We start from the raw sequence: 71,738 nt of genomic DNA on the forward strand, positions 1-71,738 counted from the left end.
GAACATCCACAGCTTCCCCGCACGGATGGTTGCACAGAGCTATTGTGAGTTAAATTTGTAATCTTTATGGCTAATGAGACACAGAAGCTTCGAAACCTCCCGAACTAAAATTCCAGTGTTTGTTTTTTAGTGAATTCGTTATAATGGGTTGTATTTTCCCCCCTAGATTGTAAAACCAAAAGCCAACGTTCTTTTCCCAGGTAAGACTGATAGTAAAATATGAAGGGGAGTGGGGGAAGGGAAGATGGGAAGAAGGGGAGGGGGAAGGAAAGGAAAGGAAGGGAAGGGAAGAAAGAAGAAGGGAAGAGATGAGATGGGAAGAAGGGGAGAAAATGAAAGGAAGATAGAAGAAGGGAAGAGATGGGAGGGGAAGAAGGGGAAGGGGAGAAAAGGAAAGGAAGATAGAAGAAGGGAAGAGATGGGATGGAAAGGGAAGGGGAGGGAAAGGAAAGGAAAGAAGGAAAGGAAAGGAAGATAGAAGAAGGGAAGCGATGGGATGGGAAGGGGAGGGAAAGGAAAGAAGGAAAGGAAAGGAAAGGAAAGGAAGAAAGAAGGGAAGAGATGGGGTGGGAAGAAAGGGAAGGGGAGAAAAGGAAAGAAGGGAAGGAAGGAAAGAAGGGAAAGGAAAGAAAAGGAAGAAAGAAGAAGGGAAGAGATGGGATGGGATGGGAAGAAAGGGAAGGGGAGGAAAGGAAGATAGAAGAAGGGAAGAGATGGGATGGGAAGGGAAGGGGAGGGAAAGGAAAGGAAAGAAGGAAAGGAAAGGAAAGGAAAGGAAGGAAAGGAAGAAAGACGAAGGAAAGAGATGGGATGGGAAGAAAAGGAAGGGGAGAAAAGGAACGAAAGGAAAGGAAGGGAAGATAGAAGAACGGAAGGGGAGGGAAGGGAAGGGAAGGTGTAACTGAAACCAGTGAAGGGAAAGAGGAAAAGAATATCCATTTATTTCTTATGAAGCAACACCCAGGTAGCATATTGCTGCATGGTTCCCCCTCTCTCAGTCTTTCTAGCATCACTGATGAATAGAAAACCAAATAAGAAGAGAAGAAAATAATTTGGGAGCTAGCAAAGCTCAGAACAGAAGCTGGTGGAGAAATGACAGGAGTATTTACTAGAGGCAAGGGAGGTTTCTAGCCTCTTTTCACAAAATATTGTTAGCAAGTTAATTGAAGACCCTGTGGCTCCATTCACCATGCTAAGGATGGTTCCTTATAAGTATAATCTTTATTGTCATTGTATTTAAATACAAGAAAATTGGTTCCATCCTTCCTCCCATCTTGATTCGCTTTGGATGGCTTGTGTGTGACATAAATGCAGCACTTTGGCCTCGTTTGTGGTTCTGTATCTTGTGGTGGCATCTACTTGACCTTGGCTGAACTCATCTAGGTAGGATTGGACCTGTTCGCACTCAGATGGGAGACTACCTGACACTCCAAAGCTGCAGGTGTCGGGCTTGAAAGCCATCGTGGTACAGGACCTCAAGCCTTCCACATATTCAAACATAGTCTACTATGGGGAAATGGGAGGAAGGATTGTATGGAGCTTGGAAGATGTGTAGCCAAAATAACATTCTTTCTCAGAAAGTCAAGGTCACCTAGTTCCTAGATTGGACATGTGATGGACTTGTGTGTGTGTGGGGGGGCAAAATCTTGAACTTTCAACTGGGTGGGGAAAACTGGGAAGCTTTCAGATTCGGGTTTTCCCAGATGTGCCAACATGTCTTTCTTAATAAAGTGGAACTTTGAGCAATACTTTGCCTTGGACAGTAGGCCAAACTAGGAAGTCCAAAGGCATCTGAGGAGGTGGCATTGACAAATGTCCATGTCCACAAACATGTCCATGAAGACACCAGGAGCCAAGCTTGATTTGATGGAGAACCTTACTTGTTATCATGCACTCCTAAATGTATACTTTAATGACCAAGTTAAGATGTTCTGCAAACCAAGCCAAACCAAACCAGCTGTTGAGTTATGCCGCTATTAAAAGAGCATAAATGTTTTACATATCGACTTCTCCCTCTTCACATTGCTCTAAACTGCATTCGTACTTTAGATTAAGAGACACATTCCGCTGAAATAAACACACGCTTCTCCCGCCTGGCTTGGTAAGAATCCTATTTTTAAAAGACGAAGAGTTCAGAATTCATCAGTAATTTAGCTTCCTGCTGTCTGGTTCTCTGCGGATGAATCAAGGCAAAATGGATATTCAAAGAACATTTCAAAGCTCTATTTATAGTTTCTCGCAGCAACTAAGAAATGTTCTCTTCTCATTTCTTCTCCTTAGGGAGGTTTGATCTACTATAGACAACCCCATCATGGCCTGTGAAGGTTAAGGTAAAGGTTCCCCTCACACATATGTGCTAGTCATTCCCAACTCTAGGGGGGCGGTGCTCATCTACGTTTCAAAACCAAAGAGCCAGCGCTGTCCAAAGACGTCTCCGTGGTCATGTGGCTGGCATGACTCAATGCTGAAGGCGCACAGAATGCTGTTACTTTCCCACCAACGGTGGTCCCTATTTTTCTACTTGCATTTTTACGTGCTTTCAAACTGCTAGGTTGGCAGAAGCTGGGACAAGTAACGGGAGCTCACTCCATTTCAGGATGCTAGGGATTTGAACCGCCGAACTGCCGACCTTTCTGATCGACAAGCTCAGCATCTTAACCACTGAGCCTCCCTTATCATGGCCTGTACTTTCTCTTAATCATTCTTCTAAAACTACTGCTTAGTTTCGTCCTTAGAACATTGGCTGGAAGGGACCTTGGAGGTCTTCTAAACCCCTGCTCAAGCAGAAGACTGTATCCCAGGGGTGTCCAACATTAGCAACTTTAAGATTTGTGGACTTCAAATCCCAGAATTCCCTAGGCAACCATGTTGGCTAGTATTCTGGAAGTTGAAGTCCACAGGTCTTCAAATTACCAAGTTGGACACCCCTTATACCCTTCTGAACAAATGACTGTCCAGTCTGTTTTTGAAAACCTCCAGTGATGGAGCAGCACCCACAACTTCTGAAGGTAGGCCATTCCACTGATTAATCCTACAAAGAAACTACGACGTCTTCGGTCTGACCTAAGCGTACTACATAAAATTATCTGCTACAATGTCCTTCCTGTCAATGACTACTTCAGCTTCAACCACAACAATACAGGAGCACACAATAGATACAAACTTCACATAAACTGCTCCAATCTCGATTACAGAAAATACAACTTCAGCAACAGAGTGGTCAACGCCTGGAATGCTCTACCTGACTCTGTGGTTTCTTCCCCAAACCCCCAAAACTTTAACCTCAAGCTGTCTGCTGTTGACCTCACCCCATTCCTAAGAGGTCTGTAAGGGGGCGTGCATAAGCACACCAATGTCCCTTCCATCCCAGTCCTAATGTTCCCTTCTATTCGTATCCATTTCATGTATTCAAAATCATGTTTATACTTATATCTGTTATCTAATACATGCTTGATGAAATAAATAAATAAAATAATAAAGGAAGGTAGAAGGAACATTAAAACAAATCTAATGGCTAATCAGAACTTGGCCAAAGTTTCCTAAGTCATTGTTGGATATATTGAGAAAAGGGGACAAAGACCAGCATTCAAGAAAAGTAAATGTTTTTTTCTACAATGAATGGCTGTCTTTTCTTTTTAATGCCAGGACTCCCTGGTCTATTAAACTCTCTTTTCTTTCTTTCCATGCTTCTTCAGCCAGACAGTTTAGTTAGCCTAAGGAGTTTTTTTTAAAAAAAAAAAAGAAAACCCAAATATCTTTTCCAAACCAAACGAAAGAATGCTAAAATTATGTAAGCGTTCATATTTTCCAAATGTCTTCATCACAGAATCACAGATCTGGAAGGGACCTTGGAGGTCTTCTAGTCCAACCTCCTGCCTAAATCAGGAGTCCTTATAGCACCCTGGAAAAATTGTTGTGCAATCTTTTCTGAAAACCCCTCTAACCCTTGAAGTTAGAGATGGTAAAGGGGGCATGGGGGGTGGAGGTGCAGAAGGAAAACTAGACAATTCAGAGATGGGGAAGCCTCTCAGTGGGTTCTAGTTGCTTCTATTAATATTTCAGTTCGTTCTTACATGATCATTAAGTCTAGTGCCATGGACACCCAATGGATAGGTTTACATTTTTTAAAAAAATCTAAAGATTAGGAAATGGAACTTGATAGACTCTCCCAAGAAGAAAAAGACTCTATTCCAGAGGTCTTCAAACCTGGCAACTTTAAGACTTCTAGACTTCAATTCCCAGAAGGGACCTTGGAGGAGGTCTAGTCCAACCCCTGCTCAATCAATCAATCAGAATAGATCTGGAAGGGACCTTGGAGGACTTCTAGTCCAACCCCCTGCTCAATCAATTAATCAATAAGAATACAGCTGGAAGGGACCTTGGAGATCTTTTAGTCCAACCCCCTGCTCAATCAATTAATTAATAAGAATAGAGCTGGAAGGAACCTTGGAGGTCTTTTAGTCCAACCCTTGTTCAATCAATCAGAATAGAACTGGAAGGGACCTTGGAGGTCTTCTTGTCCAACTCCCTGCTCAATCAATTAATCAATAAGAATACAGATGGAAGAGACTTTGGAAATCTTCTAGTCCAACCCCCTGCTCCATCAATCAATCAGAATAGAACTGGAAGGGACCTTGGAGGTCTTCTTGTCCAACCCCCTGCTCAATCAATTAATCTATAAGAATACAGCTGGAAGAGACCTTGGAAATCTTCTAGTCCAACCCCCTGCTCCATCAATCAATAAGAATAGAGCTGGAAGGGACCTTGGAGATCTTCTAGTCCAACCCCTGTTCAATTAATAAGAATAGAGTTGGAAGGGACCTTGGAGGTCTACTAGTCCAACCTCCTGCTCAATCAATTAATCAATAAGAATACAGCTGGAAGGGACCTTGGAGGTCTTCCAGTCCAATCCCCTGCACAATCAATCAATCAATCAATCAATCAATCAGAATAGAGCTGGAAGTCCACAAGTCTTAAAGTTGCCAAGTTTGAAGACCTCTGCTCTATTCCATGAAGATAAGCTGGAGGGAGAGTGACTTAAATATGGTTTAATTAATTAGGATGGACTTAAAAAAAAGATATATGTATTGTTAAAAAGCTTTAAGTTAAGTTTTGTATGTATAAAATGAGAATTGTATGTATACGCAGGTATGCTTGGGGGGGGGTTAAGTAATGCTGAACAATATCTTAAAGTTGGTAAAATATTATGGACTAGATTTGAAAATATGAGAATGAATGATGTATTATCCCTCACAGCAAAAAGAAGCTGAGATGGTTAAAATATTTCTTTGGTCCAAATAAGAGATTATATTTAATTTTGTCTCTAGATTGAAATTGCTTCCGGATTTTGTGCTTGCAATGTGGAAAAATATATATATGAAACTTTGATTCTGTTTTGGTAAACCAGACAAGCTTATTGCTATTGAAATGGCTTGTAAATACTGTTGTGAAAGAGCAAAAAGTTGTAGTCGTAATGTTTGACTGTGCCAAAAAGAGTCAGAAGTTGGTGCCTTTTTTTAAATCTCCCATTAAACTATACCAGGGGTGAAATTCAGCAGGTTCTGACAGGTTCTGGAGAACTGGTAGCAGAAATTTTGGAGACCCGGCAAATACCACCTCTGGCTGGCCCAGAGTAGGGAGGGAATGGGGATTTTGCAGTATCCTTCCCCTGGAGTGGGAAGGAAATGGGGATTTTACAGTATCCTTCTCCTGGAGTGGGGAGGGAATGGAGAGTTTACAGTAATCTTTCCCTGGAGTGGGTGGGAATGGAGATTTTGCAGTATCCTTCCCCTGGAGTGGGGTGGCATTTGTTGGTTCTCCGAACTATCCACAATTTCTGCTACCAGTTTTCCAGAATCTGTCAGAACCTGCTGGATTTCACCCCTGCTCTAGCGGGACTTGATATACTACAACTCCCATGGTGCTCAGGCATCCCTTGGGCGAGCCATCTGGGAACCATTGGGAATGGTAACCTCTCATTTCTATGGGCGGCCAGTTTGTGGAAGGTTGACCCGAAGTGAGTGATCGAATTGATATGGTGATTTTTGGGTCGTACACAAGATGAAAATGAGCCTTTCGCAATCCAAACCACAAGATCTGTAGTAGAAACAACATTCTCTCCATATAAAAACACAATATTAACCACTTCCTGGCCCAAACATTTTACAAGAGTCAGGCTATCTGGATCTCCAGGGGCTGCTTTTTTCATAGCAGAGATGTCGCTCCCGAGCAATCACCACTTCTGGGCCCTACAAGAGTTTATTTATTTATTATTAAACTCTCATCTTCCATTAAGGAGGCCCTTAATGACACTGTTTAATGGAAGAGACCCACAGCAGGCCATCCCTGTGAAATCTAGTGGGGTGAGTACAGATAATAGAGGTCGGTGGCCCTTCTGTTCATTCGCCCTATGCCCCGAAGAGCTTTACTCCTTGGGATAGGAAGACTGTGCGGAGAGTGATGAGGACAGCAGGAAAGATTATTGGGAGTCCACTTCCTTCTCTGCAGGACATGGCATATAAGCCACGCTTGAGTAGGGTTTGTAGGGTTGTCTTGGATGCCACACGGCCTCTCCGCAACCTGTTTTTCTTGTTACCTTCTAGGAGGGGGATTTGCGGTATTTGAAACAGAACAACTAGATTTGGTCAGTTTTGTTCCTTGTAGAACAAACCTTGTGAACTCTCAAGTTTCCTCTTTTCACTATACATTCAAAGTGGACAGTGATTAATACAGCTATATATATATAAAAGCGAAATACCACTCACGCATCATTGTGAAATCTCCAGAACCGTAAAGCCTACACACTTGACATTTGGCATGTACTGTATGTTCCTCCTCGTTCCTCGTTGCTAAGAAAGGATTTTTCGAAATGACCATGAGGTCATTAGTATCTCTTATGTTATTATTAACACACTGTGATGCTAAGGAGTTAGATGTTCTACTCCCCCTCCCCATAACATAGGAGAGGCTTCTGTGGGGCAAGCCTGAGGGAGAGAAGGGGAGAGGGGAGGCCAATCGTAACTACTCATTCAATCTTTAACTGTCAATTTATCAAGCCTGATTACATCATTGCAAAGCACGGGTATCCAACCGACTAGTATGAATATATATGTATGGGGGGAGGTATATATTTTTATATGTATATAGTTGCTATGTATGGGTATGGGTAGATATATACTTTCTTTTGAGAGCAGGCAACAGAATTTCATTTTTAATGTGGGCCAGTGTGTTCACAGTAAAAAGTGGCAATGAAGGTTATCTCCTCTCCTTCCCCTCCTTCTTTGCTCTCCTTTTCCTTCTCTCCTCTGCTCTCCTCCTCTCACCTCTCCTCTCTATTCTCTCTCCTCTGCTCCCCTCTCCTTCTCCTCTCTCCTCTTCCCTATTCTGTTCTCTCTCATCTGCACTCTCCTCTCCTTCTAATTCTCTCCTCTCCTCCTCTCTTCTCTCCCTATTCTCTCTCTTCTCCTTCCTATTCTATTCTCTCTCTTCTCCTTCCTATTCTATTCTCTCTCCTCTGCCCTCTCCTTCTCTTCCTCTCCTCTCACCTCTCCTCTCTTCCTTATTCTCCTCTCTCTCTCTCTTCTGCACTCTCCTTTCCTCCTCCTCTCCTCCTCTCACTTCTCCTCTCTTCTTTTCCCTCTTCCATTCTCACCTCTCCTCCCAAATTCTATTCTCTCCTCTGCACTCTCTTCCTCTCACCTCTCCTCTCTTCTCTTCCCTATTCTCTCTTCTCTCCTCACTATTCTATTCTGTCTCCTCTGAACTCTCCCTCTCCTCACCTCTCTTCTCCTCTCTTCCCTCTTCTCCTGTCTCCTCTCCTCTGTGCTCTCCTCTCCTCCTCTCCTCTGTCCTCTCTTCTCTTCCCTATTCTATTCTCCCTCCTCTCCTGTTATCTATCTTACTTTACCTCACTTGATGATTCGTACCTTGAATTATATCTAGAAATCCACCGAAGCCAGGGACCGAAATGTTTGTCAGGACTGCTAAGCTTCACCAGATGCCAGTCTGCTGTAGACAAGGGGGCTGGGAAGGGAGAATCAAAGCTACTCATAGTGCCGTCCCATGAGAGCTGTTGGCTGCTTAAAGGACAAGACATGGAATGCAACAACGTGCAACCCGCCAAGACAGAGATTGTTCCCAAAGCAATTTTAAATTCATTGGACGGAGGTGGGGGGGGGGGAGGTAACGAGGGAGAAGGAGGAGAAAACGTTATTCAGGATGTTTTTAAAAGAGGAAACTTCAGTTCCAGCTTAATGTTGGGTCTATCCCGGCTTGGTCTTCTAGGAAAGAAAAACTCCCAACTTCTTTTGTAGTGAAATGAATTCTTTTCCTAAAAGCCAAGTGGTTTACGGCAAGGCAAAGCTAGGAACTGACGTTTTCGCAGATAAAAGCTACCTGAGTAACTTTAACCAGGGTAGGCTGGATTAGGAAACCAATACCATGTACACTAGTACTGCATTGTGCACTTAGGACTACAACAAAATTCTCAGTTGATAAGTGAGACAGTTGTTAAGTGTGTTTTGCCCCATTTTACAACCTTCCCTGCCACAATTGTTAAGTGAATCCCTGCATAAATTGTTAAATTAGTAACATGGCTGTTAAGTGATTCTGGCTTCCCCATTGACATTGCTTGTCAGAAGGTTGCAAAGGGGGATCACATGACCCTGGGATGCTGCAACTGTCATAAGTACAAGTCAGTTGCTGAGCATCTGAATTTTGATCGCGTGAGGATGCAGCAAGAGTTGTAACTGTGAAAAACAGCCATAAGTTATTTTCAGTGTTGTAATAACTTTGAATGGTCAGTCAATGAACTGCTGTAAGTCAGGGAGTGCTGACTTACTTATAGTACTCCTTCAGAGATGGTATTCAGCAGGTTCTGACCAGTTCTGGTAGTAGAAATTTTGAGTAGTTCGGAGAACCGGCAAATACCACCTCTGGCTGGCCCTGCCCCCATCTATTCTCTGCCTCCTGAGTCCCAACTGATCGGGAGGGAATGGGGATTTTACAGTATACTTCCCCTGCAGTGTGGAGGTAATAGAGATTTTGCAGTATCCTTTCCCTGCAGTGGGGAGGGAATGGAGATTTTGCAGTATCCTTCCCCTGGAGTGAGGAGGGAAGAGGATTTTGCAGTATCCTTCCCCTGGAATGAGGAGGGAATGAGGATTTTGTAGTATCCTTCCCCTGGAGTTGGGAGGGAATGGAGATTTTGCAGTATCCTTCCCCTGGAGTGGGGGGGGGATGGAGATTTTGCAGTATCCTTCCCCTGAGGTGGGGAGGGAATGGAGATTTTGCAGTATCCTTCCCCTGAGGTGGGGAGGGAATGGAGATTTTGCAGTATCCTTCTCCTGGAGTGGGGCGGGAATGGAGATTTTGCAGTATCCTTCGCCTGTCATGCCCACCAAGCCATGCCCACCAAGCCATGCGAAACCCACCAAGCCACACCCACAGAACTGGTAGTACAAATTTTTGAATCTCACCACTGTACTCCTTGACTGATGACCATTCACTTAGTGACTGTTCAATGTTATGATGATGTTGAAAAATGTGGCTTACAATTGGTCCTTTCAATTTGTGGCCATTTGGTTCTTTCATTTCCTGATTCATCAAATCTCTGTAGTTTTTTAACTTGCACCGATGAAGGACACTTTTTGCGTTATGTCTGATTGTCTCTTTTATTATTTTCAAAGATCATCAAAAAAACGTTTTGGGTTTATTTTATTAGTTTACAAGAGAATGTAAAACAGCCCTTATTTGTTTTATTGTTTTTATTTTATTTTATTGTTTTTAAAAGACAATGTAAAACAGATCTGATTTAAAGCAGATTTTCCAAACCCGCAGGGTTTAAAATACCAAAAGTACATTTTGAGAAAAGTGAAATAGTTTTTTCCTTGTTCTTTTTTCCTAATGGCAATTTTTATGTAATAACTTTCACTTCCTTCCCAGCCCTGATTGTTTCCTAAGCAGAAGAGGTCAAGGGTGCCTTCCCCTGAGCACCCACAGGATCTGCTATCAGCTAATGATGTCATGATCTAAAACAGGGGTCTCCAACTTTGGCAACTTTAAACCTGGTGGACATCAAAGCTGGCTGGGGAATTCTGGGAGTTGAAGTCCTCCAGGCTTAAAGTTGCCAAAGCTGGAGACCCCTGATCTAAAGACTCTTGCTGGATAACCAAAGACCAACCAAAGTACCTACCAAGAGGACTAAGAAAGGCAGATGTTGGGGTCTGGGAGACGCTGCAGGGCACAAGCCCTGGATTTGTGCTCTTTTATCACCAGCAGTGGAAGAAAATTCAACCACCCACTGGGTCAGCCTCCAAGGTTGCCTACTAGACGAGTAGTAGAGTTGGGTGGTGGGCACCAGAGGTGGTATTCAGCCAGTTCTGACAGATTCTGGAGAACCAGCAGCAGAAATTTTGAGTAGTTCAGAGAACCGGCAAATAGGCTGGCCCTGCCCCTGCTGCCTCCCAGCTGATCTTCTTTTGTTGCCCTGAACAGAACAGAGCTGGAAAGCAGGTTAGTGGGGTGGGGAGGGAATGGGGATTTTGCAGTATCCTTCCCCCAGGAGTGGGGAGGGAATGGGGATTTTGCAGTATCCTTTCCTCAGGATAGGGAAGGTATGGGGATTTTGCAGTATCCTTCCCCTGCCATGCCCACCAAGCCACGCCCATGAAGCCACACCCACAGAACTGTTAGTAGAAAATTTTGAATCCCACCACTGATGGGTACTTGTTTCATCTCAAACAGATAGATGTTCTAGGTCAGCCCTGCCCATCCTTATGGCTCATCTCAACATTGCAGACATCAATTACAATCAAATCGTACCGACAACCTATTGGGCATATTCAGCCCAAGAAGGAATAGTTCTCTTTTCTTCCAGTGAACGTTCTTGCTTTGGTATGGAGGCCTGCCTCCCATGCTGAAGACTCTGTCCTTGCTCCATAGTAGCCCAGTGGGCTAAACATCTCAATAAGGCCAATGAGGAGTTGCTATGCTTTAGTGCAGCCTTTGACCAACAGCGGTAAACTGTCCGGACGTTGGCAGAGAAGAAGAGGGAGACCAGACAAGGACTCCCATCAGTTGTGCGACCAGCAGAGCTCATCCCTCTTGTGAAATAAGACGGATTTTTGCCAATCAAAAAAGATGGAGAAGTCACACAAGTTCCATGGAATGTGACTCCGCCTGAGAGTCACATGCGTAGTACATCATGCCTTGAACCTGCCTCTTGGGTGACCGTTTGATACACAGGTTACGCTTAAAGTAGACTAAGCCACCAACTGCCAAGAGGACACAGAGAACAACCCCAATAGAAAGCACGTGGATAATGTAATTGTGTACCATGGATTGGGAACGGGGATAGCAAACTACAGTTCCTGGTGGGGTATTTGGGTTGGGTATTGAAGTACTCTCAATAAAAGTTTCTTGCCGATGACCTGGAATTTGGAGAGGGTCTGAAGGTTTGGGGAAAGTTCTACCAGTTCCAATAGATAAAGGCAATTCTGTGGTGCCTCCTTCCCATTCTGCATCAACCACACCTCGAAACTGGACAGAACTGAGGCTGGTTCTACCAGAGTTGGACTGTCTGCTTGAAGGACTACTAGAGTTGGCAGGAAGTTGAGTTGTGGAACCCTCAGCTGACTGCAGTTCCTGGTCTGCGCTGGAGCTGCTGAAAAGCAAACGGTGTTGATCGGAAGAGTTGGAAACCTTGGTGGGTATCATAATCAACATCTTATCTTTTGTGACAGACTTCTGGAGAAGCTTGCTGATGGGAGAGTTCATGGAAGGACGGGTTGAAGGATTCGCAAGAGTTTCTGAAACGAATGCAGGGCTTTGGGTACTTGTTCTGTCAGATCCTGGAAAAGGCATAGGAGGTGACACCAATTGTGGGGTTGTTCCAGAGAAATCTTCCAGGCCTTTCTTCGTTGACGGGATGTGCTCCCCCAATCCTTTGTGCCCCTCAAGGGTTTCTGTCCCTATCTCGTGATTTGCAATCGAGTAAGGCTGAAGGGTGGATTTATCAGCAATAGTTTCTGGTTGAGGAATCAACGATGCAAAAGATGTGGTGGCCTCCATCCCAGACAACCCTCTTTCCACAGAAGGTTGTGCCTCTCCTGTGGTTCTCACGGGGAGTGTAGCTGTCTTGTAGGGGGTTGTGCTAATTTTTTTCGTGGGTTGAGCGTGGCCCTCAACCTCCAACTTAGTTTCTCCTGAATGTCTGTTAGCTACAGGGAGACTTTTTATGGTGTGGCCGAATTTAGTCCTTGCATCCATGGCCTGCATAGCTTTCTTTACCCAGTCATCGTCTCTCTTGGCACAAAAAAATCTGTTTTTCTTCGTTTTCAATCTAGAAAAAGGTAGGGGGGGGGGGAAACACTCAAGTAAGAATAGATGGGATCAATATTTTAGACATTCCAAGACATGTTTAAATCCCACTGAGTTCCAGTAGAAGGCCTTTAATATTGAAGTATTGAGGAAAGATATTCCTATCCCATTGCCTGTATGTTGTATATAAGTCTTTGCTATTGCCCTTCCTTCCTTCCTTCTTTCCTTCCTTCCTTCCTTCCTTCCTTCCTTCCTGTTACAATGCAGTATTGCAGGCTACCTCTGCCAACTGCCAGCAGTTCAATCCTGACCGGCTGAAGGTCAACTCAGCCTTCCAACCTTCCAAGGTTGGTAAAATGAGGGCCCAAATTGCTGCGGGCAAATAGGCTGACTCTGTAAGCCGCTTAGAGAGGGCTGTAAAGCACTGTGAAGTGGCATAGAAGTCTAAGTGCTGTTGCTATTCTATTCCTTCTTGAGCTCTGTGCAAAGGCCCTAAAAAACCAACATAGATTTTATGTCTGAGTCTTTGAATTGGAAAGAGAAAAATATTGTGACAAAAGGGCACTTACATGATTGACGTCTTGCCTCTGCAGGTGCTAACTGTGTAGCTCTCTAGTATACTCAAAGGAAATTTCCTCCGTAAATGGTCGAGGCATTCCATTTTGCAAGCTTTAGTTGTATCAGGTTCTCCTGGAGCAAAGAAGCAATCCAAAAAGGAATTAAAATCACCACCAATTCCATTTTTGCAAGAATAAAATCTCACGATTGGTTAGGTTCATATAACACCACAAACTTTAAACCTGGATTAACACGAATAACTGCACTGGTTGCATAATATGAGCTAACCCAGCCTTTCTCAACCTTGGCAAATTTAAGATGTTAGGGAATCCTGGGAGTTGAGGTCCATCCCTTTTGAAGTTGCCTTCTGGGAGTTGAATTCCACCCAATTTAATTTTACATTCTGGGAATGGAACACTGCCATTTATTAGTATTGCATTCTGGGAGTTGAAATCTATCCATTTCTTTGGTGGGAAGAAATTACGGAGCAAAAAATAGAATTGAAACCAGAAGCATTCTAATTAGGACTATTTGACCAAAAAATGGACAAACAATTTCAATACATAATACTACACATACTCACTAAGCTCGGATTGCTTTCGCACAAAACTGGAAAAAAATTAATACACCCACAGATGAAACAATAATTAGAAAAGTACTCGGATGTGCAGAGATGGACAAAATGATCATAGAACTAAAAGAAAGAGAACTATAAAGGCTAAATATGAAAGCCAATACAGAAGGCTGTATAATTCCTTTATAATGTTATGTATGTTTTTTTTTGTTTTTTCTTGTTTTTTTCTTTGTTTTTAAAGATTAAAATGTTTAATAAAAACTATTTTAAAAAAAGAAATCTATCCATTTTAACATTGCATTCTGGGAGTTGAAGTCCGCCCATATTAAATTTGCTGAAGTTGACAAGCTCTAAAACCAAATTGCCTCTTAGAATTTTCACCGCGGTTTCATCCAACAGATTGAGAACTCTGGGCTTCCCACAACCCCAAAACTTCCCCCTTTCGAAAGTCCCGTCCATCCAGGCTTGGTGGGGCACATGTAGCCCACTCAGTGTGAGATGCCACTGCAATTCACCGATGGCTTCCATTGGACTCAGAAGCGCATTTTTCTGCTCTCAGGGTTTCCGTTGATTGGGACCCAAACCTCCCCCCCCCCCAAAAAAAGATTTTCCTCCAGCAGGGATACAACCTTTAGCTCTTAATCAAATCGGACGACAGTAACAGTTCATTTGGTTGTTCTAAAGTAAGAATCCGGGGGGGGGGGGGGAATGCCTCTCCTTCTCCTTACATCTTTGTTCATTTTTAGCAAATTTATAAAACACATTTGAAAATAAATTTATATATGGTACAGCTTTATATAATTATATAATTATGGAACCATATGTACATATATTTATGTATATGCCTCTGTCTATGTGTCTGCCTGTCTGTCCATCTATCATCTCTCTCTCTCTCTCTTCTGTCTCTGCCTGCCTATCTAATCTGTGTGTGTGTGTGTGTGTGTGTGTGTGTGTGTGTGTGTGTGTGCATGTATATGTATACACATACATGTATATGTATATCCCAAACATATATGTAAATACATATACATATATGTAAATACATATACATATACATATGTGTGTATACACACACACACACATCTATGCATCAGGGGTGTGTTACTGCCAGTTCAGTGCACACACGCAGTTGCCTGTAAATAGGTCTGTGCATGAGCAGAAGATTTAAAATGTCAAAAAAAACATGCCACTGCGACCAGGGAACTGTTTTGGGGGCGTGGCAAGCTTGCCGTCCCTACCGGCTCGGTGACCCAGTCGCAATTTTCACTACCGGTTCGCCCAAACCAGTGCGAACCAGTAAGCAACCCACTTCCGATATGTACGTAAGGCATGCAGTGGCTCAGTGGCTAAGACGTTGAGCGTGTCGATCAGAAAGGTCGGCAGTTTGGCGGTTCGAATCCCTAGCACTGCGTAATAGAGTGATCGCCCATTATTTGTCCCAGCTTCTGCCAACCCAGCAGTTCTAAAGCACGTAAAAGATGCAAGTAGATAAAGAGGAACCACCTTTGGTGGGAAGGTACCAGAGGTGGGTTCCTACCAGTTCGCACCAGTTCGGTAGAACCGGTTCGTCAAATTTTTGAAACCCACTACACATACACACACACACACACACACACAAACACACAGAGACAGACAGACTCACACAGCGAGAGAAAGGAAAATAAATAAATAAATAAATAAAAAAAGAAAAAAGAAAAAGTGAGAGAGAGGTGAAAGAAAAAAAGAAAAGGGGACAGAGAGACAAAAGGAAGGAAAGAGAGAGAGAGAGAGAAAGAAAATACATGGCCGGCAAGCCACTCCCACCAGGTCACATGGCCGGCAAGCCACTCCCACAAAGGAGGCCACACCCACAGAGTAGGTTCAAAAAAATTTTGAAACCCACCACTGGAAGATACCAGCGATCTATGCGCCTTCGGCGTTTAGTCATGCTGGCCACATGACCACGGAGACGTCTTCAGACAGCGCTGGCTGTTGGGCTTTGAAAAGGATATGAGCACCACCGCTTAGAGTCGGGAACAACTAGTACATATGTGCGAGGGGAACATTTACATACACACACACAGAGTTTATTATTCTCAATATATTTATAGGTTAGTACTTTATGTTCTCTTATTATTTTATTATCTTTAAAGGTTTGTTATTTTTAAAATGTCTTTATAAACTGCTTACAGGCCATTTTTTGTTTTCCATGTATTTATAGAACATTTTATTATCTCTAATATATTTAGTCATTATCTTTATATATATACCATTTGTTACTTTTAATGTACTGATATATTGATATACCATTTTAAAAAAATTCTTTAACACCTCCAGAGTCTTCTTAATGTATTTATGCCCTGTTTGTTGTTTTTAATCTATGGATAGACTATCCTTTTTTAAAAGAAATATCTTTGCTAGACGGTTGCATCAAGAAGCCTCTGGTGTTACAATCTCCCTTTTCTAATCTGTCACAAGAACTCATAAAACTCAACGCTCTTGCCAGCCCTTCATTCTGGGATCAAAGAAAGTCGAAGGCCTCTTGAGGCAATGAAATAACTCCTTTATCTCTCTGATACACCTTTCATCAGGGTTCATTGTCTCAGTCTGCCAGGCATACAATATCTTTATTCGATTTCAAAAAAAACAAAAACCCAATAAAATACAAGTTAAAAAATGACCTAGAAAACAAATACATTAAAAAGTGACCTCTGACTTTTTCCAATACTGAGACGCTAATAAAACACAACTTTTTTCTAAATGAATCCGTACTTAAAAACCTTTAAAATGCTAATAAAAGTTGACATTGAAAATAAGCCATGTTTTTACATTTCATCTACCACATATTAATCTATCTGTATATAAATCACAACCTTATATTTAACACTGCACAATATTTCTCTAGTCAACTCAGATCTCATCCTCAAATTCCAAATATTATTTTTCTCCTCTTTTTTTTTTTTTTTTTTTGCAGGAAATCTAACCGTGGTCTCCAAGCTAAGGAAGGAGACCACTGCTTTACATTATTCTCAGGAACTGGCTGCAATTCAACATTTTAGGGACACAGGCTCCCCACCCACTTAATATCTGATGAACCCTGAAACTCAGACTTCAGACTTCATGGTAACTGAGTTGAGTTTATTGGCCTGACCACGGTTCGTAGTAGCAATAAACTAGGGAGACTCTGAAAGAAAGTAATAAATAGAGTACAACGTTAATCTTCTAACGTTAGAAGAAAAATTATTATAGCAAGGTGAAGTCAAAGCTGTAACCAAGAACTTACATTTTTCTTTCTAATAGGTTCTGATAGTTGGTGGACACATGTCCTCAAGAAGACAGGTCAATATTTCAAGAACTCTTGAGTTTGTTTACTATCATCGGGTCCTGATCTCATTGTAAATGGGGAAGTGGAGATGAAATCCAGAATTGTAAGGTGGAGAAACATGACACTAATTCTTTGTAACACTGAAACAAAAGTCTTCCAGAAGTCCTCACAACCAGCAATGACATACAGTTGGACCTTTGTCATAGTTTTGGCAGTGTGACTAGCTTGATGTGGCACACCCAGGAACAATAACACAGCACAGAGAGCCTTAAAGACAATTAACAGTGGTTTACTTACATCTATATACAGGCAAACACGCTAAGATAAAAGATAAAAGATACAACTGAATGCATTATTCCAAGTATGGCCTTTCTTGTTCCCTTTCCTTCTCAAATCTATCCTGATTGTGGTCCCCCTCCCTTTGTATCTTACTTTTGAATATATACTTTTATATTATTTTCTTCCCTATTCCCCCCTCCCCCCCCATTTTTTGACTTGATGGCGTATCGTCTGGGTTCCATATCTTCCCTTACTTTCTTTTCTGTATGTCTTAAACATCTGTGGAGATTCTCCATCATCCAGGTCATGGTTGTGCCAAAGGTGATTTTTTTATTCAAAAGGATACTGGATTTTCTGGATTTTCTTTGAAGATGTTTCGCTCCTCTTCCAAGGAGCTTCTTTCAGCTCTGACTAAACCAATTGCTGTAAACCAAGGACTACCTGTAAGTCTTTCATTCTGAACAGATGTCAATTCCCAACATCTGGAACTGATCAGCTGAGGAGCAAGAAGAGGCTTCCCTTGATGCACGAAGCCTTCCCCAAAATCTCTAAATTGCAAACATTCCAAGAATTGCGCCCATCTTATCTGCATCTGGTTTCCTCTCCACAGGAGTCACCAGAAGCTTATCACCTGTTTTGTGATATTTGAGTTTTCTTATCACTCTGCAGCTTCAGCATTCCAACAGGGGAAGTCCAAGGTCACGTCGCAAAAAACCAAGGGGTGACACCTTGCAGCTTTTAAAGAAATCCCAACATTCACTTCTTTTGAGTTGTTATTTTGCAGTGAGAACTGCTTCATTGTGAAAGCAGAGGATAGTTGGAGTGAGTTTCCTTCCAGGTACCTTGCAACCTTCATCTTAAACTCTACCCATGTTTCTCAGCCTTGGCCACTTGAAATGTGTGGATTTTAATTCCCAGAATTCCCTAGCCAGCAGTCTGGCTAGAGAATTCTGGGAGTTGATGTCCTTGTATGATATTAATTTAGGGTCAAATTTCCCAGTATATTTTCCCCATGTCTCCACTGTTTCAAAGACATCTTCAGATGTGTCATTTTTGGATCTAAGTTTGATCCAAAGATCAATGGAGCTTTGCCAGCTGGGGGATTCTGGGAGTTGAAGTCCTCATGTCTTTAAATTGCTGAGGTTAAAAATCACCGATAGAGAATCAAACTCATTTTCCATAATTTTTTCCACATCTCTAATGTTTCCAAGACATTTACTGGGAGTTGAAATTCAAACATTTTCATGTTGCCAAGATTGAGAAACACTGATAAATGGTGTCTTTCAGAATCCGATACAATTTGGTGATTTTATGGGATCCTGTCAAGGGAAAGGATATGCAACCAGAAAACAGCTTCGACACCTCCCCCCCCCCATGGTTGCACCCACCTCCGTAACTTTTTACACCCCTCCTCAGGATGCTACTTACTTAAACAGGGGGATAAGAGCAATGGGACTTTTGTTTAGGAATTTGGAAAAGTTCCAAGGAATTAGGAGTCTGAGTAGATCATTTCTCTGATATAAATCAGATGGTACAATTGATTACATAATGACTTTCAAAAACAGAATGGGCCTGAGAGAAATGTCTATCTCTTCCCACTCTCCCTCTCTCTCTTCCCCCCTCTCTGTCTCTCTGTGTCTCTCTCTCGTTCTCATTCTCAATCTCTTTCTCTCTCACTTTTTCTCTCTCTTTCTCTCCCCCTTCCTCTCTCTCTTCCCCCCCTCTCTCTGTCACTTTCTCTCTCACACTTTCTCTCTTTCTCTCTCTCTTTCTCTCTCTGTTGCTCTCTTTTTCTCTCTCTTCCTCTCTCTTTCACTTTCTCTCATTTTCTCTCTCTCTCTCTCTCTCACACACACACACACACAACACCCACACCCACCACCCATCCACACACACACACCACACACACACACACACACTGTTTTCCTCAAGAGACTGGAGATCCTTTCTCTTAAAAAAAAGGACTTGCCTTGCTCTCCATTGGAATAAATTATGGACACAGGCATTTCAGTTCAATTCAGGAGAAAAACATTGGCTTAGCTACAAAGCATCAGATGCAAACTGCCAGTTGCATTTCTCCCCCCTCTAAAACCAGAAGGACCCTCGGGATTGATCGTGTGGACGGAATTCTTGAATTCTTTCCTTTCAAACTGTCCTTGGTTGCAAATACACCCCTCCCGCGCTGCTAAATGCCGCTCCAGACAAACAGCCCTGAAAGGGTTTCCCACCCAGAGCCAAACGGAATGACAGAAGGGTCCACTTGTGCCAGAAGATGCTGGGATTGCACAATCCTGCCTTTATATGAATGCTCTGAGCGCCTTTGTGAATTGCTGCTGTGTCTTGGAGGAGCAGCCGTGTGATGGGTGAAGCAAGAGTTTGTTTGTCTTAACACACCCACACAATTACGGCAGTGACTTCTGAAGCTGTTCATACCAGCTACTCTGTAGATCTCGCCTGCCTAACCATAATAAACAGCGTTATTGAAAGGCACACGCCTGGGGCTGTCGGGATGACACTCATCTATAGGTAAAAGTTAGATGTCATTTGTGTATCCCTGTACAGGCAATTTTAGCAGGCTTTGGCAATCTCCAGATGAAAGATACTCTACTTCAGGACAAACTGGAAAAACTCCCGCTTTTTGTGTGTCTCCAGGAGTGAATCACACCTTTCCCCTTTTCGGTCTTTTGCACACACATGCCTAGTGGGTGTCACCTACACAATCTCTGTTTCACAGTCTTTAAAATCAGTGTGACTTGCAGATTTGTTCAAGGTCCAGATGGATCTATTCTTGACAGACTGAGCCCCCTCTAACAAAATGAAATAAACTGAACAAGGAGAGATTCAACCTGGAAATGAGGAGGAATTTTCTGACAGCGAGAGCAATCAACCGATGGAACGGAAGTTGCCTTCGGAAGTTGTGGGAGCTTCATCACTGGAAGCTTTCAAGAAGAGACTGGACTGCCATCTGTCAGAAATGGTGTAGGGTCTCCTGCTTGGGTGGGAGGTTGGACTAGATGACCTACAAGGTCCCTTCCAACTCTTGTTTAATCTATCAATGTAAAGAAAATTAAAATCTTACACTTAGACAAAGAAAAACCAAAAAGACACAAATAAACTGGGTGAAATGAGGCTTAATAGCAGTCACTGTGAGAGGAATCTTGGAGTCTTAGTGGACAACAAGGTAAATATAAGTTAGCCGTGTGCAGCAGCAGCCAAAAAAGCGAATGCAATCCTAAACTGCATTAACAGAGGGATACAGTCAAGATCAAGGTATACTAATACCACTCTATAAAGCCTTAGTAAGACCACACCTAGAATACTACATCCAGTTTTGGTCACCACACTATAAAAAAGATGTTGAGACTCTAAAAAAAAGTGCAGAGAAGAGCAACCAAGATGGTTAAGGGGACTGGAGGCTAAAACATACGCTGAACAGTTGCAGGAACTGGGCATGGCTAATCTAGCGAAGAGAAGGATCAGGGAAGGCAGGAGAGGAGTCTTCCAATATTTGAGGGGGTGCCACAGAGAGGAGGGGGTCAAGCTATCCCCAAGCCACCTGAAGGCCAGACAAGGAATAATGGATGGAAACTGAACAAGGAGAGATTCAACCTGGAAATTTTTCTGACAGTGAGAACAATCAACCAGTGAAACAGAAGTTGCCTTCAGAAGTTGTGGGAGCTTCATCACTGGAGGCTTTCAAGAAGAGATTGGACTGCCATCTGGCAGCAGCGATGGGAAGAATCAAGAGGTTTCAGCGAATATGAGATGAATAATACAGTCCTTGGGATGGACTTCACATTTATTAGTTATGTCTACTAAGGCATCGCCGGTCTAGTGAAGAGAAGGACTGGGGGAGACATGATGGCAGTCTTCCAATATTTGAGAGGCTGCCACAGAGAGGAGGGGGGTCAAGCTATTTTCCACCTGAAGGCCAGGCAAGGAATAATGGATGGAAACTGAACAAGCGGAGGGATTCAACCTGGAAATAAGGAGGAATTTTCTGACAGTGAGAACAATCAAGTAATGGAACAGAAGTTGCCTTTCAGAGGATGTGTGAGCTTCATCACTGGAAGAGAAGAAGCGACTGGACTGCCATCTGTCAGAAATGGTGTAGGGTCTCCTGCCTGGGCAGGGAGTTGGACTAGATGACCTGTAAGCTCCCTCCCAACTCTGTTAATCTGTTAAAGGTATCCCTGTGGAAGGCAAAACTGCAGAAGTGGTCTTTAATCAGGCAAGGTGCCAAGAATCAAAGGATGTAGCTGTTAATCAGTAGAAGTAATATCGTTTAGTCTTTCGAAGCCAGAATAAGATCAGATGGAACAGAATTTTTAACACCAGTCTTTTCAAAGCGCAGGATAATATAAAGCAAATTACAGCCTTTTACTCAGCGAAGGTGGCCAGGGATCACAAGATTTAGCTGTTAATCAGTAAAGCTGATATCATTTTAGTATCTCAAGGCCCAGAGTGGGATACCAGCTGAGACAGAATGGATTATTGTCAGTCTTTTCAAAGTAGAGAGGACTATAAATGAAGAAGCAGAAGAATTTAGTCCCTTTGTTTGGGAACTATCCCTTTACTGAGAGAAAGGCATTTTCTAAGCTGTTTGGCCTCGTATCTGGAATCTTATCAAGATAGCAAAGACCTGAAAAAGTTTTCAGGCATTGGAGAACGAGCTGAAAAATCCTTACCCAACTCTCGAATTGCAGAGTTAGACTTGCTTTGCAGAAATGCAATGCAACATTTCTTTCTTGCATGCCTCTGACTGCTGTTGGCTTCCTAGGGGTTGCATATCCCTTGAGGGGAAGAATTTAAAAAGTCAAGATGTTGCCATGAACACATGATCCCTTCCCTTTTTATTGTGGATCACAGAGGTGATGATATAAAAGAAGGGCAGAGACAGCCTAACATCTTGACTTTTCTTTATATAACCCACCTCCTTGAAGGACAATTCAAATTACGAAGTCCAAGCAGCAGGCGGTCAAACAATTCAATCACAAAAAAAACCCTCCGTATCCTGGGTTTTTGACAGCTGTTTCAACCATTACAGAAAAAATAACTTAAGAATCCAGAAGAACAGCCAAACTTCATAACCACGTCTCTACAAATGTTGGATACCGGTGTACCTTGAATAGATGCAACTGATGCAGTAGATCAAAGAACATCTGGTCAGGTGCTCTCAAGAAGCAGATGGAGACCTCTCTCTCTCTCTCCCACCATTGTCCCTCTGCAAGGAGGATTTTGGAGACACGCTGCCCCCAACTCAGAGATAACATTCAGTTTTCAAGACTGATAGTCCTCCAAGGGTCTGCCCTTCATCACCAATGGACCTCTTCAATCCTCTTTGAAAGTTATCAAAGCTACCGCTGCTATCACCAGTCCTCTGATAATGAATCCCACAGGTGAAGTCTATTTGGTTGAGTAAAAAAAACAGATATAACTGCCCAGATTTGTGCTGTGCATCTATTATATTTTTGTAAATACCCCACAAGAACATCTCAAGTAGGAGAGAAGAACTGTCAAGGCATGTTTAGCATAAATATTTTATGGTAGTCCTTAAAATAAGGAAGACAATCTTTTAGAAATATTTATGCAGATAATCCTCGACCAACGACCCAATTGGGCCCAAAATTTCTGTTGTTAAGTGAGACATTTGTTAAGTGAGTAGTGCCCCATTTTACAACCTGTCTTGCCACATTTGTTAAGTGAATCATTGCAGTTATTAAGTTACTTGGTTAGTTAGTTAGCTGGTAAGTTGGTTGGTAAGTGAATCTGACTTCCCCATTAACTTTGCTTATCAGAAGGTTGCAAAAGGCGATCACAGGACCAACTGGATGCCAATGTTTCATGATGAAACTATGTGGTCAGGCTATGCAGGAGAAATTCAGTTCACAATCCCTGGCTCAGTGGTGGTTGGTGATTGAAAGGGAATATCTTTCCCGCCACCTTGAGTCTGGAAGCAGTTCCATAGGTGGAAGGCATAGACATTTTGGTGAGGTACCAACGTTAGTACTGTAAGGAGCTCCAGACCACTCCTGAGTGAAGGAGTGGAATATCTGCCAGTTTGAACTGAGGTAATAGAATGTGAGGCAACTGGCAGTTTGAACAGAGTTCTTTTCAGGTGGGGAGGGGGAGTAGAATGTCTAACTCCTAGCATCCGAGCATGTTATATAAGGCAACTGGCAGTTGGAACAGAGTTCTCTGCAGGTGGAAGGGGGAGTAGAACTCTTGAGCATCAGAGCGTGCTAATTACTGTATAAGAAATACTAATGATCTGATGGTCATTTTGAAAAGTCCTTTCTTAGCAAACACCTAGAAGCCGAGAGGAACATATGTGCCAAATCTCAAGTTTGTAGACTTTACGGTTCTAAGGATTTCGTGATGAGTGAGTGGTATATGTATATATATTAAAAAATCAAGATGGCAATACAACAAAGCCAACTTGCAATCACACAGTTGGATCTTGACTTTTTAAATTTATTCTGCAGATACTCCTGGTTTAAAACATGTGGTTACTAGCACAGTAATCAACAGGTTTTCCTAATCTGATGGAATCCACCTCATAAAAGCTATTACTCAGAAGGCAATATGATTAGGCTTTTTTTCAGAAGTTCCCACTTGTTGTTATCTTTCTGACAAACATTGGAATATTCGGGATCCATTTCAACAACCATAATCAGTGCAATAATCTAATGGATGAAAGCTTCAAGCCCGTTTTCTCTATTATGTCATCTGCATGATATTAACCTTAGACTGCCAGTGAAATTCCCATTGTTGCACAATCATGCCATGTGCCCACTTGATTCACCAGTCTTCATTTGCTCGGTATGGGATTCAGATGTTAGCAATTAAGGGCTTAACTCATTGTAGCAAATAACTAGAATACTGCAACAACTGAGGCTGGAATACTGCAACTGCTTCTATGCAGGAGAGACAGCAGGAATGGAGGAAGCCAATAAAGGGGAATAGATGTCCCTCAGGGTTGAAATGAGGAGTCTTTGGTGCTCTGTGAGTGTCGTGGTTTTCTTGGAGGCATCTCATTATCCACCTAGATAGCATCATCAGTGCTAGAAGGAAGGGAGAAGGAGGTGGAGGAGGAAGAGTGTTCAGTCTTGCAATGATGGATAGATACCTTACTTGCTTCCAATCCCACAGATTTCTTTCCATGACACTCTATCCCTAGCCTGTCATTCCATGGGGTCCCCATCACCACTGTAACTGTGTGCCTCTTTCATGCTCTTCCCTTCTTTTCTTCTTTTCCACAATCTTCTCCAGAGAGCTGCCAAAGAGCTCCTCTTCCCACAAGGTATCCAAAATATGGTATTTTCAGCCTGGTCATTTGTGCTTCGAACTCTGTGCTGATTCGTCCATGATGCATTTCTTTGTTTTGCTTGCGATCCATGGAATTCTTTGGAAACCAAACATTCTCAGGAAAGCAAACATTCTTTGTAACTTTCCCCTAAAAACCTGCTTCTGGAAGTAAGCCCACTCGTGATAACAGTGAAGTGAGAATCCCACAGGTGGGTTGGTGTGGGGAATGGCTGGCTCCATGACCAAAAGGGTGTGGGGAGAGAGAAGTAATTTTTGGTTAGCCCTGAGGTCATGGCCAAACATGGAACAACCGGGACTTTCAAAAAGGTGGAGAAAATCAATTGTGGAGTCTTTGGTGCTCTCTTAGCTTGGTGGTTTGCTTGCAGATATCTCATTGTTCAACTAGGTAACATCATCAGTGCTGGAAGGGAGTGAGGTTTGCGAGGAGGAGGAGGATGACTATTGTGGTCCTTGATACTCTCTGAGCTTGGTGGTTTGCTTGCAGATATCTCATTATTCAACTAGGTAACCTCATCAATGGTGATGATGCTATCTAGTTGTGCCCTGGTGACATTACCTAGTTAGGTCATGAAACGCCTGCAAGAAAAACACCCGGCTGAGAGCACCAAGAAGCCCACGGTCCACCTCTGAGCTCCAGAGATTCTCTTCTATTGGAACCAAACATGGGCATCAGAGGCTTCAGAAAGCATGGAAATGGGAGAAATGTGCATACAGGCAAACCTCCACCCACTATTCTTTCTGCCAAAATGCCTCTAAACACAGAGCAACCCCCCCCCTTCACTCCTTTCTAGCACTGGTGATGTTACCTCATCGTCGGGTCACAAAACATCTGCAAGCAAGCAAAGTGAGAGAGCACCCAGGATTCTGAAGTTCCGCTACCGATAATCTCTTCCATTAGAAAATCATTCCCTTAGCTAAACATCTTTGGTTCTAAGAAACATTCCTGGGCTTTGCATTTCCCTCCCCCTTCCTGTTCTGGATTTCCTGCTCAAGGAAACCAACAAGTAATTGCTCTAAGTTTACATTTTGTTAGGGAGGAGAAGAGAAGCAAATGCAATCCTAAATTGCATTAACAGAGGGATACAATCAAGATCAAGGAAGGTACTAATGTCACTATAAAGCCCTAGTAAGATGACACTTGGAATACGGCATCCAGTTTTGGTCACCACACTATGGAATAGATGTGGAGACTCTAGAAAGAGTGCAGAAAAAAGCAACCAGGATGATGAGGGGGGCTGAAGACTAAAACGGTTGCAGGAACTGGGCGAAGACAAGGACCGGGGGAGACAGGATAGCAGTCTTCCAATATTTGAGGGGCTGCCACAGAGAGGAGGGGGGGTCAAGCTATTCTCCAAAGCACCCAAAGGCCAGACAATGGATGGAAACTGACCAAGGAGAGATTCAACCTGGAAATAAGGAGGAATTTTCTGACAGTGAGAACAATCAACCAATGGAACAGAAGTTCAGAAGTTGTGGGGGCTTCATCACTGGAGGCTTTCAAGACAAGACTGGACTGCCATCTGTCAGAAATGGTGTAGGGTCTCCGGCTTGAGCAGGGGGTTGGACTAGATGATGTACAAGGTCCCTTCCAACTCTATTAATCTGTTAAAAAGCTAAAAGGTCAAAGGGGAAGACAAGGTAGGGATACTTTCCCTCCTCCTCCTCCTCAAATCAGTGGTTCCTGGAATGAATTGAGAAGGGAGGAGAGGCTAAGCCAACTCTGCCACTCAAATCCTTCCAGTTACATAAAAAAAAGAGGTCAATAGCTGCAGAAGAGACCAAAACATAAATAAATAAATAAAATAAAATAACAAAATAAACCCAGCACTGCCTTTTTAGTGTCCCCTCTCAGCTGCTGCCCCAGAAGTCCTCAAAGTCCATTCTGATCAAGGTTTGCCTGAGCATTTTCGAAAGCATCTTTTTCCAAGTTGGAATCCTCTAGGGCAGTGTTGGCAAACCTTTTTGGCACTGAGCAAACTGGAATGTGGGTGCGTGGGTGCACATACTGGAGCGCCCTGAAAACACCCTTAAAAATACCCTGAAAAAGACCTAAAAACCTCTTGAAAACAGTCCAAAAACACCATGAAAATACCCTAAAAACACCCTGAAAATGGCCCAAAAAGTGCCCTGAAATCACCCTTAAAAACACCCTGAAAACGACCTAAAAACACCTTGAAAACAGCCCCCAAACGCCCTGAAAATGCCCTAAAACGCCCTGAAAACACCCTTAAAAACATCCTGAAAATGACCTAAAAATGCCCTGAAAACAGCCTGTTTTTTTGCCGTTTTCCAGGTCATTTTCTGGCACTCTGGCTCCCACGAAGACCAACTGGCCGTACTGGAAACTAGAAGAGAAGCTGGCAACAGTATGCATGCCTACAGAGATGGCTTTGCATGCCACCTCTGGCACATGTGCCATAGGTTTGCCATCACAGCTCTAAAGGTATAAAAGGTGCACTCCACATCAACTCTTGAGGAGAATGGGAATGGTAGTCCAAGCTATCTGAACAGGGGGGGACTAGAAGACCTCCAAGGTCCCTTTCAACTCTGTTATTCTGTAAACCTGTACAGGTAGTCTTCACATTATGACCACAATTCAACCCCAAATTCCCAGCACAAGAGTTCTGCTGTTAAGTGAGTTTTGCTCCATTCCCTTGGGTTTTTTTTTGCCACAGATATTTAGCAAATCACTGCAGCTGTTAAGCGAATCATGGAGTCATTAAACAAATCCAGCTTCCCCCTGGACTTTCCTTGTAGGGAGATAACTGCGAAGGTTAAAGCTCTGCCTTAGAAACTTAGAATAGCAGAGTTGGAAGGGACCTTGGAGGTCTTCTAGTCCAACCCCCTGCTTAGGCAGGAAACCCTACACCACTTCAGACAAATGGTTATCCAAGTCTCTTCTTAAAAACTTCCAGTGTTGGAGCATTTACAACTTCTGGAGGCAAGTTGTTCCACTGATTTAATTGTTCTCACTGTCAGGAAATTTCTCCTTAGTTCTAAGTTGCTTCTTTCCTTGGTTAGTTTCCTTCCATTGTTTTTCATCCTGTCCTCAGGTGCTTTGGAGAATAGCTTAACTCCCTTTTCTTTGTGGCAGCCTCTGAGATATTGGAAGATTGCTATCATATCTTCCCTGGTCCTTCTTTTCATTAAGCTAGACCTACCCAGTTCCTGCCACCGTTCTTCCTATGTTTTAGCCTCCAGTCCCATCATCTTTGTGATCAAAAGTGGATGCAGTATTCTAAGTGTGGTCTTACCAAGGCTTTATAAAGTGGTATTAACCCTTCATGTAATTTTAATTCTATCCTCTGTTGATACAGTCTTGGCTCTTTTGGCAGCTGCAGCACACAGCTGGCTCCTATTTAAATAATCTCCAAGGTTATCAACGATGATCAAATGACCTCAGGATGGTTCAGCAGACTTAAATACATGCCAGTTGCCAGCATCTGAATTTTGGTCATGCTCCCCTGTCCAAGCCATTGGTTAGGCAAAGGTGTGGCTATAGACAGGTGTGGCTATAGATGTGTCTACATCCCCTTTGCAGCTACCTGTGTCTTTTCCAGGGCCTTCTACCTGGCTAACAGAAGGAAAGATTTCTCTGTTTTTTCTTGGGTCTGGTCTGCAAGGCCTGTTCCATCCCCAGAGCCAAAGGCAGTTTTGCATCGAAGGCGTCCCACATCTCTATTCCATTGCAACATCAAGGGGCGATGTTTGAAAAGAATCTCAGCCATGCATGTTTAAAACCAGCCCAAAAGCAAATAAATAAGTAAATAAATACTGGAAAAAAATACATACATGGTTAGAAAAAATGTTAAAGCAACATATTGATTTGAAACCAGAAGTATTTTTGTTGGGCATTTTAAAGGATAAGCACAATAAGGGGAAAGCATATCTGATTTTACATGCACTGACTGTAGCCAGAATTGTGTTTGCACAACAATGGAAAAGTGAAGAGATCCCAACAGATGAAAATGTGATTAAAAAATACTAAATACTAAAATGTGCTGAGATGGACAAGCTAACACTTATAATGAAGGAAAAAGAAGAGACTGAAAACTTTTTGACCTGGGATTTATTTTATCAATGGTTAACTGACAAAAAACAGTTAGAAACAGTGGAAATATAAGGAAAGAACCAATGATTACAATGGAGGTATGTTAAAATGGATAAGCAAATATTATTATACTATTATTGTCATTATAGAACCAATACTAATGCAATGAACGTTGTTGTAAATAGTTTTGAAGGCGTGTATGAATCAATGTGAATCGGTATTGGCTATTTGCTTTTATTATGAATTGAATATGTTACTATATAAGTGTTACTGATTAAACCAATATTTGCTCTTTGCTTCTGATATGATATGCTGTTAGAAATCATTTATTAATAATTAAGCTTTCTCGTTGGCTTCTGCTTATACTATTGTATACTGTCAGAAATTAGTTGTTTTCTAGCCTAGCAAATTGTACCCTTAATACTGAATGGCATTACTGCAAATGTTGTCTCGCTGCTGCCTCTCACTTCCATTCTTGGCTTCAAAGCGAGGCACATTTTTGAAAACATAGAAGAAATATCAGGCCCCATAGATAGAGGAACCAAACTAGGAAGTTTTCCTAGCTCATAAATCCTTAAAGCATTCTGCCGGAAAACAACTTGGCAAAGCAGGGCTGCCACACCCTACACGAAGCTATAGGAATTCCCCATAGATAATAAGGTAGGCAGAGACAGGAGCTTGAACAAAGGAACGCTTTAAAGATCATGTTGGTAACAAATCTTTGTCTCTGATTGGATAAACTTTGTTTCTATCTGCCTAAAATGTATATAATGCTCTGTGCCCCTCTTGCAGGGGGTGGCTGTTCTTTCCATGCATTTATTTGTATGTTTTAGATATAGTTTTGTCATCCAGCTTTTGCTATGGCTGTAAATCAAAGCTGATATTTTTTTGCAAGCCTCGTCTGGAGCCTCACGCTCTTTGGCATTTCAGTGGCTCAGGGAAACTGCGGGAACCTTACAGTTTGATTACTATTTCCTAAAACTATTTTCACCCAGGCAACACATTGTTTCAATGAAAATGGTATAAAAATAAAATGAAAACTTTATGGGGAAAAAAAACACGTTTAAAACCAGCCCAGCTGCAAATCACTGGACAAAACAAGGCAATGGCTGCAATTTCTCAAGCTGGCCAATCGAAAGCCAAGAAACAGATCGATGCCAGGATTTGGGGTGGAACAGAGGCTTCTGGTTGGTCTTTCAGCCAAACCACCGAAGGGATCCAGTTGTTTTGTTTACATCGGGGCACAGCAACAGCTGGAGGAAGAACTGTTTACTTCTAAAGGCGCCTAACACTTCAAGAAACATCTGACAATTACAACCCACCGATGCAGGGTACCACTGCTTAGCCACTTGGGGTTCCCAGTAAAAGTTTAGCAGGTGGAAGGGAGACCACGAGGAAATCACAGGATTGCAGACCAGCCGCCCGTAGAGTGGGAGGAATCCAATCAGCCTGCTCAGAAAAAATAAAATAAAAACCAAAGTGGGAAAACCACTTCCATGGGCTCCAGAAGAAAATTCATCGGAAAGAGGAGAGAATGTGCTCCCGGGTGGTATCTGATGCGAATCTACAAAGCCAGGTGGCTGCAGGAGTGGCAACGTTTTGTGACAAGAAGGAACAAGATTCTGCTTTGGGGGAATTTCCAGGCAGCACCAGCCACTGGGCAGGCTGCCACTTAGTTTCTTCCAAGTCTTCTGGGATAACAAATATCTCCAGAAAGGAAATTAAAGGGCAGGGGGGAACCAGCTGCCCAGACCTATCTCGGTTTTTTCAGCTCAGCCCACCCACAGCCAGGTAGCACAAGGGGTCCTGCCCAGTTGTGAGGCTGCCTGGTGCTCTGCTGTTTCAGGTGCAGATATTGGTGTGACAGCAGCTCCCGAGGCTGTTACAGGTAGTCCTCGACTTACGACCACAAATTGAGCGCCGAATTTCCATGGCTAAGCGAGACATTTGTCAAGGGAGTTTTCTTGCCACCGTTGTTAAGCGAATCTTGGCAGGTGTTAAGTTAGTCACACGGTTGTTGAGTGAATCTGGCTTCCCCATTGACTTGGCTGGTCGGAAGGTCGCAAAAGGGGATCGCGTGACACACACACACACACACACCGGGACACTGCAACCGTCATAAATATGAATCAGTTGCCAAATGTCCCAAGTTTTATGACCCTGGGGATGCTGCAATGGTCGTTAAGTGTAAAAACGATCATCAGTCCCTCTTTTCTGTATTGTCGTCACTTTAAACGGTCACTAAGCGGACCATTGTAAGTCCTAGACTACTGTATTTCTTAAGCTTGGCAAGATGAAGTTGGGTGGTCTTCAGTTCTCAGGATCCCCCAGCCAGCCTGCTTCAAGATGTATAGAACTACACCTCCCAGAATTCCCAGCCAGCCTGCTTTACAATATATGTGGACTTCAACTCCCAGAATTCCTTCAGGCAGCTTGCTTTAAGATCCGTGGATTTCAATTCCCAGAATTCCCCCGTCTACACCTCTTCAATTGGCAAAGTTGAGAAACAGGGTCCTAATATCTGGAGTCAGAAGCAATCGGAGAACCAAACCAGGCCCCAAGAGAATAGCTAGTAGTAAGATTGTTATTGTGATGTAACTAATTAAGAAACAAAGAAATGAGAGTACATTGTTAATTGTAGAAAAAAAATGGAAAGAAATGCTCTCTATGCTTAAAATGAATTAGAGAATGTACGCTGTTTATCACAAAATATACCAATGGAGAAAATAAGAAATGAAAATGTCGTGTAACTTTGAAGAGGCAATGGAAGATATTGTTGATGTATTAAGAAAAAATAACCATCAAGATGAAAAATAATGGAAGAGAATAATTTGACGGAAAGTGAAAACGAAACTATGATGTAACCCCGGAAACCCCAGAAAACTCTTTATTCCTATAACATGTATGTTTTGTATTAAAAAAAATTAAAAAGTGACCAGAGAACCAAGCAAGTCCCAATTCAGGGCGCTGCCAACTTCACAGCCCAATTCTAGCATCGGAACATGTGCAAAGTGGAAGCAAGAGAAACGCCCCCTTGCCTTAGTTCAGTGCCCCCACACTATACTCCCATACAGCTGGGCGATGAAGAAAACATCCAGGAATTATGTCACCCAGAGTGGTTGGTTTATCAAGCAGCAATTTCTCTCTTTCCTTCTCTCTGTTTGTCTATTTGCATTAAGAAATTCAACAATCCTCCCAGCTCATTTGGCCTATCGGAGGAAAAGGAAAAAGGGGGCTGCCTGCCATTTTTATTTTATGTAACAAAACTGCTGCTTCTGGCTGGATCATGCTTCTCCAAAGATTAAAGGAGTTGGAAGGGACCTTGAAGGCCATCTAGTCCAACCCCCCCAGCCCAAGCAGAGACCCTACACCATTTCTGACAGATGGCAGTCCAGTCTCTTCTTGAAAGCCTCCAGGGATGAAGCTCCCACAACTTCTGAAGGCAACTTCTGTTCCATTGGTTGACTGTTCTCCCTGTCAGGAAATTCCTCCTTATTTCTAGGTTGAATCTCTCCTTGATCACTTTCCATCTATTATTCCTTGCCTTCAGGTGGAAAATAGTTTGACCCTCTCCTCTCTGTGGCAGCCTCTCAAATATTGGAAGACTGCCATCATGTCTCCCCCAGTCCTTCTCTTCACTAGACCGGTGATGCCTTAGTAGATATAACTATTAAATGTGAAGCCCATGCCAGGGACCGTATTATTCATCTCATATTCGCTGAAACCTCTTGATTCTTCCCATCACTGCTGCCCATATTTTTTGTATACATATGGAAGGAGCTGGTATTTGCCCACAAAGCTCATTGAGGCTTTTTGTGGAGGGCTTTTGAGTCCATCCTGACAGCTGGCAAATGCTCAGAGACGTCCCTGCAGCTTTCCTGGCAAAGTTCCTCAGACGTGGTTTGCCATTGCCTCCTTCCTAGGGCTGAGACAGAGTTACTGGCCCAATGTCAGGGTGAAACCAGGCTTAATAGCAGTCACTGTGAGAGGGATCTCAGAGTCTTAGTGGACAACCAGCTAAATAGGAGCCAGCCGTGTGCAGAGGCAGCCAAAAAAGCCAATGCAATCCTAAATTGCATTAAGAGAGGGATACAATCAAGGTTAAGGGAGATACTAATATCACTCTATAAAGCCTTAGTAAGGCCACACCTAGAGTACTGCATCCAGTTTTGGTCACCACACTATAAAAAAGATGTTGAGACTCTAGTAAGAGTGCAGAGAAGAGCAACCAGGATGATTAGGAGACTGGAGGCTAAAACGTACAATGAACAGCTGCAGGAACTGGGCATGGCTGGTGTAGTGAAGAGAAGGACCAGGGGAGACAGGATAGCATCTTCCAATATTTGAGGGGCTGCCACAGAGAGGAAGGGGACAAGCTATTTTCCAAGGCACCCAAAGGCCAGACAAGGAATAATGGATGGAAACTGATCAGAGAGAGATTCAACTATAAGGAGAAATTTTCTGACAGTGAGAATAATCAACCAATGGAACAGAAGTTGCCTTCAGAAGTTGTGAGAGCTTCATCTCTGGAGGCTTTCAAGAAGAGACTGGACTGACATCTGTCAGAAATGGTGTAGGGTCTCCTGCTTGAGTGGGGGGCTATAAGGTCCCTTCCAACTCTGTTAATCTGTTAAAGGCAGCTGGCTTTGTGCCTAAGGCACGAGTAAAACTCACCACCTCTGTTTCTACTAGCGGATACCTGTAACCACTACACAAAACTGCTTCTACTAGTAGTGTTCATCCCAACACAATCTTAAGAGAAAGTGGAGCCTTCTCCTTTCGCCCACTGCCTGTGGGGGTAATTACATGAATAATAACAGAGAAATCCAGGAAGACTTGGAAAAGGAAGGTTGCAATAGGCAGTGAAAGAAAGTGAAATGTAATAGGGACTTTTATGCTCTGTAGGTAAGCAATTTAAATTGAACCTGAATTTATTCTGCTGGGGGACAAGGAGAAGCTTTACATAAGAGAAAAACAGGAGGTTTCTACTTTCACTGTTGTATTTTAAAAAAAAGTCGAGAACTAGAAAAGCTAAATATGTAAGCAAATACAGAAGGCTGTAAAGCTATTTTATATTGTTGTGTGTGGTTTTTTTTTTCTGTATTTGTTGTTGTTTCTGTTTTTAAAGGTTAAAATGTTTAATAAAAACTATTTTTTAAAAAAAAAAATTTTTTTTTAAAAAGTCATCAGGTTAGGCTGCCATCCAGTTTGCGGGTTGCTAAACTAACCCAAGCCACCAAATCGGGTCAGCCCATGCCTAAAGGCTGCATTCTCACGACTCCGGGTTAGTTGGGATGGCTATTGTAGCCGGCTGCGGGAATCTAGCCTGTCGCAACCCTTTCTGGTTCGACGCCACGTGTGAACCCCGTTCCTATCCGGGTCCAGCGGGTTGTGCGGACGCAAATGAGCTTAGCGGGGTTTGGGTTCGAGGAGCGCGTGGGTTCCCACGGTCTCTCCCCGACGGCTGCTAGGTTGGGGACAACCCCCCCCCCCCAACGTAACGCCCCCCACCCCCAATCCAGCCTCACCTGCCACCGCCGGGATGAGCCACTCGCAAGCGACCGTCAGCGCCAGCAGCGCCAGCAGGCTCCGCGCGGCATCCGGCATGGCCCCGCCGTCCTCGGGGCACCCTGAGGGTACCCGACGAGCCACGGTCGCCTTGAGCCGGCGCGGCGTCCGGGCTTCTCCCGGAGATTTGCCTCCGTTGCTGTTCGCTGCCACAGATTGGAAACTCCGCGCGGCTCCGGGCTGGGTTTTCCGCATGACGTCACGGGGGGCGTGTGGGACAGGCCCCCAAGTCGCCCTCCCTCCCCCTCTCTCCAGGGATCCAAAACGGGGATCCCGGAAAGGAGGGTTGGTTGGAAAGACTCCAGGGAGAGCCGGGCGGTGGCCGGAGCGCCGATGCGGAGCTGCTGGACTCGGCCGACGGGAAGGAAGGCGGAGAAAACTTGGCAGGCGGTATCCCAAAGGTGATTTTTACCCCCCAGAGCTGAAGAAGCTGCTTGGATGAGAAGCGAAACGTCTTCAAAGGAAAACAAAGAAAGTCCAGTTGCATCTTGAAAAATGCACCATGATCTGGATATCTACAGACTTTTAGCCATACAATTTGGGATGAACACCCTTGGAATGGTACCTAGAAATGGATTTCCTTGTATGTGACTGTATGAAAATGAAAAATGGAAAATAAAAACATTTTAACTATAAAATAAAAAAATAAAATAAATGAAATAAAAAAGCGAAATGGATTTCCAGAGGGGAGGGGGGAATTGCAGACTACAGGAACCATTTGCACCACTCAGGTGACCCTGAGGACACAGAAAAACCTCCCAGTTGTCTCAAGGACCCTCTCAAAGGATGCAAATGACCAGCTGTCTGTAAGGAATATCAATCCTTCCATTCCCCACCATCCTGTCAGAGCTGAAGACGCTTCTTGGATGAGAAGTGAAATGTCTTCAAAGAAAAAACAAAGGAAGTCCAGTTGCCTCTTGAAAAAAGCCCCTTTGGGACAACCATGACCTGGATGGCTGAGAATCTCTCCAGACTTTTAGCTATACAATTTGGGATGAGCAGCCTTGGAATGGGATGGGAGTAGGAATGGATTTTCAAAGGAAAAACTGCAGGCAACAAGAACCAGGAGCACCATTCAGTTGACTCTGAAGACACAGGTAAACCTCCAAAGGCTTCAGTGACCCTCTAAAAGGATGCAAATGCCCAACTGTCTGCAAGGAGGATAAATCCTTCCGTTCGCCACCATCCAGTGAGAGCTGAAGAAGCTTCTTGGATGAGAAGTGAAATGTCTTCAAAGAAAAAACAAAGGAAGTTCAGTTGCCTCTTGAAAAAAGCCCCTTTGGGACAACCATGACCTGGATGGCTGAGAATCTCTCCAGACGTTTAGCTATACAATTTGGGATGAGCACCCTTGGAATGGGATGGGAGTAGGAACGGATTTTCAAAGGAAAAACTGCAGGCTACAGGAACCAGGAGCACCATTCAGTTGACTCTGAAGACACAGGTAAACCTCCAAAGGCTTCAGTGACCCTCTAAAAGGATGCAAATGCCCAGCTGTCTGCAAGGAGCATAAATCCTTCCTTTCCCCACCATCCAGTGAGAGCTGAAGAAGCTTCTTGGATGAGAAGTGAAATGTCTTCAAAGAAAAAACAAGGAAGTCCAGTTGCCTCTTGAAAAAAGCACCTTTGGGACAACCAGGACCTGGAGGACAGAGAATCTCTTCAAACTTTTAGCTACACAATTTGGGACGGACACCCTTTGATGGTGTGGGAGTAGGAAGGGATTTCCAGAGAGGGGAGGGAATTGCAGACTACAGGAGCACCAATCAGGTGACTTTGAGGACATAGATAAACTTCCAAGTGCTTCAATGACACTCTCAAAGGATGCAAATGACCAGCTGTCCTCAAGGAATAAAAATCCTTCCACTCCCTACCATCCAGTCAGAACTGAAGAAGCTTCTTGGGTGAGAAGTGAAACCTCTTCAAAGAACAAACCAGAAAGTCCCGTTGCTTCCTGGAGGGGGTGAAGCACCTTTGGGACAACCCCGACTTGGATAACAGAGAATCTGCATAGACATCAGGAGCCGGTGGTTGTGGGAAGGGGACTGGAGTCGCCCGCGCAGTGCAGGCTTCGCGGTGAGGCTCCTGGGACCATCCAGCTTGCAAGCCTAGAGCGAATTGGGGACAGAAGGAGCTGCTTCACTTTGCCAACGCTTCACCAACTTCACTGACCACTGCTGAGAATGGAGGAGCTTTCTCATCCGCCCCACAAAGTCCTTGGGTGAACCAAGCCCAGGTGGGAGGTTCTCCCCAGCTTTCTTGCAGGAGGGGCTGTGTTCAGACCACCAGATTTGACAGTGGAGTAGAAAGCAGCGAAAGAAAGAGACAGCTAAAGAAAAGGGGAGGCAGGATAGCAAGATTCCAATATTTGAGGGGCTGCCACAAAGAAGAGGGGGTCAAGCTATTTTCCAAAGCACGTGAAGACAGGATAAGAAGCAACGGATGGAAATTAATCAAGCCGAAAAGCATCCTGGAGTTAAGGAGGAACTTCCTGAGAGCAATTAGTCAGTGGAACTGCAGGCCTCCAGGCATTGTGGAAGTTTTTAAGAAGAGATCAGACGGTCATTTCTACAGAATGGTTATAGGCTCTCCTGCTTGAGCAGGGGGCTGGACTAGAAGACCTCCAAGGTCCCTTCCAACTCTGTTCTTCTGTTATTTCCAGAGTCACATGATCAAAATTCAGCCACTTAGCAACTGGCATGCATTTAGGATGGTGAAGTGTTTTGGGATCCCCATTTGCCACCTTCCCAGCTGGTTTCTGACAAGCAGAATCAACAGGGGTAACTAGATTTTCTTAACAACTACATGATTGTCAATGGTCCAGTTGGTGAATCTAGGACAGGAGTTTTGCTATTTGGTATTATTTTACCAAGCGTATAAACTTTACAGAATAAACCACATTGGTACAGAAGAAGCAAAATCAGCTCTGGATTTCCCAGTGCCAAAGCAAGCATAGTCAATTCCTTACAGGTAGCTCAGTCTCCATTACATCCACCAATCACTTCTGTTCATTTTGTTATGGGAACCTGACAGCCATGCTGGAACATCTATTTGGTGTGGGCAAAGGATTTGAGTTTCTTCTTCAGGATCTGGCCTTCTAAAGAGCAGTCTGGGTTGATCTCCTCTAGGACTGACCGGTTGGATGGCCTTGCAGTCCAAGGGACTCGAAAGAGTCTTCTCCAGCACCATCGTTCAAAGGCTCATATTCATAGTTCAATTGGGTGTATCTTTCTCTTTCTCCCTTGCCTTTGGCTTCCCTTCCTTCCTCAGCTATTTGCAAAGCTTCTTCAGATGGCCATTTTGCTTTCTTGCATTTCTTTTTCTTTGGGATGGTTTTAGTGGCTGCCTCTTGTACAATGTTGTGAACCTCCGTCCATATTTCTTCTGGCACTCTGTCTATCAGATCAAATTCCTTAAATCTATTTGTCACCTCTACTGTATATTCACCATGAAATATGGTTTAGTTCACACCTGAGTGGTTTAGTGCTTTTCCCTACTTTCTTCCCTTTAAGACTAAATTTTGCAACAATAAGATGATTAGAGACATCCAAAAGATGTTGATTTGCATTTATAACCCTCTCATCTTTTTTTTCCTACTTTTTTCCCCCTCCTAAGAATAAAATGGGGTTTACTCTAGTGTTGTCCTCAATCATCAGTTGACAATACCAGGAACTCTCTGCCTGGAAGTTCTTACTGTACTCTAACGTCACATATGATAAACGTTTTGCAATAACTTGTTAACAGAGGGGATCCACCTTCCTAACAAGTCTGCTTTTGTTCAGCAGTCACATTTGCTTGGAATCTGATAAATAGAAATCAAGAACAAAGGAAGACCTTTTTCACAACATCTCTTGAAAAAATTTAGATATCCACCACTAATCCATTGTCTTCAATGAGGCGAAATACCTGTTTTGTGGTAATCCTGTAGAGTTGCGCCTGCTAGGATTTCTCCAAACATTTTTAACAAATTGTTTTTCCTAAGCCAGTTGCGTAGAGAAGACTATTAAAGAAGCATTTGTGATAAAAAATGAAAATGAGAGCAATCTACCAACTTCTGGGAGAAAGGGGCATAATTTCATGGGGAAAATACGCAGAAACATGGCACAGGGCAGCCAAGAATGAAAGGATGGCTTTATGGTTTAATCAAGTCCAGATCACTTTTTTTCCCCCAAACACACGGATCCATCCTAATTCAGAGAAGTTACAAACAAAAAAAAAAATCAAACTTAATCACTTGATGCAGAGTGTTTAGGAGAAATTCCTTAAAATCCAAAGGAGCCAAAGAGCCATCAAATTGAGGTCAATGTCAGCCAATCAACTGAGGGCAAAAAAACCAGACCCTGCCTTAAATCAAGCTGTCAGTCACTCTGCCATGTCTGTCAGTCCTGGAGAAAGAGTTTTTTTTTCCAGGTGGGTGGGTGTTACTCAGAGGTGGGTTCCTACTGGTTCGGCCCCGTTCGTCATCGTACCAGTTCTATCCTGGATCCTGCCATCTTTATTTTCTGTTCTGCACATGCGCAGAACAATCTTCATTGAAAAAAATGTAATTTTTCTCCTTTTTTAATGGTGTGCGCATGCCAGTCCCAGAGAGGTCCTAGAGATGGGCCGTTTTTCACAAAAACGGGGGTGTTTTTGCCTTCCCCCCAGCCCTGCTGAAGCCTGCAGAGTGTGGCTGGGGGCCGGGGAGGACAAAAACTTTTTTTTCTTACTGGGTGCTCCCTTAGCTCCGTCGAGGCTGCCCCCCCACAAAAAAACCTTGTCGCCACCTTTTAGGTGGGCATGTCTTATTGGGGTCATGTGACTGAGTGTGCGTAAGTTACATCAAGTTGCCCATGCCCACTCAGTCACATGCCCCCCCCATCTAGCCACACCCACCGAACCGGCTCCAGGTTAAACAGAAGGATGGGGTCATAATCTTCTTCTACAAGCTTCAAAGGCTTACATTCCCACAGCTGCAGGTAGAAATATCGAGAAAAGCAAAATTCCCACCCCAGATTCCCAGCGAATACGGGGGTCTCTTGGGACAATCTCATCTTAATGAAAATTGGCCTTGGCCTTGGCCTAAAGGCCTTGGGAAGCCTTGACAGTGATTCATACCCATTAGAGCAGTTTATTGTCAAAAGACTCACCTTAGATTTCCAAGGAAGCCAGCAAAAATACTTTTCACCTAATCCAGCTATTCATACTGCTAACCCAGAACAAGGTAAACTATTTTACTGGCAAGGAAACAAGAATTTTTATTTATTTATTTATTATGGTGCAATCATAAGAGGGGAGTTTAGGTTAAGGCTGGAAAAAATGTATCCACATTGAGTGGTAACCGACTTTGGCTTTGAAGAAAAGGTGAGATATCAAATTACTAATTCTGCAAGAAAATGATGATATAATCTATGCCAAGCCCTTCCACAGAATCTATGAAAGGGCAGATGTTTCTGACAGCACCTCATGAAAGATTTGACCGCAGATTTGATTTTCTTTCTTTTTTTTCTTTTTTTAATCCCGTTGGATCAGAGCCAGGATCTTTCACAGGGTCTTGGTAAAAATTGAGAAATCCTTGATGCTCTCTGAGTTTGTTTGTTTACTTGCAGACATTTTATAACCCAAACTAAGTAAAACCATCGTGTTTGGGACATGAGACATCTGTAAGAAAACCACCAAGCTCAGAGAGCACCAAGGACTCCACAGTCCTCCTCCTTCTCCATCCTACAATTCCTTCTAGCATTGATGATGTTACCCAGTTGGGTAATGAAATATCTGCAAGAAAACCACCAAGCTCAGAGAGCACCAAGGGCCCCACAGTCCTCCTCCATCCTACAATTCCTTCTAGCATTGATGATGTTACCCAGTTGGGTAATGAAATATCTGCAAGAAAACCACCAAGCTCAGAGAGCACCAAGGGCCCCACAGTCCTCCTCCATCCTACAATTCCTTCTAGCATTGATGATGTTACCCAGTTGGGAGTTGGGTAATGAAATATCTGCAAGAAAACCACCAAGCTCAGAGAGCACCAAGGTCTCCACAGTCCTCCTCCTCCTCCATACTACAATTCCTTCTAGCATTGATGATGTTACCCAGTTGGGTAATGAAATATCTGCAAGAAAACCACCAAACTCAGAGAGCACCAAGGGCCCCACAGTCCTCCTCCATCCTACAATTCCTTCTAGCATTGATGATGTTAGCTAGTTGGGTAATGAAATATCTGCAAGAAAACTCTGCGCATGTGCAAGGAAGATGTCTGCCGAGCCTATTGCTCCGGCTCTGTCTAAGAATAAACAACTTGGAAGAGGCGAAACGGTGTTCAGGAACTGAGCCAATTGGGAGGCTGAGGACGAACAATCTATCAGGGTGCTGCTGCCGGCAGTGAATTGGAGAGACATTTGCTCTCCAGAGCTGCTGCGCACGAAAGACGCCGAAAGACGCCGATGCTGACGCCGCTTGAAGATACCGCGGCCCAGCTGTTCGGGAGACCTCACCGGAGCTACCATCTGCTTGCCGCGATTGCTGAGACCAGCTGGGAGCACCGCAGCTGCTGAGAACGGCGCTTGAAAATGCCACGGCTGTGGCTGCTGCGGCCCGGCTGTCCGGGAGGAGCCCTCTGTGCGAGCTGCGGAATGGTCGGTCGCTTTTCGCTCCGTCGAGACAGGCAGAAGGAATGCTAAAAACACCACCGGTTTCAGCTACAAGTTGTCCAGAAAGGAGCCCTAATGGTAGACGAGACTGGAAGGAGCCTGTGGATTTGCACCAGTCTATTATCAGCATTGGGGAGTGGGGTGGCCGATTCACGTGGGCTGGATGGCGGCCTTGGACGGAAGGGGGCGACGGATTTTTCTTGGTGTCTTTGCGACTATCCCCCCACCCCCCTAGCTCTACTCGATCAGAGCCTCTTTGCAGTGCAACCCTCCCCCGCCTTCTTCTGCGATTACGGAGCCTCCTTCCTTCTTTTACCACCTTTACCATCTGGCTCTCTCTGTTTACTTTGTTTACGAACTTGGACTCTCGGACTTCCTGAGCTACGCCCCTGCTCCTTTTGTTGCGACTACAGCTGCCCGCCGCTACCCCAAGAATATTATTCCAACTATCAGGGACATCACTCCATCTGCCCTCTATTTTTCAATCGCCACCCAACACGGCTTTCTTTTGGACCTTGACTTTGGGTGCTTTTCAGGACCTGAGGAAGGGAGAGGGGCGGAGCAGCTCTCCCTCCTCCTTCCACACCATTGACTATCTTAACCGTACTTGCGCAGTGCTCCGCACATTTTAGGAATGTAGTGTGAATGGTGTGCCTGGCTGATGTTTGTATCCATCTTTTTAACTTCATATTGTTGTATTTTTTGTGTTTAATTAACATATGTGGGGATTGCATGGATGAGTGGCTGTGTATGTATGTGAGGACTGGGAGTACAGCCTGGTGCCTCCTCCACTGAGTGCCATTGCAGAAGTGGTAGGGGGCCCAGGCCTACCTCCCGTCCCAGAATGAGTGACAAAAATTGCCTGGAGCGGAGGCTATGGGAGGGGATATGGGGTCTACGGGTGCGGGGGTGGGCCGGAGCATTACGGTTACTATGGGGAGAGGCAGGTACGATGGTAACTTCAGGGCTAGCCATTACCGGGGAAGGAGGGTTTGCTACATCACAGAGATCCCTCCTTCCGGCCCTGCTAGTTCCACTCCAGGGCCAGATGGCGAGAACTGTCACGGCCCTGGTCTCAGGCTGTTGTTGCTAAATGCCAGGTCTGTGGTTCACAAAGCTCCCCTTGTCCGGGACCTAATTTTAGACGAGGGGGCAGACCTGGCATGTATTACTGAAACCTGGCTGGGCCCGGAGGGAGGAGTCCCCCTCACTGAAATGTGCCCAGAAGGATTTCAGGTGCTTCATCAGCCGCGACCCCAGGGAAGGGGTGGGGGAGTGGCTGTCATCATCCGAAGGTCTTTAGTTCCTCGTAGGATCCCTGCTCCGGAGCTTGTCGGGTGTGAGTCCCTGTTGATGAAGTTGGACCTTGGTGGTCAAGTGGGTTTGTTGCTAACGTACCTACCTCCCAACAGTGTTGCAACAGCCCTCCCCTCGCTCCTTGAGTCAGTAGCCGAGTTGGTGGTAGAGTTCCCCAGGCTTATGGTTCTGGGGGATTTCAACCTACCTACACTTGGTGAACGCTCTGACGGGGCGCAGGAGTTCATGGCTTCCATGACAGCCATGGACTTGACCCAAGTAATTCGGGGTTCAACTCATTCAGCGGGTCACACGCTCGACCTCGTATTCCTTTCAGAGCAGTGGAGATGTGATCTAGAGTTGAAGGGCATTAAGACCTTGCCCTTGTCATGGTCTGATCACTTCCTACTGAGGCTTGACTTTCAGAAACCAATCCCCCACTGCAGGGAGGGGGAACCGATTAGGTGGTTCCACCCCAGGCGCCTGATGGACCCTATAGGATTTCAGACGGCGCTTGGAGAAATACCTGACACTCTCATCCACAATCCGGTGGAGTCCTTAGTCGCTGCCTGGAATACAGCGGCGGCGGGGGCTCTAAACCGGATTGTGCCTTTGCGACCTCTCCGAGGCAGCGGATCTAGGAGGGCCCCTTGGTTTACCGAGGAACTCCGGGAGATGAAGCGCCAAAAGAGACGCATAGAGTGCCGCTGGAGGGCCAGTAAATCTGAGTCAGATCGAGCACTGATGAGAGCCTTTATCAGAGCCTATCTCGTGGCAATACGGGCAGCGAAATGTTCGCATTTTGCCGCCCTTATTGCATCCACTGAATCGCACCCAGCCGCCTTGTTTAGAATAACCCGCTCCCTCTTGAAAGGGAGGGATGCGGATGACCCTTTACAAGGTAGAGCTGAGGAATTTGTTCAGTATTTAATGGGTAAAGTCGCTCGGATTCAGACAGAGCTGGACTCCAATTGCACGGTACCAGCCGAGGTACCGGGGGAAGGTCTTGAGCTTATTTTATGGATTGAGTTTCAACCTGCTTCTCCTGATGAAGTGGACAAGGCCATGGGAGCGGTGAGTGCCTCCACTTGTATACTGGACCCGTGCCCCTCCTGGCTGGTCTCAACCAGCAGGGAGGTGACACGTGGCTGGATCCGGACGATAGTTAACACCTCTCTCCGGGAGGGAATTTTCCCGCTCCTCCTAAAGGATGCGGTGGTGAGACCCCTCATGAAGAAACCATCTCTGGACCCAGCCATTTTGAGCAACTATCGCCCAGTCTCCAACCTGCCCTTTGTTGGGAAGGTTGTTGAGAAAGTGGTGGCCTCTTAACTCCGACGGTCCTTGGATGAAACCGATTATCTGGACCCCTTTCAGTCGGGTTTCAGGCCTGGTTATAGCACTGAAACTGCTTTGGTCACGCTGATCGATGATCTCTGGCGAGCCAGGGATAGGGGTCACCCCTCTATCCTTGTGCTCCTTGACCTCTCAGCGGCCTTCGATACCATCGACCATGGTATCCTTCTGCGATGGTTGCGAGAGGTGGGAGTGGGAGGCACCGTCCTTTGGTGGTTCTCCTCCTACCTCTTGGACAGGTTGCAGTCGGTGTTGGTTGGAGGGCAGAGGTCGACCCCAAGGCCCCTTAGTTATGGGGTGCTGCAGGGTTCGGTCCTGTCCCCCCTCCTATTTAACATCTACATGAAGCCGCTAGGTGAGATCATACGCCGGCACGGGATTAAGTACCACCAATATGCGGACGATACGCAGTTGTATCTGTCCGCCCCGTGTCAATTCAGCGAAGCAGTAGAAGTGATGTGCCAGTGCCTGGAGGCTGTTAGGGTCTGGATGGGAGTAAACAAGTTGGCACTCAATCCAGACAAGACCGAGTGGCTTCTGATGTTCCCTCCCAAAGATTGGCCAAGTATTCCATCTCTCAGGCTGGGGGGTGAAATTATACACCCCTCAGAGAGGGTCTGCAATTTGGGAGTCCTCCTGGATCCACAGCTGACTTTAGAACACCATTTGTCGGCTGTGACCAGGGGGACCTTTGCCCAGGTTCACCTGATGCACCAATTGCGACCCTACCTGGATCGGGAGGCCCTTCAGACAGTCACTCACACCCTTGTGACCTCAAGACTGGATTACTGTAATGTGCTCTACATGGGGCTGCCCTTGAAGAGTGTTTGAAGACTTCAGTTAGTCCAGAACGCAGCCGCCCAAGCGATTGTGGGTGCACCTAGATACACCCATGTCACACCTATCCTCCGCGAGCTGCACTGGCTACCCATTAGTCTCTGGACCCGCTTCAAGGTGCTGGTTGTCACCTATAAAGCCCTACATGGCATCGGACCTGGGTACCTGAGAGACCGCCTCCTGCCGATTACCTCCCATAGACCGATTAGATCTCACAGGTTAGGTCTCCTCCGGATTTCATCTGCCAGCCAATGTCAGCTGGCGACTCCCCGGGGGAGAGCCTTCTCTGTTGCAGCTCCGGCCCTTTGGAACGACCTCCCCGTGGAGATCCGGACCCTTACTACCCTCCCGGCCTTCCACAAAGCCACCAAGTCCTGGCTGCTTCAGCAGGCCGGGGGGCTTGTGAAATATCCAGCCCCACGGTAACTGTGAATGTTGTATACCGTATTTTAAAGTGTTGTTTTGTTTATTTATCCCCTTCCCTTGTTTATTGTAAGCCGCCCGGAGTCCTTCGGGAGTGGGCGGCATACAAGACCAATAAACTCAAACTCAAACTCAAAACCAACAAGCTCAGAGAGCTCCAAGGGCCTCACAAACCTCCTTCTCCTCCTCCTCCATCCTACAATTCCTTGTAGCATTGATGATGTTAGCTAGTTGGGTAATGAAATGTCTGCAAGAAAACCACCAAGCTCAGAGAGCACCAAGGACCTCACAGTCCTCCTCCTTCTCTTCCATCCTACAATTCCTTCTAGCATTGATGATGTTACCCAGTTGGGTAATGAAATGCCTGAAAGAAAACATGTCCTGCGCTACCGGTGTTAAATGAAGAGACCCAAAGCAAAGACCCGAAGACCAGCTGGCCAGCAGGAGGAAGGGCATCCCGACACCGGCAGCGTGGCAAGAAGTAAGATCTTTTTCTTCCGTGAGCTTCTGTTTTGTCGTTTGCAGGGAAATGGAAGCTTATGAAAGAAACGCCGTGGAGATCTGACCTGGGGCAATGGCGCTCATGCCAGCAGAGAGGGCTCTGCATGTCACCTCTGGCATGCGTGTCATAGGTTCGCCATCACGGGTCTATGTTCTATGGCTGATGGAAAGTAGATTAGTGGTTGCACCAAGTAGTGGGGGGGAGGGATATCTCCACCAATTGGCCTCTGTGGTCAGAGGGGGGAAGGAAGGATTTCAGGACTTAACCTGGGCCTTTCTAGGTTGTTTTTGCCTGTTTCTCTTTCTTGTCCAATTTGGGCATTTCCTTTTGGTGTAAGCAGGTGGAGGAGTGTGATTAAAGTGACAAACATAAGGGGTAAGTATAAATACAGTCAGAAACACACCCTTCTACTCCTTTGGGAAATTTTGCACCAAACAAGTGGGGGGAAATGAGATTGTGACATATGGGTGTGGAGCAGTGGTGGGATTCAGCCAGTTCGCACCTATTCGGGAGAACCGGTTTATAACTTTCTATACAGTTGGGAGAACCAAAATCTCCTTTTGTTTTTTTTCCCACTTTACAGGGCTAATCCTGTAAGGAAGGCAGGAAGGAAACATTCTGGTGTGGTTTCTAGCCTAATCTTTATTGCCCTGCTTCCAGAAACTGCCTCCCCAGTTAACCCTTACTGCATTGTCACAGCTAAGGCGAAGCGCCCTTTGACCTGAGTAATGTTGAGTTGGCCACGCCCATACGGTCACATGACCACTAAGCCCCACCTACCCACCTGGTCATTAGGACAGAGAACCGGTTGGTAAATTATTTGAATCCCACCACTGGTGTGGAGACTGGAACAAATAGTAGATGACAGGGGAAAAAAAGGAAAGATATGTTGCAACGGTAGAGGAACAGTTTAAGTTGATGTCTTGTAAAAGGAAGTCCGAAGCCTCCCCACCCACCCCCCGGCACTTTTGTCTTTCTATCTGTCTGTCTTCTTTCTTTCTTTTTCTTTCTTTCTCTCTCCCTCCCTCCCCCCTCTTTCTCCCTCCCACTTTCTTTCTTTTTCTTTCTTTCTTTTTCTTTCTTTTTCTTTCTTTCCTTTTCTTCCTTCCTCTGTCCTCTCCTTCCTCCTTTCCTTTCCTTTCTCCTGGCTACCTTCCCTTCCACCTTTCTTCCTCCTCACCTTCTCTCCCTCCTTCTCTTCTTCCTTCCCTTCACCTTAAATATTTACTTTTCTTACATGAAAAGCTAATCAAGCTCCCACAAACAAACATCACACCCATCTGTTCCTCGCATAAAAGTTGACCTCTGTCTTCTTCTTGAGAAACTAAGTTGTTCCAGGAATGGGGTAGTGGGGAGGTGAGCAGTTGTGACATGTCTAGAAGGAATTCAAGAAATAATCTAAAGCTCAAGTCTAAGGGCAAAGACAAAGGACAAAATCTCCTGGAAAAAGAATGGCTGAGGAACTGCAGTGTGTATGTGTGTGTGAGGGGGGGGGGGGGGTGCATTAACACAATGTGGCAAGTCTAAAAACAGAGTTCCCCCACAGTCTTCTGGACAAACCGAGAATTTAAGGAGAGTCCCTTCTGTGTCCCTGGCTCCCCACTAAGCAGCTCTGGGCTATGCTGCCTCTTATCTGATCTCTGGCAGCAACTCTGAGCTCAGTCTCCCAAGGTCTTCTCCACACACCACTGCAGGTAATACTTGACTTAAAACCACAACTGATCCCAAAATTTCTGTTGTTGATTGAAACAGTTGTTAAGTGAATTTTGCCCCATTTTATGACCTTTCTTGCCAGTTATTAAATGAATCACTGAAGTTGTTAAGGTAGTAGTCAACTGTCGGACCAATGAACCCAAAATAAGGAAACGCTCTCAGGAGCTTTGAATTCCCAAAAGTAAAACTTTATTGGATAAACCGTGTCGGTACTTTCCCACACAAAGGCTTGCCTAGTTAAACAATAGCTTCTTCTTCTCCCCACCTGGGTGATCACATTGACTAATTATGAGATGTCTTTTCGTTATGGGAACAGTCTATCGCTTTCTCCAGCACCTGCAGTGATGACCTTGATGGTTGCCAGGTTCTCATGCTCTATGTTCTTGGCATTCTATTTCACCCTTCCCTCCCTCCCCCAGTTCATTGCCAAGTTGAAAAGCATTAAGGTTTGAAAGAAGCAAAGCAGTTCAATCTTGACATTAGTGACCACAGTTGTTAAGTGAATCTTGCTTCCCTATTGATTTTATTTGTCAGAAGGTCACAAAAGTTGATCGTATGACCCTAGGACACTGTAACCATCATAAATATAAGTCAGTTGCCAAACATCCAAATTTTGATTACATGACCATGGAGATGCTGCAACGGTCATAAGTGTGAAAAATGGTCATGTCACTTTTTTCAGTGCTGTTGTAACTTCAAACAGTCACTAAATGAATAGTTGTAAGTCCAGGAAGAAAGTGAGGAACTAAAGAGCCTCTTGACGCAGGTGAAGGAGAGTGCAAAAGTTGGCTTGAAACTCAACATTAGGAAAACTAAGATCATGGCATCTGGCCCTCTTAATTCCTGGCAAATAGATGGGGAAGAAATGGAGGTAGTGGCAGATTTCATTTTCCTGGGCTCCAAGATCACCACAGATGGGGACTGCAGCCAAGAAATTAAAAGATGCTTGCTCCTGGGGAGGAAAGCTATGGCAAATCTAGACAGCATACTAAAAAACAGAGACATCACCCTGCCAACAAAAGTGTGTATTGTCAAGGCTACGGTTTTCCCAGTTGCAATGGATGGCTGTGAAGGTTGGGCCATAAGGAAGGCTGAGTGCCAAAGAATGGAGGCCTTTGAGCTCTGGTGCTGGAGAAGACTCCTGCGAGTCCCTTGGACTGCAAGGCCATCCAACCAGTCAGTTCTAGAGGAGATCAACCCTGACTGCTCTTTAGAAGGCCAGATCCTGAAGAGGAAACTCAAAGACTTTGGCCCCCTAATGAGAAGGAATGATTTGATTGATTGATTTGATTTGATTTTGATTTATTATATTTATATGCCACCCTTTTCCCCCGAAGGGGACTCAGGGCGGCTAACAATTCAAATCAGGGAAGGGGGGTACAGACAAAAAAATAAAAGACGAAACATAACAATACATAATTTAAAACACACAACAGTCATACCATTCGAAACGGGGGCAGCAGCTCTTTAGCCCCAGGCCTGTCGGAACAGCCAGGTTTTAACGGCTTTGCGGAAGGCCTGGAGGGTGGTGAGGGTTCGAATCTCCATGGGGACTTCGTTCCAGAGGGTCGGAGCAGCCACAGAGAAGGCTCTCCTCCGGATAGTCGCCAGTCGGCACTGACCGGCGGATGGAATTCGGAGGAGGCCTAATCTGTGGGATCTAATCGGTCTAGTGGAGGTGATTGGCAGCAGGCGGTCTCTCAAGTACCCAGGTCCAATACCATGAAGGGCTTTATAAGTGACGACTAGCGCCTTGAAGCGTATCTGGAGACCAATAGGCAGCCAGTGCAGCTCGTGGAGGATAGGTGTTACGTGGGTGAACCGAGGTGCACCCACGATCGCTCGCGCGGCTGCATTCTGGACAAGCTGAAGTCTCCGAATGCTCTTCAAGGGCTGCCCCATGTAGAGCACGTTGCAGTAGTAGAATGTCTCCCTGGAGAAGAGTCTCATGCAGGGAAAGATTGAGGGCAAAAGAAGAAGGGGATGGCAGAGAATGAGGTGGCTGGATGGAATCACTGAAGCAGTTGGCGTGAGCTTAAATTGTCTCCAGAGGATGGTAGAGGACAGGAAGGCCTGGAGGAATGTTGTCCACGGGGTCGGACATGACTTTGCAACTAACAACAACAACAACAACAACAACAACAACAAAAGTCCGGGACTACCTGTATATCTGCACACTAGATTATAACCTATGTTTCATAAACCAGAATGGCTACATTCACACAAGCTGGGACCAACCTAGCACATTGCGAGGTCACAGAACGGGGGACTAGGCTACTGTCTCTTGATCTCTGAGAGATGCCAGAAACTTTGTGCTTGTCCAGGCAAGTCAACTCAATTATTCCAGGCCTTGCAGTGACCCAAATCTTTGTGCTTGTTCATCTTAGTGGCATTGCTGCAAACAATGCAGGGAACCTGCCAAATTGGCTTGCCAGTTCTGAGTTTTTCGCCTGGCATCTTTTTTTCCCAGCAGTCAGGAGTTTCCCAGTCAGTCATCTTGTCCAGGAAATTGAATCTTTTCTGTCCATTTGTAAAAGTGCCAACGGAGAACAGTTTTAAAGAACTAGTTTGTGCAATTTTGGTCCTAAAACGTCCAAAAGGTGCATTTTTCTTTTTAAAAAAAGTTTGTATTTTTAAACAGACATAGACAAACAAAACATAAAACATAGAACCATCTTCAATTACATACAGCGTGTCGATTGGTTGCAAGGTTTTTATGCATCCTTTCCATAGTTCTCACTTACAATTTATATGAAATCATGTATTATCAAATCAAATATATATGTATACATTATTATCATTGTACATCATTTATTTGACTATAGCTATTATTCCTTCATTTTAAATGAGATATTCTAGATATTGGATTCATTTATATTATAACAATTCATTACATCATCTTAAATCTATCCAATAATAATACATCTTTATGTTTTATTCTGTTTCATTCTATTATTCTTGTATTATAAAATTCTCTAATGCCTTTCATTTCTATGTTTTTTTTATCTAACCACTGATAAAATAAATCCCGTATCTTGTAAAATTGTTTATCTTCTTGTTCTCTCATTTCAAATGTCATTTCTGCAAATTCCATTATTTCAAAGGTGCATTTTTCAAGAGGCCACTGGACTTTCGTGTTTTTCTTTGAAGATATTTTGCTTCTCATCCAAGAAGCTGCTTCTGCTCGGACTGGATGGCGGGGAATGGAAGAATTTACATCAGTCGTGGTATTCAGCCGGTTCAGACAGGTTTGAGCTGGTAGTAGCGACCTGCAGGTGGGGGATGCTCAAATTATAGAATTTGAGACAAGTGACAAATGGCATCTCAAAACCTGGCCAAGATTAAACCTAGCCCAGCTGAAATGTTGTGGAAATGCAGATCAGGTTAAACGTGCTCAGAACAGAGCTATTATCTCTCAGCCTCACAGGATTGTATACGTAGGAGAAAAAAATTGGAGATATTTACCATCTTGAATTGCTGGAAGAAAGGCATCTTATCCATTTAATAATCAGATCATATGAAGGACTACCTTCCAGTTTGCATACTATTAGAAAAGTGCAAATTAGCTACATTCTATTCAGAATAGAGCTGGAAGGGACCTTGGAGGTCTTCTAGCCCAACCCCCTGCTCAAGCAGGACACATAAATGGCTGCCCACTCTCTTCTTAAAATCTTCCTCCAGTGATGGAACACCCACAATTTCTGAAGGCAACTTCTGTTCCACTGGTGAATTGTCCTTACTGTTAGGAAGTTTCTCCTTAATTCCAAGTTGCTTCTCTCCTTGCTAAGTTTCCATCCATTGCTTCTTGTCCTGCCTTCTGGTGCTTTGGAAAATAAATAGACCCACTCCTGTTTGTGGCAGCCCCTCAAGTACTGGAAGACTGCTATCATGTCACCCCAGTCCTTCTCTTCATTAGACTAGCCCTACCCAGTTTCTGCAATGGTTCTTCGTATGTTTTAGTCTCCAGGCCTTTAATCATCTTAGTTTCTCTTCTCTGCATTTTTTTCCAAAAGTGTCAACATTATCCCCAAGCATGGACACTTAAATAAAACAAGCAAAATGTTAAAACTACATCAGGGGTAGTCAACCTTTTTATACCTACTGCCCACTTTTGTATCTCTGTTAGTAGTAAAATTTTCTAACCGCCCACCGGTTCCACAGTAATGGTGATTTTATGAAAACCTAATGAAAATGTTTTAAAATAATGCTATGATTTTTTTTAAAAAGTCAATTAAATTTAAAAAAAGGAAAGTACTTCAATATCAGACAAAACCCCTACGGCCCACCATGAAAGCTGGAACGCCCACTAGTGGGCGGTAGGGACCAGGCTGTCTACCACTGAACTACATAAATGATATTTATGTAGTTACTTTTATTATTATTATTATTATTATTATTATTATTATTATTATTATTATTATTATTATACAATTGTATCACAGCGGCCAGTTGTTTCGGCGGATTTGGCATTGGTTACTAGTCGGGCCCCACCCAGGGGCCTAGGACGTCGTAACGTATTTTCGTAATATGCGTGCAGATCCAAGCAGTGCGGCTTTTTGCATTTGACTGATGGTGATTTTGTCAATTTTTAACTGTTTTAAATGTAATTCCAGTGCTTTTGGAATAGCACCCAGTGTGCCAATTACCACTGGAATTATCACTGCTGGTTTGTGCCATAGTCATTGAATTTCGATTTTTAAGTCCTGGTATCTTGCGATTTTTTCATGTTCCTTCTCGGCGACCCTGCTATCACCTGGTATTGCGATGTCTATGATTGTGACCTTATTTTTCTCAACCAGTGTGATGTCTGGTGTATTATGTGCCAGTATTTTGTCGGTTTGTATACGGAAAACCCACAAGATCTTGACCATCTGATTTTCGGTGACTTTTTCAGGCTGATGTTCCCACCAGTTTGTTGCTGTTTTAATATTATAATTTTTGCACAAATTCCAATGGATCATTTGTGCTACTGAATTGTGCCGCAATTTATAATCAGTCTGCGCGATTTTTTTACAGCAGCTGAGTATGTGATCAACAGTTTCATCAGCTTCTTTGCAAAGTCTGCATTTGGCATCATCAGAGGATTTTTCGATTTTGGCCTTAATGGCATTTGTGCGGATAGCTTGTTCTTGCGCAGCCAGGATTAGTGATTCTGTTTCTTTCTTCAATGTACCCGTTGTTAACCATAACCAAGTTTGTTCACTGTCCACTTTATCTTTTATTTTTTCCAGAAATTGGCCATGCAGTGCTTTGTTCTGCCAACTCTCCATTCTTGATTTTGTCACATCTTTTCTGTATTCTTGTTTCGTCTGTTGGGCCTTCAGTAGATTTTTGTTCTTTACTTCAATTAATAGATGTTCTTGACTTTCTTTTAAATAATCAGCCAGTGCATGTTTTTCTTCTTCAACTGTTTGCTTCACTTGTAATAATCCTCTGCCACCTGATTTTCGAGGCAAATATAGTCTATCAGTATCACCACGTGGATGTAAACTGTAGTGCATTGTCATTAGTTTCCTGGTTTTTCGGTCCAAAAGGTCCAAATCAGCTTGTGTCCAGTTAACTATACCAGCTGTGTATCTTATAACTGGTATTGCCCAGGTATTTATGGCCTTGATTGTATTTCCACCATTCAATTTAGATTTCAAAATTTTCCTAACTCTGTTGGTGTACTCTCGCCTGACAATAGTTTTTACTTCTCCATGCTGGATGTTATCCAACTGCAGAATGCCTAAGTATTTGTAGGCTTCATTTTCTTTGCATTTAATTAATTGGCCATTGGGCATTTCAATTCCCTCACATGCAGTGATTTTGCCTCTTTTTATGGATACAGTGGCGCATTTTTCTATGCCAAACTGCATTGAAATATCGGTGCTGAATACTCGGACTGTGTTTGTCAGTGATTGGATTTCTATTTCTGACTTTCCATAGAGTTTCAAATCATCCATATATAGTAAATGCGAAATTTTTTCAGCTTCTTTGGCTGTTTGGTAGCCTAATTTCATTTTTTTTAAGATTACTGATAGTGGGATCATTGCGATGATGAAGAGAAGAGGTGAAAGTGAATCACCCTGGAAAATTCCTCGCTTGATATTAACCATTCCGTAGCTCTCATTTCCTACTGCCAACTCAGTTCTCCATTGTTTCATCGCCTTTTCAGTAAAGGATGTAATATTTTTGCTAATGCCAGTTGTTTCTAAGCATTTTATGATCCAACTATGTGGCAGTGAGTCAAATGCCTTTTTGTAATCAATCCAGACCATATTCAAGTTCGTTTTTCTGTTCTTACAATTTTCTAATATCATTTTATCAATTAGAAGCTGATCTTTTGTGCCCCTGCTCCTTCTTTTGTTGCCTTTTTGCTCTACTGGCAAGATGTTGTTTGTTTCCAAATAATCCATCATGTTATCTGCAATAATGCCTGTGAGTAATTTGAAGGTTGTTGGCAAGCATGTTATTGGTCTGTAGTTTTCAGGTGTTGTTCCTTTAGTTGCATCTTTCTGAATCAAGTATGTTTTTCCAGTTGTCAACCATTCATCAATTTGGCCCTTTTGTAAAATTTCATTCAGTTGCCTGGCCAATATTGCATGTAAACTGGTCAGATATTTGAGCCAGAAACCATGTAATTGGTCCTTTCCAGGTGATGTCCAATTCTTTACCTTTTTAACTCGATTTTTGACCATCTCAGTTGTTATTTCTAATACTTGCATTTGTTTGTTGCCAATGCTTTTCTCAAAGTCATGTATCCACTTTGCTTCCTTGTTGTAGTCCTTTGCATTTTCCCACAATTCTTTCCAGAATTCAACTGTGGACTGTTTTTCTGGTTTTTCACTTTTGGTGTCACCATTCACATTAAGACTTTGATAAAAACGCCGTTGGTCTGATCAAAATTGCTGATTTTGTTTATATTGCATGATTCATGCCTCATATCTTTCAATTTTTCTAGCTGTTGCTGTTATCTGCTGTTTTACAATCTTTACAGCTTCATTGATGTTTCTTGTATCCAATCTATATCTTCTGATTAGCCGACCTATGATTTTGTTGTTTTTAAGCCGTTGTTCATGCATGTTCTTTAAGTTACTGGCATCTGCTCTTAATTTTTTGATTTTTTGTTCTAAACGGATTTTCCACTTTGGCTTTGAGGCTTTTTCTGTTGTGTGACTAGGTACTTTAAATTTAATGCCTAGTTCATTAGTGACTATTACAGCTGCGCTGTACATTAACTGGTTTGTTTCCAAGATGGATTCCGGTTCAATTGTTGAAAACACTGCATTAACCATTTTCATGATAGGGGCCAAAATTTTCTTAGGCACAGTTTTTAGTGATGGTAAACGTTGCCTTTCCTCATTAAGCAGAAAATGCTCCATGATCTTATCCTTCAATTCTTTTTGTTTTTGAGTTAGTTCATCAGTTGGTTCAGTGATAACTGGTTCTAGTGGTGGTGATGTTATTTCCTCCCCGAGAGCTTCTTCTGGGAGTTCTACTATAATGTCTTTAGTTGTGTCTTGAATATCAGTTATTTCCGCTTGTGATATTGTTTTTTGGGTTTTGCAATTTGCCTGAATTTCCTCATGTTCAACTTCACTAAACACTTTATTCCGTATAATAAATCGCCTTTGATCTGCTAGTCGTTGTTCACTAACATTTGAATCTGGATATTGTTGTTTCCATAATTCATACATTCGCTTTAAATAGCCTCTTTTTTCTGGCTCTGAGTTATAGTAACAGGCCATTATGGCACGGTTTTCATCTGCACTATATTTTTGTCGTTTTGTTGGCTGGTCCACTTGTAGCCCACTTGTCGCCGGATGTCCAGGGACCCCAACATCCGCCGCGGCCCTTGTTAACCCGCGCGACGACCGATGCGGTATGGAATTCTTATTTGTTTTTTTCACCATATTGTATGGGTTGGCGGGGTTTTTTTTACGGGACCAGATGCCAACCAGACCCCAACCCTCCTCCTTTCTCATCCGGGCTTGGGACCGGCAACGGCGGAGTTGTTGTTGTTGTTGTTGTTGTTGTTGTTGTTATTATTATTATTATTATTATTATATTAAAGTAACAAAAATATCTTTTGGATCCCCAAGACTTGTCACAACTTTTGAGCACCCCTAATGTTGCAAATAGAAAGTTGAAACATTTAACTTGCCCTTAGAAAGGATTGCTAAAATTTTAGATAATTAATCAGTCCCTATAGCCTGGCCTTATTTCTTGAAACGTGCTGGTCCTTGACTTAGAGCCATTCTTGTTTGAAGTTACTGCTGAAAAATGTGACTTACATTTACACTTAGGACTGTTGCAACAACAACCCAGCTGTGTTATCAAAATTTGGGCCCTTGGCAACCAGCTTGTATTTACAACAATTTGCAGCTTCAGGTGACCATAGGGGTCACTGTTGATGACTTTCTTAGCTGGCTTTTGACAAGCCAAGTCAATAGGGCAGGGGTCCCCAAACTTGGGAACTTTAAGACTTGTAGACTTCTGGGAGCTGAAGTTCACAAGTTTTAAAGTTGTCAAGTTTGAAGACTTCTGCAATAGGGGAAGCTAGATTTGCTGAAGAACTGCCTGATCTTCTTAACTGCTGTTTTTTTGTTAATAACCATGGTGGAAAAAGTCGTAGAACAGGGTGTGACTCAATTCTCTTTGAAATAGTTCACCTTTGAGACCACAGTCTTTATGAAAGGAAACATTTAATACCCTCTCCTAAGGCAAAGATTGGAATGGAGTGGAGTGGAGTGGAGTGGAGTGGAAGGAAAGGGAAGGGAAGATGGAATGGAATGGAATGGAATGGAATGGAATGGAATGGAATAGAATAGAATAGAATAGAATAGAATAGAATAGAATAGAATAGAATAGAATAGAATAGAATAGAATAGAATAGAATAAGGACCTTGGAGGTCTTCTAGTCCACCACTCTGCTTAGGCAGGAGAACCTATACTATTTCAGATAAGTGATTGTCTAGGCTGGTCTTAAAAACATCCATGATGGAGCAACCACGGTTTCAGGCCAACTGTTCCACTGGTTACTTGTCCTCACTGTTAGGAAGTTCCTTCTTATTTCTAGGTTGAATGTCTCCTTGGTTAGTTTCCATCCATTGTTTCTTTTCCTGCCCTCCGATGCTTTGGAGAATAATTTGACTCCCTCTTCTTTGTGGCAGCCCCTCAAGTCCTGGAATCCTGCTAACATGTCACCCCTAATTCTTCTTTTTCTTAGACTAGCCAAACCCTGCAGCCATTCTTCGTATGTTTTAGTCTCCACGTTTTTTATCATCCTGGTTCTTAGCTCTTCTCTGCTCTTCTCTGAACTTTTTCCAAAGTCTCAACAAGATTCTTGATTGCCAAAAACAAAAACAATGAAACCTGAAGTAGAAACCTGAAGTAGTTATATAATTATATTGCTTAAGCCAGGAATATCTGATAAAGATATGTTTACCCTGATAAAGAATGTGGCATTGGTAGACTATTTTATTGGGTTCCTTGATGTCAGCCTCTGCTTTGCTGTTGCTTCGGCTGCCATGAAACGGGGAGGGAGGGCATGGTATTTGGGAGGGGTTACTCATTGTGCTGGAGGAAGGTTCTGGAGTTCACCGGTTGATCGGACTACGCATGCGTGGGAGTTTCCCGCCAGGACTAACGGCACCGACATTCCATCTTCGTGATGCCTTTTGAAGTTATCTCGCACCTGATACTTGGGAGAATTATGATTGGACTGTAACCGTGATGCCAAGGGGTGGGGAATGGGCTATTCTATATATCAATCGCTTTCGTGCCTAAATATTCAGATTTCGCTTCGCTATGCCTTTAATCATTTTTAATTAGTAAAAGTACACTTGATTTCCACACAAGGAGTCTCGTGGTCTTTCTTTCCTAATTATTTAATGGAGAGGTGCTTATACTTATTATTATTATTGTTGTTATTATTATTATTATTATTATTCATTCAGAATTTGCCATCTTGCTTAGATATTATCTGCATATTATCCTGCTTCTCATTTCAAGCGAAGGATAATTTAATTGGTTTGGTTTGGTTTGGATTCAGGCAGGAGGCAAACCTAGTCATTGTGGTTTGTTTGTGCTGAAGCAAACCATGAATTAGCCTTAGCCTGGTTAAGAGAATCTTCAATTGTTGCATCTCTGTTTTCTCAAGCAGCACTGAAAAATATGCATTGAGCAGTGGTTTACCCATCTATAATTCAAACACCACCCCAGAAGATACTATAAAGGATTCCTTCTCTCCCTCCCCTCTCTCTTTCTCTTTCTCTCTCTCTCTCTTTTTTCCTCTCCCTTCCTTTCTCTCCCCCTCTTTCTTTCTCTCTCCTCCCTATTTCTATCCCACACTCTCTCTCCCTACCTCTCCCTCCCTCTTTCTCTCCCCCCTCTCTCTGTCTCTTCCTCCCCTCTCTCCCTCCCCCTCCCTCCCTGTCTCTCCTCCTCCTCTCTCTCCCTCTCTCTCTCTGCCCCTCTCCCTCCTTCCCCCCCCTCTCTCCCTCCCTCCCTCTCCCCCCCTCCTCTCTCTGTCCCTCCCTCCCCTCTCTCTCTTTCCTTGTGCCAAATACACAAATACCATCAAATCTCAAAAGATTTGGGGGATTTGACTTGATCTTTAGTGAGTTTGGGAATTCTTTCTCAAACTGTCAGAAGAGTTCAGGGTGTACACCCCATGGTTTCACAACATGTTATAAGTTCACAAGTTTCTCATTATATCCCTATTTTTTTTTTAAAAAAAGCATATGTACAGAGTGTGCCAATGTCAGACCCCATAAGCCAATCACAATGTATTTGATTCATTGTATGAATTAATTCTTTTTTTGTGAGAAAAACTGCACTCAGGAATGTTCAAAAGCCATGGGCCAAACAAATAAGGAAGGGTTGAGAAGGATTCATAGTTGGCTAAACAACCACACAACAACCCATAGAGGGCTTGTCCTCAAGGGAACTACATCTAGATCAATTCTAGAGCTGGAAGGGACCTTGAGGGTCTTCTAGTCCAACTAATGAGGCCCTATCCCATTCCAGACAAATGGCTGTCCAGTCCCTTTTTAAAAACATCTAGTGATGCAGCACCCACAACTTCTGGAGGCCAGCTGTTCCACTGGTTCATTATTCTCACTGTTAGGAAGTTTCTCCTTAATTCCAGGTTGTTTCTCTCCTTGATTAGTTTCCATCCATTGTTTCTTGTCTTACCTTCTGGTGCTTTGGAAAATAGGTTGACACTCCCCCCTTCCTTGTGGCAGCCCCTCCAATACTGGAAGACTGCTATCATGTGACCCTAGTCCAGTGTTTCTCAACCTTGGCGACTTTACGTCCTGTGGACCTCAACTCCCAGAATCCCCCAGCCAGCTGGCTGGGGGATTCTGGGAGTTGAAGTCCACAGGACTTAAAGTCGCCAAGGTTGAGAAACACTGCCCTAGTCTTCTTGTCTTTAGACTAGCCAAATCCAAATCCTGCAACTGTTCTTCATATGTTTTAGTCTCCAGGCCTTTAATCATCCTAGTTGCTCTTCTCTGCACCTTTCCAAATGGTGTAGGGACTCCTGTTGGGCGGGGGGTTGGACTAGATGACCTACAAGGTCCCTTCCAACTCTGTTAATCTGTTGTTGTTGGTTTTTTGTAATTCCTGACAGGGAAAGCTCCACTGTGGGTGCTCCATTCTTGGACACTTTCAAGAAGACATTGGACAACCATTTTCCAGAATGGTATAGGGTGCCTCCTGATGACGCAGTGGGTTGGACTAGAAGACCTCCAACTCTGTTATTCTGCATTCTTTATTTTGTTTTCACAATAGGCCAGGCATGGGGGAAGGGGAGGCCATTCATTCCGGCCAACAGGGAAGGGCCTGGCTCGGCCATGGGCCAAAATAGCAAAGGCTGCTGTGCTTTCAGCAAACAGCGCTTTCTGCCTATCAGGGAAAGTGGCACCAGCCCAGGAGATTAGTCAGCCAGATATAAAGGACAGGAAATGATGATTTAGTGGACAATGTGCTTTTCTCCCTACCCAAGAAAAGGCCCGTCAGTGGGAAAGTCCCAGGAAAAAGGGAAATATTAAGTCTGACAAATGAAGTTTGCCATGGGTTGGGTGGAGCAGATAATTTGCCAACTTGTTGGCAGAGCCGAGGTGGCACAGTGGGTAGAGTGCAGTACTGCAGGCCACTTCAGCTGACTGCTAGATCAGCAGTTCAGCGGTTCAAATCTCACCGGCTCAGGGTTGACTCAGCCTTCCATCCTTCCGAGGTGGGTAAAATGAGGACCCAGATTGTTGTTGGGGGCAATATGCTGACTCTGTAAACCGCTTAGAGAGGGCTGAAAGCCCTATGAAGCGGTATATAAAAATCTGCTATTGCTATTGTTCTGGCTCTGCTGATACCAGCCGTCCCCACCACAGTGCTCCCAAGGAAGGGATTAGGTCCAAAGTCAGGATTGTTGACACTTCCAGACCAGCAGAGGTTAGCCAAGGTCTGTCAGGAGCAAAGGATCAGGACTAGCTATGAGTTGCTGCTCAGACTGTCTATGGAGAATCTCCGTCCCCAGGTCCTGGTTGTCCCAAAGGTGCTTTTTTCCAAAAGGCAACTGAACTTTCTTGTTTGTTCTTTGAAGACCTTTCGCTTCTCACCCAAGAAGCTTCTTCAGCTCTCACTGGATGGTGGGGAACGGAAGGATTTATGCTCTTTGCAGGCAGCTGGTAATTTGCATCCTTTTAGAGGGTCGTTGAGGCCACGTGGAGGTTTATCTGTGTCCTCAGGGTCACCTGAGTGGTGCAAATGGTTTCTGTAGTCTGCAATTTTTTCCCCTCTGGAAATCCATACCTACTCCCACACCATTCCAAGGGTGTCCATCCCAAATTGTGTAGCTAAAAGTCTGTAGAGATTCTCCGTCCTCCAAGTCATGGTTGTCCCAAAGGGGCTTTTTCAGGAGGCAACTGGACTTCCTTGTTGTTGTTTTTTTTTTGAAGACGTTTCACTTCTCATCCAAGAAGCTTCTTCAGCTGTGACAGGAAGGTGGGAAATTGATGGATTTATATTCCTTGCAGACAGCTGGTCATTTGCATCCTTTTAGAGGGTCATTGAGGCCACTTGGAGGTTTATCTCTGTCCTCAGGATCACCTGAGTGGTGCAAATGGTTCCTGTAGTCTGCAATTTTTCCCTCTGGAAACCCATTCTTATATAGCTAAACATCTACAGAGGTTCTCTATCCTCCAGGTCCTGGTTGTCCCAAAAGTGCTTTTTTCAAGAGGCAATGGGACTTCCTTGTTTTTCTTTGAAGACATTTTACTTCTCCTCCAAGAAGCTTCTTCAGCTCTGACTGGATTTCCATTCTTCCATTCCCCATGATCCACTTAGACCTGAAGAAGCTTCTTGGATGAGAAGTGAAACGTCTTCAAAGAAAAACAACAGTTGCCTCTTGAAAAATGCACCTTTGGAACTGCAGTTCTGACCCTTTTTTGGTACATGCCGTACATAAGAATCTATGGGTTGTCTTGGACTTACAATAGTTCATTTAGTGACTGTTACAATGGCATGGAAAAAAGTGACTTATGGCCATTTTTCACTCATCCGTTGCAGCATTCCCATGGATCAAAATTCAGGCCCTTGGCAACTGACTCATATTTATGACAGCTGCAGTGTCCTGGGGTCACATGATCCCATTTTGTGACCTCCTGACCAGCAAAGTCTATGGGGAAGCCAGATTCACTTAACAACCGGGCTACTAATTTATCAATTGCAGCGATTCCCTTAACAACTGTGGCAAGGAAGACCGTAAAATGGGGCAAAACTCACTTAACGAATGTCTCATTTAACAACAGAAATGTTGGTCCCAATTGTGGTCGTAAGTTGAAGACCACTTGTAGTTGGTGAAGTTGAAGAATAAACTGGCACCAGGGAAGGGTTAGAGAGCCGAGGTGGCACAGTGATTAAATGCAGCACTGCAGGCTACTTCAGCTGACTGCAGTTCTGCAGTTCGGCTGTTCAAATCTCACCGTCTCAGGGTTGACTCAGCCTTCCATCCTTCTAAGGTGGGTAAAATGAGGACCCGGATTGTTGTTGGGGGCAATATGCTGACTCTGTAAACCGCTTAGAGAGGGCTGAAAGCCCTATGAAGCGGTATATAAGTCTAACTGCTATTGCTATTGCTATAGTGGCTTTCAAGAGGGGTTGAACTTAGAATGTTTTTGGGAAGGCTGATAGCATACTTAACTCTGTCCATCCATCAGCTCTTCTAATCCAAACGGGAGGTGACTAGGGCAGGAGTTACCATGAGCAAGGGCTCACAGTCCAGGAAAGCAGATAGTTGCACATTAGACAAATCTGCGCGAGACAACCCCAGCCACAGCTGCCACCTACTCCTTTGAGCATAACTCCTTTGAGCATTCTCCTGTCTCCAGGAGAATCCCTGAATTGTGCACCAGCCCAATCCGGAGAAGTGCCTCCTGGTCTAGACCAGTGGTCTCCAACCTTGGCAACTTTAAGACCTGTGGACTTCAACTCCCAGAGTTCCTCAGCCAGCTTTGCTTTGTTCTTTTTGTTGTTAAGTGCCAAAAATGCGAGGACACATGTTCAATAGCATGCCAGCGCCCATAATGCAAAGCACGCCCCACATGCGCATGCGTGCACAACCCCCACATGCTCCTCCCACACATGCACTGTGCTATTCACCTTGAAGCTGAGCTTTATATTTCCTCCAGAGGGTCGGGGTAGGACATTTTCACTCTCCCCAGGCTTCAGAAAAGACTCCGGAACCTGCGGTGGGTGAAAAATGGGCCCAACCGAAATTTTTGCACACACCGAACCGGCAGTAATGCTGGCAGCAACCAGTAGTAGGTTTCAGCTCCCGCTGCAACTGGGTGCACCGGCATCGTATGCTATGCGTGTGTGTGCAGACGGCCAGTAAACATTAAATACAGGTAAGGAACGAAGGCGGACGGGCGGCCCCTGCAAAGCACCATTCTGGCACGTTGGCTGATGCTTCCGACAGGCACTGATATTCACGTACCAGGGCGTACTGCCTGCAACCCATCACCGGCAGCAACCCACCCCTGGGACATACTAAAGGATATATTAAGGGAACTTTTTTAACTTTAACTTTTTAATAAATTTATATGCCGCCCAATCCCGTAGGACGTAGGGAAATTGGCAAGACGAAGGGAAAAGGAGAACCATCCATCCAGCAGCCCCCTTTTCAACATAGTCTGAAACAACAAGGAGATTCATACTAAGGCAGGACATAAAGCGAGATTTGGACATAAGAGTGAACATGAAACGGGGTCAGACTAGAGGATTTCTTGGGGGCCCCATCTATCCCTTCTATCTCGTTAAACATTTTCTAGTCTTGAAGAAGAACAGGAAACTTGAACTTAGGATATTCAAATGTCAAACCGCGACACCTGTTGTAAGTAGGCCAATAAATTTTATTAAATCTAAATCTAAATCTAAATCTAAATCTAAATCTAAGTCAGTTGGAGGTCTCCCTTGCGAGTCAGACTTAGAGCTTAACCACAGAAGCCAGAATGAAACTAGTGTTTCCTGCATGCTTCTCTGCCTCGCAATAAGGAATTTTGCCAATTGAAATGCTTTAATATTTCCGTGTTTTTGATGCTTTGAACACACTATCAAAATGCGTGTTTGGATTAGAACGCTGTTCAGATGTTAGAAATTGCTATCTCTCTCTGAACTATTTGGCCAAATAAAGTTTTTTCTTGATCTCGCAGTCCAAATCTCCTGATTTTCTGCAACAATACTTTTTACATGAAGCAGAAAATCACAGTGCTGTTATTAGGGCTGGGCTAAAATTCTGCAGCTAGCATTGCCCTCCTGTGGCAATTTCTGTATTGCTACTGATTTCAGACTAAGGCGGACAATGGTGGTGTTCCCATGGCATTCTCTGGAAGTGAAAGTTGGATTTTGTTGTGTTTGTTTTTATTTATTAACATCATACAAAATTTAATCTTTACATAAACTGTGTGTTGTCTGGGTGCAAATAATTTTAAAAAGTTGTAATGATCATAATAACAATAATATTCATAGCCTAAATAGTAATCAGATAATAATAATGGTACGTGTCTGTCCATTTTAATGAACCTTTTATGCTTTTAAATTTCTAACTTCTGTTTCTAATTAGTTAGCCATTGATAAAACAAATCCCATGTTAAAAAGTATTCAGTTTCATCCTTTTCCTTGATTTTAAGTGTTAATCTATCCGTTTCTACACATTCTAATATTTTTATTACATTTTCATCTGTCAGGATCTCTTCATCTTTCCAATATTGTGAAAACACAATTCTAGTTGCTGTTAACACATGAAAAATTAAATATGTATATCCTTTATTATATTCCTCAACAGGAATATTTCTGGTTTTAAAGCTGGTTTTTGCTTTACCATTTTTTCTAACCATGTGACCTTTGGACAGGTCCACCACATATGATAATATGAACCTGGTGTCTGATTACATTTCCAACATTTATCAGACATGTTCCTAAACATTTTTGGCAATCTTGCTGGTGGAAAATGCTATCTGTAAATCATTTTATATAAGTTTTCCTTATATGCAGTTGACATTATTAGTTTATAGTTCCTATCTCACATTTTCTGTTATTTATCTAACTCTAAAGCAGTGATGGCTAACCTTTTTCTCCTTGCGTGCCAAAATCGTGCATGCATTGGACGCGCAACTTCCCGCGTGCACGGCAGAGGCCCAAAAATCAGCTGGCTGGTGGGAGACGCATGTGCGGTGAAACTGACCTGGGCAACGGCTCGCATGCCTGCAGAGAGGACTCCGCATGCCACCTGTGGCACATAAGTTCACCATCACAGCTCTATAGTATAACCAAAAATTTTAGCCCATACTATCATTGTTTCCTTTACTTGTTCTTCTTCCATTTTAATGCTCAAGAGATAACAATAGGTTTTTTAAATTAGTTTGTCGTCTGAGATAGAAGCTGTTTTTCAGCATATTTGTCCTTGTTTTTATTATCCTGTACTGTCTGCCAGATGGTAATAGTTCAAAAAAAGGGGTGCCAAGGATGAGATGGATCTTTAAGAACGTTTAGAACTTTCTTAAGGCATCGGGAGCTATAAAGCTCTTCCAAAGAGGGGAGAGGGCAACCCATGATCCTCTGGGCAATGACGTTGACCCTCTGGAGCGCTCTCCTATCTGCCACTGTGCAATTGGCAAACCATACACAGGCGCAGTAAGTTAAAATACTCTCTAGTTTGCAGCAGTAGAAAGTCACCAGCAGTTTGACATTCAGTTATCTGGTCTGATCTGACCAGAGCCATCCCCAGTAAGCTGTCAGGTTTTCATTTACTGACATCTGTCCGAAATGGCATAGGGTCTCCTGCTTGGGCAGAGTGGCGGGTTGGACTAGATGACCTTCAAGGCCCCTTCCAACTCTGTTATTCCGTTCTGTTCTCTATGCTTTTGATATGTGGTGGCTTTTATGCTATTTTTTGTTTGTTTGTCACAAAGATGTTCAGGCTGGATTTGCATTTTGATCTACAGTACCTACTGAGTCCTTAATCCAAAGGGTTTGAGATAGGCAGAAGTGGTTGCTTGATATAGAATAACAGAGTTGGGACCTGGTAGGTCATCTAGTCCAACCCTCCCCCCCCCCCCCGCCCCCAAGCAGGAGACCCTACACCAGTAGTCCTCAAACTTGACAACTTTAAGACTTGTGGACTTCTGGGAGTTGAAGTCCCCAAGCCTTAAAGTTGCCAAGTTCTCCATCTAGATGGGCGCTAAGACCCAGAGGACACCGCCGATCCCTTTCCTGCCGCTGCGAACCCGCTGCCTCCGATGAGAACAACCCAGCGGAGGAATATTAATAGCGGCCGCTGAACGTTTAACTGCGCCTGCGCAAAATGAGCCTTCTCACGTAAAATAAGGGACGTCAGCAGTCTGTTTTGCAAATGTTGTACGAAGAAAGAAAACCCATTGGCCAAGCAGTCAGGATGGCCGAGCGGTCTAAGGCGCTGCGTTCAGGTCGCAGTCTCCCCTGGAGGCGTGGGTTCGAATCCCACTTCTGACAAATGCTAACTTTTTTTTTCCTCCCTGCGTTTAATTTTGCAGGAGGTCTGTGGAAGAGTTCCTCTTTTACCAACCGCCACTAATGCCCCAGATCTCAGCAGGCGAGGGGAAAAAACCACCGCAAACTTCAACTGTTCCAGGCTTGGGAAGTAGCGCCTGTGCTCCCTCCGAATTAACAGCGGCTCCGGATAGAACAGGCTTAAACTCAGAAAATCGGACCGCAAGTCCGGCCTCCTTCGTCTTCTATGGCTTCTCGATTACTTCTCTTGATTGCAACCTCCCCCCAAGCCAGGGAATACACAGAAATTTGCAATATTATTCTATTCTATTCTATTCTATTCTATTATATTTATGCTATGCTATGCTATGCTATACTATAATTTATATTATATTATTATATTATATTTATTCTATGCTATGCTATTATATATTATATTATATTTATTATATTATATTTATTATATTATATTGTATTGTATTGTATTATATATTATTATATTATATTGTATTATATTGTATTATATTATATATTATTATATTATATATTATTATATTATATTATTAATTCTATTTATTTTATTCTATTTATTCTATTCTATTCTATTATTATATTTATTCTATTCTATTCTATTCCGTACTATGCTATGCTATACTATACTATACTATAACATTACATTACATTATTAGAATATATTATTACTATATTATGTCATACACACACACACACACACACACAATAGCATTATATATATTGCAAATTTCTCTGCTTTCTCCCCCTAATGACCCTTTCAGTTTCAGCCTTTTTTCCTTCCAGGGAAAAGCTAATAGAAGAGATTTGGATGTTTTTTTTAAAAAAAATAGTTTGTGGATTCATTTATTTTCCTTGGTTTGTTGGGGATAAGGTCCTGTCTGCAGCAGCATTTCCCCAAAGTGCTTATAATAACTCCAAATGTCCTGTTTCAGAGGCCAAAAGTTGCCAGAGGTGGACCGAAATAGTTTTTTAAAAACCCAAACTCTAAAATAACTCCTAATGAAAACAATTGGCTTCTGTTGATAAAATCTGATGCTTTCTTTAATTTTTCATACATACAAAGTTCACAGACAACATGAGAAACACATGGCCAGTTGGAGCGATAGAAGAAATACAGATTAAATAATTAGATGATGGATGGATGAATGGATGATAGATAGATGATCAATGATAGATGATAGATAGATGATAGATTGATGATAGATAGATAGATAGATTGATTGATTGATTGATTGATTGATGTTCTATTACGTATAGAGGTAACATCATCAGTGCAATAAGGGAGTGGGATTGCAGAGAGGAGGAGGAGGAGGAATGTGGGGTTCTTGGTGCTCTCTGAGCTTTGTGGTTTGCTTGCAGACATCTCATTATCCAACTAGGTAACACCATCAGTACTGAAAGGAAGTGGGTTTGCGGAGAGGAGGAGGAGGAATGTGGGGTCCTTGATGCTTCTAAGCTTGGTGGTTTGCTTGCAGACATTGTCCAACTAGGTAACCTCATCAGTGCTGACAGGAAGTGGGGTTTGGGAGGAGGAGGAGGAGGAGGAGGAGGAGCTCTTGGTGCTCTTTGAGCTTGGCAGTTTTCTTGCAGACATTTCATTATCAAACTAGATAACGTTATCAGTGCCAGAAGGAAGTGGAGTTTGGGAGGAGGAGGAAGAGGAGGATGGGCCCTTGATGCTCTCTGAGCTGGGTGGTTTGCTTGCAGACATCTCCTTAACCATCTAGGTAACATCATCAGTGCTGAAAGGAAGTGGGGTTTGCAGGGAGGAGGAAGAGGACGGTGGGACCCTTAGTGCTCTCTGAGCTTGGTGGTTTGTTTGCAGGCATCTCATTTCCAACTAGATGCTGGTGCTGATGATGTTACCTAATTTGGCGATGAAACCTCTGCAAGAAAAATCTCTGCAAGAAAAACCACTTTTCTGCAAGAAAACCACCAAGCTCAAAGAGCATCAGGAACTTCACCTTTCAAATTTGGGTCACAACTGCTGACTAATTTTACGGGTACGTTTTGGGTTTCAACCCCTACCAATATCAGGACTGGGTCCCGAGGGCTGGCTTCCCTCAACTTACCGACTCAACCGACTACTCATTTTAATCATAGTTCCTTTTTTTGCCTTTTTTGCTTAACCTGCTGAGTGACTCCCTTGGGTTAACGTACTTGGTGCAACAGATTGTAACCAAGGTAACTCCACATCTGCGGATTAAGCTCCAGACGGGGGAGTTCACCTATCACAGGAAGATACAAATCATTGTTTAAAAGATGCAACGGTTGGAATCCCGCAGGAGGAGATGCCAAAATTCAATCCAAGGACCCCTTTTTAGCAGTAAAACTGGCTGTGATTACACAGACTTCACTGGGGCTTGTTGCGTTTCTGCCTCCATCCTCTGGGGGGGGGGGAGTAGCTGTCTGCCACACATCTTGGGGATAGTTATTGCTTTGTAGGTTGAGAGAACCGGTAAAAGTACAAATAACAGAGTTGGAAGGGACCTTGGAGGTCTTCTAGTCCAGCCCCCTGCTCAGGCAGGAAACCCTAACCATTTCAGACAAATAGTTGTCCAACATCTTCTTAAAAACCTCCAGTGTTGGGGCATTCACAGCTTCTGGAGGCAAGATGAGCCAAGGTGGCGCAGTGGTTAAATGCAGCACTGCAGGCTACTGCTAGATCAGCAGTTCAGCGGTTCAAATCTCACCGGCTCAGGGTTGACTCAGCCTTCCATCCTTCCAAGGTGGGTAAAATGAGGACCCAGATTGTTGGGGGCAATATGCTGACTCTCTGTAAACCGCTTAGAGAGGCCTGAAAGGCCTATGAAGCGGTATATAAGTCTACTGCTATTGCTATTGCTATTGCTATATAAGTTGTTCTACTGATTAATTGTTCTCACTGTCAGGAAATTTCTCCTTAGTTCCAAGTTGCTTCTCTCCTTGATTCGTTTCCACCCATTGCTTCTTGTTCTACCCTCAGGTGATTTGGAGAATAGTTTGACTCCCTCTTCTTTGTGGCAACCCCTCAAATACTGGAATCCTGCTATCATGTCACCTCTGGTCCTTCTTTCAATTAAACCACACATCCCCAATTCCAGCAACCGTTCTTTATATGTTTTTTTCCGCCCAATATACTTGTATACGGATTACTCTCTATACTATTCATGTTGTCTTGTATTTTTGTTAAGGATTGCACCAATAGAGGCTAAACCAATTTTGTTGTACACATGATGACAATAAAATGGCAATAAAGACTATCATCATCATCATTATCATCATCATTATGTACTTTATTCATTAAACATGAAACTCGGTCAACTGAACATTCAAAAATGCATCACAAATGCCATTGACTGTTGCTAATGGTTGATACAGGTTGCTGCCAGTATGATGATGATCATGATGATTATGATGATGATGATAATCTTTGGTGAGATTCACACTCTTTGGGGCTGGTTGGTAGCTCAACAGCTCGAGTCCTATCCAAGGACCTAGGAACTGTTAAGGTAACGTTGGAGGATATAAGCTGTTCCAAGTAGGGTGTTTGTCAGCTCCATGCCCTGGTTGCCTAGCAGAGGGAGCTGAGCCCTGTAGCTCATTTTGCGCAGAATGCCCAGGAGCCATAGCATCCAACGGAACCCTTGTTAATCCGGGCGACGGTTCAGCTGGCATAAATTTCTTTTTTTTTTTGTATTCACCATATTTGAATGGGTTGTGGAGCAAATTTTGTCTGGCCCTTCACCTGAGACCTGTCTGATATGGCTGCACCTGTTCAGCATAGTCCTTAGGATCATTAGAGCATGCAAGCCTCACCACGACAAGGTAAAGCTCGGAGGGTTGTTATTATTATTGTTGTGATGATGATGATGATGATGATGATGATGATGGTGATGATAATCTTTGGTGAGATTCACAGCCTTTGGGGCTGGTTAGTAGCTCAATAACTCAAGTCCTACCTAAGGACCTAGGAACTGTTAAGGTAACGTCGGAGGATATAAGCTGTTCCAAGTAGGGTGGTTTTTTTTGTAGAATCAGAATGTTCAAGTCTGATAAATTTAAAATTTCCAAATAGCGAGGTAGCCCTTTGGGTATTGCTCCAAGGGCTCCAATTACAATTGGGACAACAAACAATTTCTTTTTCCACAGTCGCTCAACCTCAATTTGCAATTCCCGGTACTTTGTGATTTTTTCTTGCTTTTTATCTTCAATTCGTACATCACCAGGTATTGCAATGTCAATGAACCATACTTTTTTCTTTTCAATTATTATGTCAGGTTTGTTGTAGGCGAAGTGCCTGTCAGTCTGGATTCTGAAGTCCCACAAGATCTTGGCTTTCTCATTCTCTAAAACCTTCTCAACCTGATGGTCCCAGTGGTTTTTGCTGTACTCAAATCCAAACTTTTGGCACAATTTCCAGTGAATGATCTTAGCAATGCGGTCATGGTGTTGTAAGTAGTCAGTTTGTGAAATTTTGCTGCACCCACTGATCAAGTGGTTGACTGTCTCGTCTTTCTCATTACAGAGGCAACATTTACTGTTGGTGGTAACATGTTGAATTTTTGCCTTCATGCAGTTTGTGGCTAAGGCTTGTTCTTGAGCTTCCAAAATAAAGCTGTTTCTTTTTTCAGTACTCCTGATCTTAACCAGTTCCAAGTTAGTTTTTGGTCAGCTTTGCCTTCAATACTTTTCAAGTATTGGCCATGCATGGCTTTGTTTTTCCAATTTTCAGCTCGCTTCTTAATTACTTCTTTCTTATATTCAGCTTTAGACTTAGTTGTCTTTAAAAGGCCTCCTTTATTTACTTCCTTAATCATTGGTTCTTGGCTTTTCTGGATGTAATCATTCAAGCTGTGTTTTTCTTCTTCCACAGTCTGTTTTACTTGTAGGAGTCCTCGACCACCCTCTGCTCTTGGTAGATACAATCGGTCAACATCACTTTTAGGATGCAAAGCATGATTCATTATCATAAGCTTCCTTGTTTTTCTGTCCAAATTGTCCAACTCCATCTGGGTCCAGTCAATTATTCCTGCAGAGTATCAAATCACAGGTATAGCCCAGGTATTTATGGCTTTTATGATGTTTCCTCCACTCAATTTGGACTTTAATATCTTGTGAATTCATCAAATGTACATTGCTGAAGTTAATTCCTTGACTTTATTATGCATTAAGTCAGAGGCCTCTAAAATCCCCAAGTACTTGTAGCCTTCCTCTGGTTTTACTGCCTTTATCATTTCTTCATTCTCAAGTTGTATTCCATCATCTTCTACCATCTTGCCTGCCTTGGTTGCCATTGTTGCACATTTTTTAATTAATTATTTGTGGTTGTTATTATTTATCCTCTCCACTCCTTTATAGAGGATGTTGAGTCCGGGGGCGCACCCAACCGGCGGGCGCCCTTCCTGGAAGCGGAGGATGTAACGCTGGTCGTATGAACGCGGAGGGGGGAATGCAAACCCGTGTAGAAGGGCAGGAAAGCGGCTGGTGCTCAATTCTGGGACTCCCGCGGGTCCTCCGCCTAAGGCCGGCCCCCAGGGCTGCGGGGGACGCGGCTCCTCCGCCCGGCTCGTCCCTCCTCCGCCTCGGAGCGCCGCCAACCAGCCACCGGAGCGCCCCCCCGGCCGCGCCCCAGGCCACCTCCCCATCCCAAGCCGCAGCCCCAGCGCCACCAACGGCGGCAACAACAGCAACAGCGCTCCAACTCGCCCCGGCTGCGCTCCGGAGCCGCGTCCCCTTCTGCGCTCCCTCGAGCGCTCCTCGCCCTTCGCAGCTTCCAACCGGGCGCCGCGCCTTCTCCTCCTGCCCGGGGGCGCCGCCGGCGGGATGATGGAATTCCCGGCCAAAGTCAGCACCCGCACCAGCACCCCCGCCGGGGAGCCGGCTTTCCACGCGCCCTCCTTGGATCTGGACTTCGTCAGGTCCCCTTTCGGGATCCTGATGGTGGTGGAAATCGTGAGTAGTCCAGCCGGCGTGCCTCTGAGCTCGTGCAGAGCGCCCCCAGTCCAGAAAAGCAGGCGGGCCGCCTTTCTGGCACTGTCCAGCGGACCCTCGGGGTGGGGAGGAACAGTTCTTTTGCCCGGGGTGGAGAAGCGGGTAGTCGGCTCCTTCCCAGGTTGAGCTGAAGGGTACAGGTTTCCTTCCAAAGCAGGGCTAACCCTGAATCCTGGCTTGTTGAACCTCGGTTTGTCTGGGCTTCCTACCACCTATTAACCCCGATGCGTAGAAAACCACCGGCAACCTTGTGCGTTTGGTTTATGTCCTTATTGCGACCGAGAGAAAGGATGGTGGATGCATCGGAGACCACAAGGTGTTTCCTTCTCCTACAGTGATCTCCTTGCTTGGTAGGCTGGTCTAAACGAAAGGGACCGTCCAGATTCCCCAAGGAAGGTCTGTGGCCAGAGTAAGATTTGAATCTGAGCCTCCGTGGGAACTTTATATGAACTTTCTTCCATCTGCTGAGAACTGTCCTATCCCATAAAACCCAGTTTTATCCAATAACCACTAATATGTATGAACGGATAATTTCAAGCTTACCTTCGTCTTTTTATTATGTTTTATAGTAATAATTCTTTTCAGTTATTTATGATTAATACCCCAGATTTTTTTAAAAAATCTTGAAGAATAACTTGTTTACTTCCTTCTGAGCTGAATATTTGCTTCCTCTTTAGAAATTTAGAGGTAGATTTTATCTAAGAATTTTAGTTCTAATAATGTACACTAATCTAGCATTTGTTTTATTGCATCATGTGAGCACACTTGATCTTATCGTAACCTTCCTTTTTCTTCTCCCTTTCCTTCTCCCTTCCCACTCCTTCCTTCTCTTCCCTTCCCTCTTCTCCCTTCCCTTCTCTTCCTTGTTTTTTTCCTTGCTCCTTTGTTCTTCTCTTCTCTTCCCTTCCTTGCTTTTTTCTTGCTTCTTTCCTCTTCTCTTTTCTTCTTTTCTCTTCCCTTCCTTTCCTTTCCTTTTCTTCCCTT

At 43.8% G+C, this 71,738-nt stretch overlaps 2 protein-coding genes and 1 non-coding gene across 3 annotated transcripts in view; 2 read left to right on the plus strand and 1 right to left on the minus strand.

Annotated features, from left to right (window-relative positions):
* Nucleotides 1-10,660: 10,660 nt before the first annotated feature.
* On the minus strand, nucleotides 10,661-34,176 carry CX3CL1 (C-X3-C motif chemokine ligand 1). Its single transcript, XM_032231222.1, has 3 exons — nucleotides 33,942-34,176; nucleotides 12,888-13,008; nucleotides 10,661-12,340 (listed from the first exon to the last, which is right to left on the minus strand). The coding sequence occupies exons 1-3, from the start codon at nucleotides 34,174-34,176 to the stop codon at nucleotides 11,149-11,151; spliced, it is 1,548 nt and encodes a 515-aa protein (XP_032087113.1). The 3' UTR covers nucleotides 10,661-11,148.
* A 30,492-nt stretch (nucleotides 34,177-64,668) lies between these two features.
* Nucleotides 64,669-64,751, plus strand: TRNAL-CAG. The gene has a single exon. It is a non-coding gene; the product is annotated as a tRNA-Leu (tRNA).
* Nucleotides 64,752-70,427: 5,676 nt separating this feature from the next.
* Nucleotides 70,428-71,738, plus strand: part of PLLP (plasmolipin) — a 49,502-nt gene continuing 48,191 nt past the window's right edge. Inside the window, exon 1 of the mRNA XM_032230235.1 lies at nucleotides 70,428-70,715. Within this exon, the coding sequence (XP_032086126.1) occupies nucleotides 70,587-70,715 (129 nt within the window). The 5' untranslated portion in view covers nucleotides 70,428-70,586. The remainder of the gene's footprint in view (nucleotides 70,716-71,738) is intronic.

The sequence above is a fragment of the Thamnophis elegans genome, chromosome 14 (genome assembly GCF_009769535.1).
Source record: "Thamnophis elegans isolate rThaEle1 chromosome 14, rThaEle1.pri, whole genome shotgun sequence".
Classification (NCBI taxonomy): Eukaryota; Metazoa; Chordata; class Lepidosauria; order Squamata; family Colubridae; genus Thamnophis; species Thamnophis elegans.

Bases quoted from the DNA above. Each gene is read 5' to 3' on its own strand.
- CX3CL1 (XM_032231222.1), bottom strand. From the start codon at position 34,176: ATGCGGAAAACCCAGCCCGGAGCCGCGCGGAGTTTCCAATCTGTGGCA. The intron at 13,009-33,941 runs GTGAGGCTGGAT...TCTTTGCTCCAG, and splicing joins GCTCATCCCGGCGGTGGCAG to GAGAACCTGATACAACTAAA. The intron at 12,341-12,887 runs GTAAGTGCCCTT...ACCTTTTTCTAG, and splicing joins AGAGGCAAGACGTCAATCAT to ATTGAAAACGAAGAAAAACA.